The sequence below is a fragment of the Gordionus sp. m RMFG-2023 genome, chromosome 5 (genome assembly GCF_954871325.1).
Source record: "Gordionus sp. m RMFG-2023 chromosome 5, tfGorSpeb1-WG-v2, whole genome shotgun sequence".
NCBI classification, from domain to species: domain Eukaryota; kingdom Metazoa; phylum Nematomorpha; class Gordioida; order Chordodea; family Parachordodidae; genus Gordionus; species Gordionus sp. m RMFG-2023.
In genome coordinates this window covers 20,202,393-20,270,422 of record NC_088779.1, presented here as the reverse complement: position 1 = coordinate 20,270,422, position 68,030 = coordinate 20,202,393, and the positions used below count along the sequence as shown (strand labels likewise).

At 27.5% G+C, this 68,030-nt stretch overlaps 3 protein-coding genes and 1 long non-coding RNA gene across 7 annotated transcripts in view; 2 read left to right on the top strand and 2 right to left on the bottom strand.

Annotated features, from left to right (window-relative positions):
* The first annotated feature begins 7,757 nt into the window (after positions 1-7,757).
* LOC135929680 (4-hydroxy-2-oxoglutarate aldolase, mitochondrial-like) lies at positions 7,758-13,970 on the top strand. The gene is made up of 2 exons (XM_065466366.1): positions 7,758-7,822; positions 12,907-13,970. The coding sequence occupies exons 1-2, from the start codon at positions 7,785-7,787 to the stop codon at positions 13,904-13,906; spliced, it is 1,038 nt and encodes a 345-aa protein (XP_065322438.1). The 5' UTR covers positions 7,758-7,784; the 3' UTR covers positions 13,907-13,970.
* A 2,645-nt stretch (positions 13,971-16,615) lies between these two features.
* On the top strand, positions 16,616-31,647 carry LOC135929416 (uncharacterized). Its single transcript, XR_010572592.1, has 3 exons — positions 16,616-16,695; positions 31,089-31,298; positions 31,621-31,647. It is a non-coding gene; the product is annotated as an uncharacterized LOC135929416 (long non-coding RNA).
* A 6,161-nt stretch (positions 31,648-37,808) lies between these two features.
* On the bottom strand, positions 37,809-42,208 carry LOC135929624 (dual specificity protein phosphatase 12-like). The gene is made up of 7 exons (XM_065466291.1): positions 42,071-42,208; positions 41,864-42,029; positions 39,991-40,101; positions 39,803-39,939; positions 39,640-39,751; positions 38,117-38,364; positions 37,809-37,999 (listed from the first exon to the last, which is right to left on the bottom strand). The coding sequence occupies exons 1-7, from the start codon at positions 42,177-42,179 to the stop codon at positions 37,926-37,928; spliced, it is 957 nt and encodes a 318-aa protein (XP_065322363.1). The 5' UTR covers positions 42,180-42,208; the 3' UTR covers positions 37,809-37,925.
* A 20,454-nt stretch (positions 42,209-62,662) lies between these two features.
* The window catches only part of LOC135929647 (sodium/myo-inositol cotransporter-like), a 20,892-nt gene continuing 15,524 nt past the window's right edge, over positions 62,663-68,030 (bottom strand). For 2 of the 4 annotated variants that reach the window (XM_065466329.1, XM_065466332.1), the window contains 6 exons: positions 65,981-66,088; positions 64,584-64,734; positions 64,255-64,423; positions 63,857-64,072; positions 63,262-63,601; positions 62,663-63,162 (listed from right to left, as the gene is read on the bottom strand). In XM_065466329.1, coding sequence (XP_065322401.1) covers positions 62,942-63,162; positions 63,262-63,601; positions 63,857-64,072; positions 64,255-64,423; positions 64,584-64,734; positions 65,981-66,088 — 1,205 coding nt within the window. In that variant the 3' untranslated portion in view covers positions 62,663-62,941. Of the gene's footprint in view, positions 63,163-63,259; positions 63,602-63,856; positions 64,073-64,254; positions 64,424-64,583; positions 64,735-65,980; positions 66,089-68,030 lie in introns of all 4 variants that reach the window. The other 2 variants (XM_065466331.1, XM_065466333.1) reach the window with 2 other exon arrangements.

Here is a 68,030-nt window from a genome sequence, read left to right as displayed (position 1 = left end):
GTCACGAATTTTTTTGGGAGAGGGAGAGATTAAGGGTAGATTTTAAAGGGGCACTTATTTCCATCGAATTCGTGTAGACGCTGGACCTATTTTAATCATTATCATATTAGTATTATACATCTTATATAAAATAAAGATTTTTGCAATATTAATAAATAGTTGTGCAATTAAAGATATTTTTCTTTTATAATTAAATCATGATTTTATATATTTACATTTTATCGTAGTTATTTTATTATTAGAAAAAAAATGAACGCGTGCGTGAACGAAGTTGGTTTCTTTGAAAAAAATGATGAACGGTGTTCCTTTTATTTTTTGACGAACTTTGAACGTGAACGCGTTCCTTTTTTATGACAAACGCGTTCGAATTTAACGTTCGTTCAATTTTAAAAACACTTTTTATTTTTATTTATTTGAAAAATTTAATATTAATACTAATTTTTTTAAGGAAAAAGTCGTATATTTTTTAATCTGTTTTTCCTTTTTCACATTGCAATTTTTTAACAAGCCATTATAGTTTAATAATTTGAATATTATTGCTTATATTTTAGGATTAGCATAAGCATGGAAATTATTATTCCATCATCATCATCTGATTCTGAAAATTCAAAATCAGATGAATTAACATTATCATGGCCTAAATATGATAAATATTTTACAGTAACATCCTATATTGCATTTTATATAATATAACTATGTAAAATTTTGAAGAAAAAATACATTTGGAAATTTGACCCCAACCATACGATAGATATTTTAAAATTAAAAAAAATTAGTAGCCTAAAATATTGTCAATTATTGATAGACTCAGTATTAAATGGGATTAATAAAATGTATTAAACCTACACTATCAAATTAATTACATATATTTTATCTTTTTAAAGATTTTAACATATATATGAAGATCTATATGTTCTTTCTGCAATTATACATCCAGTATTCAAGTTTCAATGGCCATGGATGAAACTTCACAAAATGAACCTATAAAAAATAAACTTATAGAGTTATTGAAAAAATGCATTGAAAACCCTAGAAATGATAATGCAAGAACTATTATTTTTGAGATATCCTTTTTTTTTGATGAGGAAGTAGAGGATGGATTGGAGGAGATAACTTATCTCAATTTTTTGAAGCAGAGGACTGAACAATAAAGGTTTTTAATGAATTCCCCACGTTAAAAGAGTTGTTTAGCATAATACCACAATCCCCTCATCTACCCCTGCAGAGCGCGTTTTTAGCTTAGCTAATGCCGTATTAACTGCCAAGCGTTCCTGTCTATCAGATAAAAATTTTGAAAAATAATTGTTATTAAAAATTAATACGAAAAATTTTTGTAAATATAAATATCTTTTTATTCACTATATTATATTTTATTTATAATATTATCAAAATAAAACTATATTATTTTTTAACATGGCTAATATACTGTGTTAAAAAATATAAGACATTTATTTATATTAAATATAATTTTTAAAAAAAATTTGTTATGAAATTTTGAACAAACGTGAACTCGTTCCTTTTTTTTGAACATGAACGCGTTCGATTTTTTTAGAAATGTTTACAGCACTACAAGTATTCCATTTATTAAAAAACATTTTTGGTTCATTTTATATATTTATAAATTTATTTTCCCAAAAATCTATAAATTATGATTTATTACAGTATAAAATATTTTCGATTGTTGATATAAAAAAATTTTGCGTCAGAAGAATTATAAATTAATTATCGATATTAATTTGTTACTTTTAAACGAAACATTATTTAATTTTAAGATTTTTTGCTATATTTATGTAAAAACTTGAATTATATTCATAAATATATCTATTTTTAATAAATTATATAAAAAAATATTTTAAAAAATTTATTCTAACCCTAAATTTTACCTTCCAAATCTATCAAAACATAAACTCCTGCATTCAAATATTGGGAATGGATAAAAAATGGACAAAATATGGAACTAAATTACAAATTAATTAATTTTTTAAGAAATCAAATTGCTGATGCAAAAATAGCTACTAGTTCATGGGAACCCTGCAATGATTTGGAAGATTTTTTGGATTACATGAAATTGATCATAGGAAGATGGTATATTAGACAAATATTTTTAAATAATGATAACAAAATTACTATTTTTGATAAATTTCCTGAATTAAAAATTATTTTTATAAAATACTATACCCCGCTTCCCCTAGTGCTTCTGATGAGCGTTTTTTTAGTATTGCTAAACAGGTTTTATGGTGAGAAGGGTGGAGAAAATTTATTACTTTTAAAAGCTAATAAAAGATTATAAATATTTTGATATATTATTTAATATAAACAAAACTTTATTGATAAAAATATATGATTTTATTTTGTGTACTTTCTAAAAAACTGAAAATCAAAGGAGCGGCTATGGAGTGGCATTCCATTACTTGGAGTGGGAGCTAGCTACTTTTAAAATGGAGCGTTAACAACTCTTAAATTTTCTTTAATTTTTTTTTATCTTAATGGATAAAATTTTATCAACCAAATAAAATTTAATTTGTCTCTACTAATAACTATGATTTCAAAATTTCTAGAGTGTTATGAAATGTTCAGTTATTCAAAAAACTGAATTTGATGAATAATTATTTCTTCATGCTACATGAAGAAAGATATTGCAAAATATAAGCCCGACAAGATGTAGCCTTAGACATCAAGCAATACATCATTTTTGGATCCAGAAGAACCTATCTTGATTGCCCTTTAAGAATATCAGAATGACCTGAATCAGATATTCCATCTGACTGAGATTCAATACGACAGCCCATTTTTTTCTGCATTGGAGTATATTAATAAATTGTTTATTTACACAACAATTTTATGCAATATTTCTAAAAAAAAATGATATGGATTTGATTGAGGTTATGAGAATCACAAATATTATGATATTAAGATATAGAAATCAAGAGATAATATCGATCAAGAATTTTACCAGATTTGTGTGATGGTGGAGGTGGAAGCAAAATTATATGATTTTGAGATACCTAGAACAACAAATACTTCTAGTATTAACGTGGACTCAATTGAATTACTATATATATAATCGTTATTATTCCACTTTTGAATATAATTTTTAAATCAATCAACGATTTGTGATTCAATGGCTCCATCCAATTTACAAATACTATTTTAACAAGAAATCCGTCTAAGAATTAAATCTTGATATTGAAAATTAAATATTTAGCACATTTTTATTCAGAGGATATAAATTTATCTAGCCACTTAATTTCATAACTTAATTCTTGGTTTGAAAGATTAATATCCTCCAAGAAACACCTGGAATTATTGCATACTTTAAAATTTTGGAGCTTTTCCCAAATATATTAAGATTACTAAATAATTTGTAAAATACTAATTATTACAAACATAAATGAGAGGACCTTTTCTTTATTGCGAAGAATAAAAACTTATCTCAGAAATACTACATCAGGAAATCGATTGAGTGAACTAGCTCTGCTTAATATACATAGAAATTTAATCCCAAATACACTACCTATTGAAAAATTTGCCCAATCGAATAGAAAATTAAATAATCATTTTGAACGATATTTTGATTTATTTTTAAATCATCCCTATCTTTTAATTAATTATAGGTTTATATAGTTATAATATTTTTTAACAATACTATATTCGCTCTTAAATATTTTTTATTTTCCAATATTTATTATTTGGGCTCAAAATGTCATTAAAAATATGATTGGCTTTAATCAATTATATATAATGAAGTTCTAAAATTTTTAATGTTTTAAGAAAACTTATTTAATATAAAAAGATATCCCCTCCCCCCATAGAAAATTCCTGGCTATATGCCTCAAATTCATAATTTATATGCTATCTTATGACAGGGGCGTCGCTAGCCTTTACAATCTCGGGGGCTCAACTAGGAAATATTTTATGAGGGGGGGGGGGCGAATCCCCCATACCCCCTAATTTGAGGCCGGGTTTTATATTAATATATTATACTTTTTTAAAATTTGCTAACTGTGAACAATTATTCTGAATTTCATATTTTGTCATTTATTATATTATGTATACAAAATAAAATAGCGTATAAATAATTAAAATATTGCAAGACATTTCTAAAAATAATATTTTTTAATACAAAGTCTATTTATTACAGTATAGAATATTTTCGATTGCTAATATAAAAAATTTTGCATCTAAAGAATTTCAAGTGTTAAAAAATGTTAATTAATTCATATATGTGCCTTAATTGATAATGGTTTTTGTTGATATATTTGAATTATATTAACTTAAATTTTACCTTACGGACTTATTATATTATTTCTTTCACTTAACTTAATGTTAATCAAATAGTTACATTGATTGTTATTTACTTTTGAAAAGTATATATATAGAATTTATTAGGTTAATAATCAGTTAGTTATATTTTACAATAAATAAATTTAAAAATTTTGTTTCGATATCTTTATGCTTACCACATAATTTTTAGCAGTTTTTAAAAACTACATAATATATTACAATTCTTAACAACTTACAATGACAAAAAGTCATGAAACTAATATAACTCTCTGTTACCATTTTAGACAATGTTTTATAGAATGGACAAATATGGAAAAATTTATAAGTCTAACCAAACAACCATTCTTGAAGAAGAGAATATAAACTGTTATATAATACGAATTAATAAATTAAAATATTATATATTTTGGTTATTAATTAGTAATATGTTTAAATTTTATGTAACAAATTTTAAATTGTGCTTTTCGTTTTATAACTTAACCTTTTAATTTTATATTCTAATTTTAGTTTGTAAAAAATATATAAATACAAGATTAAAAAAGTAATAAAGTGAACATTTTTTATTTTAGAATCAAGTGTTCCAAGCACTCTTCTTCGTAAACGAACAATCCAAATCATAAAACTATATAGTGGTTAGGGCTTCCTCTTAGAAGTAATCGAGAAAATTATTTTGAGATATTAAATTTCTAAAAGATTATCTTCCATTTTTAATGGTATATAAACGAGTACACAGTTGACCATCATTGCTAATCTAAAATATGCAATCATATTCTCTCAGGAGCTGTAGCAATATTCTTAACTTACATGGCCATAGAATAATAGATGCAGGTAAATTTGCAGTCATAGCCATGTCACTCACGATGTTAACTCATATCTGAATTTATTATGTTAGATAAATTGATAAAACAAAAACACTAAAAATCTTTAAAAGAAATTATGCAAATATATTGCCTTAAATTATTTACATGGCAAGGATGCCATATTAGAAATGAAACATTTTGTAACTATAAAATAAGAATCAGAGTGGTATGATGAAAGCAATTAAGATTTTATATATTATAGTCGCATCACCTCTAGTTGGTATATTATATCTTAAAATAATAGTAGTTTGTAATAATATCAAAAATATACTCGCATTAAAAATATACTCGCATTAAAAATTTAACTCAAAACTGTTTTTCAAACAAAAAAAATAGCTTTCCTAAAAACACGTAAAAAAAGTGAAGAAAAGATATCTAATTTATCACATCCATTGTGGAATGAATAATAAGATGTTTAATTTTTAATAATATTTGAATTGAATACAAATTGTTACTTATATTTATTATCAAAAGCATTTATTAGTAAATTTTATTAAAATATTAACTGTAATATATTATATAACTGCCAAATACGTCTGTAAAAGTGGCATTTTACCTAATATTTTATAACCAATTATATATAATAAAGGATTATAAACTATACTACATATTTTTTATAATGAAATCTCTTATACTTATTTGGACCTTGTAAATATTTTTAGGAAGAGGCATGCTAATTAAATCTAAAAATGAATAATATAGTTGATAAGTGATTTTGAAAATTTGAACTCGACTTATTTTACAATATTAAATTTGTTAATTTACAAATAAATGATTATATTTATTTAATTAGGGTTATATATTAATTTGAATAATAAAAGTCAATTATGTTCAACTGTTAATGTTAAATTAATATGTAGTGAGTGATATTGATATTCTATTTTTAGCACAGAATTTGATTATAAGCTAGCATAGTGAAATTATAATTTGTATGTTTTAATCTAATCTAATAATTAAAATAGTATTCATTTAATATTTAGATAATCTTATTAATTTTTAAATAGTAAAATTAAATATATATATTACATATTAGAATTATAAAAGAAATCGATCAGGGGGCGATCAAAAAAAATTATTTTTAGTTCAGGATATTAAGGAGCCATTAAAAAATAATTTTTTAATTTTTCACAGGACTCGAGCCCCTGCACGCCTTTCCCTAGTGAAGCCACTGTCTTATGATATGTTGGTAAAAACCACATCAAGATTTTATTTATAACTTTAATTTTTTTTAAAAAAATGAAGAACTTCGAATGGATAGAAATTTAGCTATTAAAAAATTTTTGAGCCCCTTTTTGAAAAAATGCAATAAATCTTGTTGAAAACATTATTTATTCCGATATCCTCAAAAATAAGGGATGTGACTTTACATAAAATAAATATCAAAAACAAACATCTCAAGTGCTTGAGGATAGAAATTTTCAAAAAAATGTAACCAAATGCAAATACACCTCAATTTTTAAATATAAATACTAAATTAAATGCCTATAAAAAATTTCAAAAAAAGTATATAAATACAAATACTTTGAAAAAAACATTTTTTACAAAGAAAAACTATGAATATGGAGGTCGATTTTTATCAATTTTTTTTTGAATTTAAATATTTTTTTATATTATTAACCATTTTCTATAATTCAAATATATGAATACTTTATTTTCAATTAATAAATGATTATATTTATTTAATTAGGGCTATGAAGTAATTTAAAAAATAGTAATAAATTAAACTTAAACGGTTAATGCTATTGTTATTTTTACTTTATTATTACATATACAGATATTTGTCATATAAAATGACATATTTAATATCTATTTAATATCGAATTTCAAAAACTAACAATTCTATAATATAAAAATAGAATGTATACTTCTAAAATAATAAATTACATATAAATAATAAAAAATTATTATAACTAGATTTTTACCACAGAATTCGATTGCAATTGTTAACATAGTGAAAATAAAATTTATAGTAATCTAATAATTAAAATCGCACAAATTTAATAAAAATCTATATATTCATATTAATTGTTTTAAAAATAATAGCAAATCTATATTTAATATATAATAGAATTCAAAAAAAAATCGTTTAGGTGGCTATTCAAATATTTTATTTAGTTCAAGGGGCTACTAGGGAGCAGTTAAAAAAATTCTGTTTAGGGGGGCTATTTAAATTTTTGGGGAGCCTCAACCCCTGCTTGCACCCCCTCATCTTAGTGACGTTTATTCATATCTTATTTTTGTGTTTTCGTTTTGCTACATTTTTAAATATCAAAAATTTTATTTTAATAAATCACTTTAATAAGATATCTCAAACAAATTAAAATAATCAATATTCATAAAAAATAAGTTTTGATCTGGTAATCCCCAATGGTAATTCCTTGATCAGTAATGGATTAAAAAAATAATATATATATTCTTTAAAAAAATATATATACCCATTGATAATGACGATAATCTTGAATTTACATTAAAATTAATTCATAGCTATATCATTTCCCCAATTATATAAATGGAATAAAAAAGTATTATAACTAATAATGAATGTCATGTATTATCTCTATAAAACATTCTTTGTAATCATAATTCGTGTAAAATGTAATATTATGTCAATCACTTTGGTTAAATTGCATGCATTAACTAATGATCTCATGTGTTCTATCAAAATCTTTCCATTTCAAGTCTCTTCATTTATATATCATATTCATAGGATATTTTGTGTATCTATTCGTCAGTTATATCTTAAAAATTATAATTTAAAATAAATTAAAAATCAATAGAAGAGTTACTAAACTGTTATTTATTGATAAACTTATTATTTCTGATCATTTTGAGTTGCAAATTTTAATTAAGGGCCAAAAAAATAATGATATAGATTTTAAATAAATCAAGTAGCTCAATTAAAATGTTAAGCAACATATTTTAAAAAGTTTTTTTGGGCAGGTCCATTATATGGCTGCTGCAGAACATTTTACCTCCACCCCCTTTTGATGTTAATGGGGTATTCCACACATTTTTCCAGTGATCAATTTATTATATAAGCAATTTAACCAATAAAATCTATGTGATCAGTGGTGTAATCAGGCCAAAAAATTTAGGTGGAGGAGCAATATAAATGGTCAAAAATTAACTTTTTTTCAAATTACCTAAAAAAATGGACTGGAATAAAATTTTATTCTCAATTTTTGTCTATAGGTATTTTTTTGAGGATATATTTATCCAGGTCTTTTGGTTTTAGACATTTTTGTCAATGATTGCTTTTAATTTTTGCATAACATAGTAGTCTGGATCACAATTAGATACCATATCAAAATAAAAAATATTCAAAACAAATATTAAAAATGAATACAAAAATCAAGTTGATTCCTGGATGTAACCAGGATTTTTCATGTTATTGTTAGTTATCACCAAAGGCAGCGTTGAACGAATCGATATTTTCGCTATTTTTTGTTAGGATCAACACTGCCACATGTTATAATGTATATTTATAAATCATCGTTTTTGGAAATCATCTGTGGTCTACTCTATAAGCATATGTAGCCTAGTTGGTAAATGTGTGGAGATCACTAATTCTATATATAGCCCGGGGGAGCCAGACCCACTCTCCAAAAAAAAATTTTAGCCCCCATAAACTTTTCCGGTCCTCCAAATTTTAAAAAATTTTTGTAATATATTATTTTTAAAAAATTTTAAATATTTATTCAAAAAACATGTCTAGTTTGTAAATTTCTTTCTCTCCTGTTTTATTTTTATCCAATATTAAATCATCATTCATCCATATTTTATCACTTTCATGTGTGTTTGTGTTTAACATTATATAGGTGCTTAACCTTGTTTTAAATGTACTCATTTCAATGATAATTATTTTATTTATTATGGTTCAATCACAATATCATTATCTTTTGAAGGTCTCTGATATAGATCTGATCATAAAATCCGGGATTTTCTGAAGCTAATCAAGTGATTACTCAAGGCTTGATATATATATCAAATCTAAGGAAACAGATTGAGACTGTTCCGTAAATATTTATTAAAATAAAAAAGGTTCTTATTAAATTTTTATAAAATTTGGTAATTATTGTGCAGTGTTGCTAAACAGCTTGATTTTGGCCGATTTCTAAAAATAGTCCGATTAAGATCTTAGACAAAATAATATTATCTAAGCCCGATATAATCAGTTATTTAAAACAGCAGTGAATATTTTAGAATTATGAAGAAAATACTGAGATAACAAAAATTTTGGTAAGTAAATACAATAGCTATCTTTTCATCCATGAAACAAAAATTACGCATGCTGCAACTGATGAAAACATAATTTATTCTTTAGGACTGTTTATAGCAATGTTTTTACACCATCCAAAAAGATCCTGAATTAAATAAAATTATGAAATTTATACCACAAAATGCCCAATATACATCACCCCAGATTCAAAATGAAGTAATATCTATTATGGCAGATATGGTGCTTGAATATATTTCAGATAAATATAACAAAATAAGATGTCTTTTATTTGTCTTAAGACTGATGTGATAAATGATGCATAAGGTTGTGAAAACCTTAGCATAATTATTCGCTATATTTTTTCTCTAGAAGTCCAAGAAAATTTAATAGGACAATGTCTTTCTGTTGAAAGCATTACTTATTGCATTTTAAAGCAACTGAATGAGTTAAATATTAATTCAACAAATATAATAAGCCAGGCATATATGGGGCAAACGTTATGTGAGGCCGAAATGAAGGAGTACAAACCCTACTTCAAAAAAAAAATTAATAAAAAAGTTCCTCTTATTGCTATAATCACAAATTACATTTTGTGGTTCAAAATTGGTATGATAATATTGTTATCATTTCTAATTTTTTTAATTTATCCAATGCGTTGTATTTTTTTAGGCGCTTTAATATATCCTGTAAATATGCAGGCCATACTCTAAGAGACTTTTAGACCAGAGGTGGACTGGTCATTTATAAGCATCTCTCATCAATTATGAGAATTGAGGCTATTAGTGAAGTATTATTTTACTTTTCTAATAGAACTCTTATCAGATGTTTCCACTCATGATTCAGTCGAAGTCTCTGGTCTTTTATCTCAATGATTTAATATAAATTACGTTAAATTAGCCATTAAATTTATAAGATATAACAACAATAGATCCACTAAATAAGTATCTACAATCAGAAGGTACTAATCTTACAGTCAGAAGGTACTAATCTAGTGGATGCTAAAAATAAAAATTGTATTGATTCCACTATCAATATATTAAAAAATAAAAAAAGCGATAATTCTTTTGATATGATTAGAATTAAGGCTGAAAAACCTTTAGCAAAATTTAATATCACTCCCCACAAATCATCAAGGAAAACTTCAAGATTTCGAGATCAAATTACAATTTGATTGTGAAAAAGACTCCAAATGGAGTTCTTTAAAAAGGAATTATTATGAAATTGATTACATTGTGTTAATCGTTTTTTAGATAGATTTACACAAGATTACTATAATCTTCTATCATGTTTTAATACATTATCCCCCTTTGACCCTAATTTTTATATTGGATAAGAATCATTACTAAACTTAAATATGGAAACGTTACATCATGAAATGAAAATAGTTAAAGGATTATTAGCTGCAGAAGCTAAAGAAACACATAATTTTAAAAATATCCTAAATATTATGCATAAAAATAATATCATCATGCATTTAAGAATTGTATAAATGCTACTCAGCAGCCATTATCATTAGGGTACCAACAGCTTCTTGTGTGGCCTCTTTCTCTACAATAAAGAGAGTTCTATCGAGCACTAGAGAGTCAATGAAAGATCAACGTAAGCAAAATTTAGTATTGATAGCTTATGGAAAAAAATAACACAAAATATATACTTTAATTCATTTATGTTAAAATTTAAAAATAAAAATCATCGCATTATATTATAGTATTATTTTGTATTCATATTACATTAATATATTTTTAATAAAAATAGCAAAAAATTTATATGCATGCTTGATATTTGTTTTATTTTTAAAAAATAGTGGCCTGCTCAAGTAAGCAGCTGGCCCCCTAGCTGAAAATTCCTGGCTATACGGCCCTGACGGGGGATAATATATAGAATATCGGAGACGATCGCGTGATTCCATATCTTAATGTATAAAAAATGGATTTTATTGAATTTTAAAAAATAATTGGTCGGTTTTTGCAAATTAAATTGTTATTTAGAAAATGCTATACTAGCATTAACCGATTTTTCTGCATCCTCTATATATTTCATAAAATCGCCGTAGGATCAATTAAATTTCATTATCAAAATCTATAAAAAGATGATTAATTATTTTCTGGCAGGTTGGCATATCGTAATAATTTTTTTTTAATGGTTATAATGTTTTTCATCGTATTTGATAGGGCTGTGCCGATATTAAATATTGGATCGGACCGATACCTGTAAAAAACCCTATCCGATGATCTTTTTACTTTTCTTTTTTTTGTTATTTTATTTTATTTTCTAAATATTTTTTTTTAATTTTTTTTTAAAAAAGATTTATAGTATTTAAAAAGTTTTTTTTTATAAAAATAGAAAGGAACACCCAAAGTTTTATTTATTTTAAATCTTTTTAAATAACGCCAATTTTTTTATTTATACTTTAAATATGGTATCTGAATTATGGAAATATCTTAAAAAAGACAAAGATAATTTTGCAAAATGCGTTATCTGCGGAATCATCTGAGTCTATCTTCAGTACGGCAGGAGATATAGATAATCCATATCGTAGAAGCTTATTCCCAAAAAATCTGGAGGCTCTCATATTTATTAAAAAAATCTAATATATTATAATTTTATATATTAAATATTACAATTTTTTTTATAATTCATACCAACATAAAATGGATATATTATTAAATATATATTTTTTTATTAAAGTCTTAATTGTAGAAATAAAAAAATTAAATTCATAATTCGATTTTTTGCATAAAAAATATTGATTTCTTAATTACACTTGGTTCAAACGGGGGTGATTAAAATCAGTATAAATATCGGATCGGTTTTGAAGCAATATCGGAAAATATTGAATCAGATCGAATCGGTGAAAATGGATCGGCACAGCCCTAGTATTTGATATAATTTATCATATAAGTAAAAATATAAATTCCTAAAACATTACATGTATGTCTCAAAAAAGTAATTTAATTTATTAGATGGCATAAAATTTTTGTTTTATATTGATTGCTACATTTCGGTTTAACTATCTTATTTCTATATTTTCAGAATCATATTTTTTAAGAATTTAGAACTGATTGCTATTTTTCGATGAGACAAGCTCTCATAAATTAATCTTCTTGATTTTGTTTGGCTCTAAAATTATAATTAATTACTTTTATTTTATTGGGAAATTTCTCGAATTATAGCTTATAACATTTACAGACGTGATTTTTATAAATTAATTAAATTCGGTTTTATGAAGCGAAAAATTAAAAATATCCATATTTTAAAAAATAATTGTGTCAGCGTGTTTTGTTTTTATCACAAATAAATTTTCCTGTTTTCTAATTTGATAAATTTTAATAAGAATATTAAAACGGCTAAATAAATAAAAAAATATAAAATTTTTTATAGATTTATTTAAGTATATTCTATCAATTGTAGATAGAAATATAATTACCGGCTATTTTCATAGAAACGGCTGGACTTAGTAAGACCCGGCACCCTTCTCATACCAGATTCAATATTCAGAGAATCTCTAATTTTATTATTATTTTTTTTGATAAAAACATTCAGAAATATTATTAATTCATCATCTGTCCGTTACCTGAATTTATCCGGAATTTTTAACCCGACATGCATTCCCTTCACGAATGACGGAAATATAGATTTTGATGCGTTAAACCACAATATACGAATATTTGAAAACATATCATTTTCGGGTTACATATTGTTTGGCACTACAGGAGAATTTCCTTACCTAAATCTTAAAGAAAAAATTAATGTATTAAGAGAATTTAAACATAAAACGTCACCGGAGAAAATTACAATTGTAGGGACTGGTTGTGAATCAACTGATGAAACTATTAAATTAACTAATGTCTTGGCAAAGGAAGGCGCCCATGTCGCCCTAATCCTGCCCCCTTATTATTACAAAGGTTTATCATCCGACGATATTTACTTGGTAAAACATTTCGAAGAGGTGGCAGATAGATGTAATATTCCCGTAATTTTATACAACATGCCCAAATGCACGGGCGTCAATTTATCAATTAACATAATCCTTAAATTGGCGCAGCACCCTAATATAATAGGGCTCAAAGAATGTGATAACAACATAGTTAAATTGTCTCAACTTAATTATGCTTTAAAGTGTAAAAATGATTATGACAAGAATGGATTCAGAGTATTGATCGGTTCGGCCAGTATGCTGTATCCTTCCCTTCGATTAGGTTACACAAGCGGTGGTATATGTGCTATGGCCAACATTTTAGGAAAACAATTGTTAGTTATAAACGATATATTAAGTGATAAAAATTTGTCCCAAGATCCAGAATCGATCGAAAAAGCAAATATCCTTCACAATTTAGTCATGACCACCAATGAATTTCTTGGCCGTTCCGGTGTACCAGGCTTAAAAGTTGCGATGACCCTTCTCGGCTACAGAGGAGGTTTTCCTCGCCCTCCTTTGTTACCTTGTTCTAGTCAAACAATTGATGAGATAAAAACATTTTTGACTAGAATTGGAATAATTGGCGAAGTTAATGTAAATTCAAAATTACAAAGTACATTTTAAAAAAAGCATATTCTTTGCACATATGATGAAATATATTATATATATATCTAATGCATAATTTAAAATATTTTTAATAAATCGTCATTTAATTATGCTTATTAAATCTGGGCCAAAGCAGGGAAGGATATTCCAGCTATATTAGGATCTGCGTGTAACCTTGGTCATAATCTAACAATCTAGAATCATTAAACAAGAAATAGAATGGCAAATACTTTTTTAGGCTATAAGTCGCATAGAAACTCGCACGACCGGTTAGGGTCAATTTACATCTTAAATTTTAGTTAATATATAGAGAAAGATTAAAATAAGCTTTATTAAAATCTGTTATAAAAAAAATTATATTAACTATCCCCCCTCCCCCCCCCTATTCTACTCTAAACCCCTATCAATTTTTGCAAGTTAATAACCCTTTCCTCTATTTTTCCTATTTCCAGAAATAAATAATATGTTCAGCATGTCTGTTAGGATTATTAGGGTAAAATTTAATTTAAAAAAATATTATTTACACCCACCAAATTATGAAATTTGCTTCTGAAAAAAAGTTATAGCTTGAACTGCATTAAGTCATGGGGATGTGGATAGTTTTCCCGAGTCAGCTGGCATGTTATATTTCCACCCGAATATAATGCTATGACGACGAATAAGATATAGAGAACAATTTAGTAGACGATTCTAATTTTCCTGATACGGAAAGACTGAGATAATTGTAGTAATTATAATTAGTCTATTGAAGCGATTAAAAGGCGCTTAATCATTAAATCGGAAAAAATTTTCACTTAGCTTTATTTTCTATGATGATCCATTCTTTTATAGTTGACCAATATTACATTTATTCAAAGAAAATAATAGATATATTATTCCAATATTATGCCATTTCCAGATAACGTTTTTCCAAAGCGGCTTTGAGGCATGTTTCCACGCTAGTAAATTGCCTTTGAGACCATTTACGATCAAGTTTTTTTTGAAATATTATATCATACAAAAATATTAATTTGATAAATTAATCTTTTATTTGGGAATAAAAATAAATGGCTGGAAACATACCTTAAAAACGTCTTTGAAAAACGTTGACCTTAAAAAAATTTATAGAAATTTTCGTGGGTATCACAGTTTTTAATAAGAAAGAATATTCCGGTAGACCTGATCTCAGAGTTGGGCAGTACCGCGAATACTTGTATCTAAGATACAAGATCCTTTTGTATCATGTACTCAGTATCTTTTTGACATTTCTAATAAATCTTGTATCTTTTTCATATTCTTGACAAAAGATACAGATTCTTTTTAATATTCATGTTTAAAATTTTACATATCACAGTATATATTTTATTTTCTTCGGGAATCTTGAATTAATTTGTTTATTTTTTTCCACCATATTTTAATATATTGACAGCCAAAATTATTTGGAAAATTTACAAATCATATTAAGGTAGAAAGATAAAAAAAATAACAACACCAAAACGAAATATGTACAGATTATATTTTATATATAAATATAACTCGATAGAATATCATTACCAATTTTATGTAATATTTTTAATTTTTGGATAATTAACACTCATGGTAGTGAAATTTAAATTATAGAAATAAGTTCCCCTGAATCATATAATCTTAAAATTTTATATGGTTTTTAAATATAAGTTAAAAAAGACAATTTACAGGCTAAATGTAAAACCTGTATAATCAAAAAAATAATAAAGGGTTAAACACAAATTTTGTTAAACATATTATAGTATATTATTTATGTGTAGTTAAAAGGGGCATAGGTTATCTTAAAAATTCAAGTTTACAATATTGTCTACCTTTAAAAACTGCCCAAGATGGTATGGGTAAAAGATTTTAAGAAAATATTTTCCTATGATTTGAATATAATGTGGCTTTTTTGACATCAATATCACATCCATATTTTAAGAACTTATGGATTGAGTTGGATAATAAAAAAATTTCAAAATATATTAATAAAAGAAGTCCTAAATGTAGTACCAGAGTAAATAATAAAGTTCAAACTATAAAACCAATGATTAACATCTAATAAAGAAAATGATAATTATTTTTCTTTTGGTGAAACAAATGGTGCTGAGTTCAATAATACAAATAACAATGGCTGGAGATTTTAAATTATATTAAGTCGAAATATATTATAAATGCTTAATTTTTATCCTTCTATTAAGGAAATTTTTTATACATATAATTCATCAGCTCTAATTGAAAGGTTATTTAGTTTTGGTAAAAATGTTAAATACGCCGAAACGACAAAGGTCTAATGATAAATTATTTGAAAAATTTGATTATCTTATAATGATTGTATTTTAATTACTCTTTTACAAATTAATATTTCAACTCCAATTAAAAATACTAGTCTCCCTTCTCAATCTATGCTATGAATGGCTAATATTAAAATGCCTGATTATTATAATTAACTCATCATTAAATGTTTTATTAATTATTGTAAATATTCATTCTTATTATATGTGTATGTTATGTTCTTCACAAATATATAGTAAAAACTGTTTTATAAGCTATTCTGATTTAATTGGTAATGATAATTTAAAAGTATCTTGTATCTTTTTGATATTTTGAAAAAGATACTAGTATCTGTATCTAAGATTCATTTTTTCACAAAGAATCTGTATCTGTTTTTAGATTCTTTTTCAAGAGGACCTGCCCAACTCTGCCTGATCTATTCCTCTTATTCGAATATCCTGTCTCATACGAAATGTAAAAAATGAAGTGAAGTAATTCTAGCTTCTCTGACGCCCTATAAAGACAAAGAGGATTTGCCACCTGGAAAAGTAGATTTATCATAGATTGTAGTGTTGTTAAAACGCCACGAGTCGCGACCCCGACCCAAAGCTCGGGTCGTTTTATTCGACTCCGACTCAATGTTTGGGTCGTTTTTTTCGACTTCGACCCAAAATATGGGTCGTTTTTTTCGACTCCGACCCAAGTCCAAGCCAAAAAAAACGACCTCGACCCAAAATATGGGTCGTTTTTTACGACTCCGACTAAAAATTTGGGTCGTTTTTTTCGACTTCGACCCAAAATATGGGTCGTTTTTTACGACTCCGACTAAAAATTTGGGTCGTTTTTTTCGACTTCGACCCAAAATATGGGTCGTTTTTTACGACTCAAACTTGAAGTTTGGGTCATATTTTTCGACTCAAACTTGAAGTTTGGGTCGTATTTTTCGACTCAAACTTGAAGTTTGGGTCGTATTTTTCGACTCAAACTTGAAGTTTGGGTCGTATTTTCGACTCCAACTCAAAGTTTGGGTCGTTTTTCTGACTCAGACTCAAACATCGGGTCGTTTTATTCAATCCGACCCAAAATATGGATCTTTTTTTTTAAAGTCGACTTAAAGTTAGGGTTGCTTTTTTTCACCCTTAACCCAATATCTAGATCATTTTTTTTGACCAAAAGTCAAATAACATTTAGTATATATTAATATTATAGGCGGGAAAGTTACTTAAAGCTTCTTTAAATTATAATACTCTGGATTAACTATTCATCATAGTTATTTTTTTAAATTTTTAAGTGAAAATGCACCATAGAAAAGAGCCATTTGTTATGATGGTTATTTTTGAACTTTTTTAAATGAAATAGATAAAAATATATATTGTAGACATGTTAAATCAAAATTTCAGTGAAGATGTACCATAGATAAGTGACAATTGTCATAATCGCCATTTTTGAGCCTTTTTGAGTTTTTTTAAAGGAAATAGCTAAAAATATATATTCTAAACATGTTAAATTAAAAATTCAGTGAGGATGTATCATAGATAGGTGACAATTGTCATAATCGCTATTTTTGAACTTTTTCAAATTTTTTTAAAGGAAATAGCTAAAAATATATATTCTAAACATGTTAAATTAAAAATTCAGTGAGGATGTATCATAGGTAGGTGACAATTGTCATAATCGTTATTTTTGAACTTTTTTCAATTTTTTTAAAGGAAATAGCTAAAAATATATATTCTAAACATGTTAAATTAAAAATTCAGTGAGGATGTATCATAGATAGGTGGCAATTGTCATAATCGCTATTTTTGAACTTTTTCAAATTTTTTTAAAGGAAATAGCTAAAAATATATATTCTAAACATGTTAAATTAAAAATTCAGTGAGGATGTATCATAGGTAGGTGACAATTGTCATAATCGTTATTTTTGAACTTTTTTCAATTTTTTTAAAGGAAATATCTAAAAATATATATTCTAAACATGTTAAATTAAAAATTCAGTGAGGAAGTATCATATATAGGTGACAATTGTCATAATCGCTATTTTTGAAATTTTTCAAATTTTTTTAAAGGAAATATCTAAAAATATATATTCTAAACATGTTAAATTAAAAATTCAGTGATGATGTATCATAGATAGGTGACAATTGTCATAATCGCTATTTTTGAACTTTTTCAAATTTTTTTAAAGGAAATAGCTAAAATTATATATTTTAAACATGTTAAATTAAAAATTCAGTGATGATGTTTCATAGGTAGGTGACAATTGTCATAATCGCTATTTTTGAATTTTTTCAAATTTTTTTAAAGGAAATAGCTAAAAATATATATTCTAAACATGTTAAATTCAAAATTCAGTGAGGATGTATCATATATAGGTGACAATTGTCATAATCGCTATTTTTGAACTTTTTCAAATTTTTTTAAAGGAAATATCTAAAAATATATATTCTAAACATGTTAAATTAAAAATTCAGTGAAGATATATCATAGATAGGTGACAATTGTCATAATCGCTATTTTTGAACTTTTTCAAATTTTTTTAAAGGAAATATCTAAAAATATATATTCTAAACATGTTAAATAAAAAATTCAGTGATGATGTATTATAGATAGGTGACAATTGTCATAATCGCTATTTTTGAACTTTTTCAAATTTTTTTAAAGGAAATAGCTAAAATTATATATTTTAAACATGTTAAATTAAAAATTCAGTGATGATGTTTCATAGGTAGGTGACAATTGTCATAATCGCTATTTTTGAATTTTTTCAAATTTTTTTAAAGGAAATAGCTAAAAATATATATTCTAAACATGTTAAATTAAAAATTCAGTGAGGATGTATCATATATAGGTGACAATTGTCATAATCGCTATTTTTGAACTTTTTCAAATTTTTTTAAAGGAAATATCTAAAAATATATATTCTAAACATGTTAAATTAAAAATTCAGTGAAGATTTATCATAGATAGGTGACAATTGTCATAATCGCTATTTTTGAACTTTTTCAAATTTTTTTAAAGGAAATATCTGAAAATATATATACTAAACATGTTAAATTAAAGATTCAGTGATGATATATCATAGATAGGTGACAATTGTCATAATCGCTATTTTTGAACTTTTTCAAATTTTTTTAAAGGAAATAGCTAAAATTATATATTCTAAACATGTTAAATTAAAAATTCAGTGAGGATGTATCATAGATAGGTAACAATTGTCTTAATTGCTATTTTTGAACTTTTTCAAATTTTTTGAAAGGAAATAGCTAAAAATATATATTCTAAACATGTTAAATTAAAAATTTAAGAGGATGTATCATAGATAGGTGACAATTGTCATAATCGTTATTTTTAAACTTTTTCCAATTTTTTTAAAGCAAATAACTAAAAATATATATCCTAAACATGTTAAATTAAAATATCAGTGAGGAAGTATCATAGATAAGGGACAAAAAATGTTATTATATATACGAGTAGTAAGGTACATAATAATTTTTGAGTGATAAAATGAGATGCTAATATATTTCTTGTAATTTTAATTTATAAAAAAATTCTTAAATATGTTATTGTCATAGACTGGGTCAGAAAATCAACTATCACATAAACTCATCTATGTTTTATTCATATTATATTTTTAAGTTTAAGGATATTAAAATATTTCCTCTTTGAAGTTTCTAGTTAGGATAAAATTTACTTGGCACATCTTACAATGATATTTATACCTTGTTTTTTTTCGAGAATAAATTTTATGCGATATTTCATGAAGGAAATTACATATCATTGTACAGAGAAATAACTTTGTATATATTATCTGCACCAATATCTTTTATATCAATCTCTATCGATGACATTTTAAATTATATTGGAAAACTAGATTGTGTAGATTTATAATTATTAATTTAAAGGATTAAGATTTTGGAATTAATTATAAATATATCTTAATAATTTTTATATGCATTTAATATTTAAAATCTCTCGTTATAAGCCTATTTAGCAAGAAAAATATTGACTAATCCTGAAATTACGATAATAGATATCTATACCTTTATATAATCTATGAGAAAAATTGCTCTCATAATATTCTTCTTAATAAAATAGTGAATAATTAACGCCTGAAAAAAAGTATAGCGCTTTATAACATGGTTCAAAGTTAATCCCAGTATCAATTTTATTTTTAATTTTTCTCAAGTGTTCAAAATTCTAAATCTTAATATCAAAAACTATTTTAGTTATCAATTTAGTCAAATAATATTAAAACACTAATATTCTCCAGTATTCATAAAAAACAACAGCCTGAAACAAGAATACTAAGCTCAAATCATCTTAAATATTTGATACATTTATAGTTTAAATATTTTTATTTAAATTATATATATTTATTAATGTACAAAAAATTTAATTTAACAATATATATAGATATAAAAATTATGTATAAAATTTATTATTCATGATATTGATATCCCATGAATCAAACATAAACACTGTTTAAGTGTTTCGGAGGCCATGCGATTTCTTTTCTTTGTTACGGTGTCCACCCCTCTTGAGAAGACACGCTCGCTCTCAACGGATGTACTTTGCTGCGACAAAAAATCTTTAGCCATCATGCAAAGGTACGGAAAACGCTCAGAATTACAGCTCCACCAATCCAACACTGTAGTCGTTGCTGAGACTACTGGATCAGCTAGGTATTCGGCGATCTCGTTCACCATTGGAACTAACGAGGCTTTCCTAAAAATATAAAATAAATTATTAAAATTAAATATATCAACTTTGAGAAAATTTAAAATAGTTATAGAATATTAAATATATACCTTCTCAGACTATTTAAGATAGTTATTGACATCATTTCACAATTATCGTCTTTTTCTGATATTTCTGGCGATATATTACACCGGTATTTACCATATAAAGCAATCAATTTTTCATAATAACATTCTTTGTTCATCCATAAAGGTATGAATGTTTTCTTGATACGTGGATCAAGAAAACTACACACATATATTTCGAAATTGTCCATAATATTGATATATTTTTGGCATTTAGCCAACATAGATCTAGACGATTCTACTATAACATTATTATTACTGGTTTCAATACTTGTTACCAGTAATATTTGAATCGTATCTAAATATAGTGCATACATCCCTATTGTAGATGTATTCGTGCTTATCTCGCACGTTATTTTATAAAAAGGATATAAAAAATCCTCTATATCTTTTAACATTCTACTCTCATCTGTATTAATGTAAAAATTTTCATTGATACATCTTTTCCCCATTTTAACAATAGTTTCTAAATTCTATAAATCAAACAGTAAAAAAATTAAATATTAATATTAATACCTTATTAATTTTACTAAGCATGAGATACTTTGAATTCCACCTAGTTGACACATCTAATGGAATTTTGCAATTACAAATATCAACAAAATCCTGCATCAAGGAAGGACTTTTATGAATTTTTTTCACCAACATCTCAACTTTTTCTAAATCTGTTGAGATTGTTGGCAGTCCTTCTTGTACAATCAAATTAATAATGTGGGCAAGACATCTAATTGTGTTAAAATTTTGGTTATATGTCTCACGAATTAAAGGAATTATGAGCTTTCCCGCCGAAAGCATGTTCGATCCATTATCATGGGTAATGGATGATATTTTATCTATTATTTTGTACTCTGTCATTATTGATAATAATAATTCTTTAATATCTTCACCCGTGTGAGGGTGGGCAAATTCCGTAATTGATAATAAGGCATTAGTTATATTCCATTTATCATTTATATAATGGACCGTTATGGCGCAATAACTTATTAAATTATTGCTGGTCCATATGTCTGTTGTTATTGCCATCTTATTTTTATAATTATGGAAGGAATTCATAATATTTGTTTTAGCCTCGTTATATATATTGTTTAAATATTTCATAGCAGTTTGCCTGCACCAAACTTTGGAGGTTTTGTTTAAATATGTAAAGATGTCTTTAAAATTTTTACTATCATACGTTCTAAATGAAATATTTTCATTGATGATATATTTGAGTATTAATTTATTTAAATGAAAATTATCGTCTGTTGTAAGTTTTCTTGCCCCTATAATAGAATCAGGCAAAGGTGGCGAATCATTGATTACTTCAGGATGTTTGGTTAGAAGATGTTTGCGCAAATTGGCTAAAATAAATTATATATATTATTAAATAAATTATATATATTATATATGTCGTATTGGGATATGGAATCATGTGAGATTCGGAATCCCAACGTTGGGAGATCTTGAATCCCCACGTTTTATTCGGGATCTTTTTGTTTAAAAATATTTAAAAAATATTCCGAATCCCCATGAATAAAAAATAAAATTACTTTTTCTTCTCTTTTTTACGGCTGGCACCACATAATTAAAAGGCGAAAATAAGGGATTTAAAAAGGGAATTTAAAAAAAAGTAAATAGTATAAAATTAAGGCATATAATGAATGAAAAGGGATGAGGTTAAGACATTTTTGTTTTAGAAAATATTAAAAAATATATTTATAAAAAATCCGAATTATTGCAACAATTATTGAATGCAATATGGCATTTCATTGAACATTTAAGCAGGGATCCAAACATTTATAACTGTTCAGTATATAAAAAATTATAATGGTTTATTTTTCTGGATGTAATATTGAGTTAGCCGTTCTAAAAAATCAAATATGAATAAGGAAAAATACTATGTATCTTTAGGTTGAGACAAATAAGGTCAGACTCATTTAGAGATTGTTAAAACTTAATTATTTATAATAAAAATGTTTTTTTTTAAAAAAAGCTAAGGACCAATATATATTTTTATTTAGTTTTTATAATTTTTTTTTACATATTTTTATATAGTTTTAATATTTTAGTGTTTTGTCATATTTTTTTAAATTATAACAATATCAATATTATCAAAATAAAATTTTAAAAAATAAAACAAATAACAATGGCAATATTTTGAAGTTTTGGAAGCAGGAAAATTTATTTCCTTTTTTGAGAAAATTAGAGAGTAAAATTTTGTCAGCCCTGGCAAATTCGGCTTCTAGTGAAAGATTATTTTTCTGTAGCCAATCGCCTATTAGAGGAAAGGCGTACACAATTGAAATAAAAAAAATAGACATTCTTCTTTTTCTAAGTAAAAATTTGGATTTATAATATGTATTTATTTTTTGTTATTATGGATTATGGAATTAAAGAAATAAATAGAATAAATTCAATAAAGTGTAAAAAATTATAGCATTAAAAGTTTTGAAAAATTTAAAAACACCGTGAATTTTCGGGCGTGAAACAAAATATTGCCTTCGAGTATTTAATGATTTAAAGCATAAAAGTAATACAATATTAATTATCTCTAAAAAATAAAATTTTCTGGTGAAAATATAATTTAATTGTTTTTTTTAAAAAAAGATTCCGAATCCCCTTAAATATTTTTTTAAAAAAAATTTATTTTTGTTATAAATATCTGAATCAGGCGGTTCCAGCAACACAAATTTCTGTAGAAAGGGCTTTTTGTGTTATCGTCACTACGAATAAAAAGGAATCTATTTATACTTGAAAATATATAGCTTATATGTTCAAATAAATATTTAAAAATGAGTTATTTTGAATCTTATATATTTTTTTTATATATAATTCATAAATGCTTATAATAAAAATAAATTAAAAGATGGTGTTGCTTCAATAAAAAAAAATTTCTAACCGTAATGAACCTTTATAATTAGCTGAACCGAACGGAACCTTTATATAAATTCCTTCTCAAGCACCGTAACCAAAACGTAACCATTATAATTTTTTATATACTGAACCGTAACCAAACTGAACCGTTATAAATAACGGTTCGGGTCCCTGCTTAAATGTTGCAATAATTCGGATTTTTGTAAATATATTTTTTAAAACAAAAAAGTCTTAACCTCATCCCTTTTCATTCATTATATTTCTTAATTTTATACTATTTACTTTTTTTTAAAATTCTCTTATTAAATCCCTTATTTTGGTTTTTTAATTATATGGTGCCAGCCGCAAAAAAGAGCATGGGGATTCGGACTATTTTTTAAATATTTTTTTTTAAAATATAAAAAAAGATCCCGAATAAAACGTGGGGATTCAAGATCTTGAATCCCCACGTTGGGATTCCGAATCCCACATGATTCCCCAATACGACATATATATTATTAAATAAATCAAAAGAAACTATATTCTAAACCCTGCCTCCTTTCGATTATTCAAACATTTGAATGTTGATGCATAATGCACTAACTAATAAAAATTTTAATACTGATATATTGCCTATCATTAATGTTAAGCCCGATTTGATCGATTTTTAAAAAGACCTGAATAATATTATGTATTCAAGGAGATTTTGCTCATAGATGACAGATAGGTTTTTATTTTACCAAATCTCGAGGCTTACTTATTATTTTGCTAAAATCCTAATTTGGCCATTTTTAAGAAATCGAAAGGGGTCGGCAGAAAAGTGATTGATTTGACAATGACCATACAAAGAAGTATTAAATAATACTAAGAATTAATACCTATTTTGTTGTTAATAAGCTAAGTTACAATCAGAAATTAATAAATAAAATATATCAGAGGGCTAGATCGTATTTTAATTTTTTTATATATACCGCCGGGCTGGGCCTAAAATTATTTATAAAAAAATATCCGAACAGGGCCGGCCATTTATATCAAATTAAATATTTAAAATCGCTTTTATTAGCTAAAAAATCTATTATAAATATAATATATTTTAAAAAAATCCGGGCCGGGCTAGCCGTATATTGTAAATTAAATATTTGTAATACCTATTATTAGCTATAAAAATCTATTATAAATAGAACTGTATTTATATTGATATAAAATTTATAAAAATATTATTTAAAAATATCCTAAATAAAAAAATATATGTATATTATTTTAAAAATAAAATAAATTAACCAATCACAAAAGAACAATAATATATCAAAAAAAAATAACATAAAAAACATTTAAAAAAATAACAAAAAAATTTAATATAAAAAGAAGTCCGAGTCAAAAAAACGACCCAAACTCTGGGTCGGGGTCGCGACGTTTGAACAACATAATAATGAGCCCCTCGAAAAAAATAGTAACCTAACTTAATATTCTAAATAATTAATATTAAGTATAAATTATTACCTTTTTTGAAAAATATAGCCAGGTTTATATATTGAATATATTTTCTATATTTTAATTAGGTTTAAAATAATAAAAAATTAGAGTAAAAAATAAAAAGATAGGTAAATTTAGCACTTAAATAAGATAAAATAGGCCATTATGAAGTAATAATTAAATCTTTATAAGCAAATATCGCAAAATTGAAAGAGCTGTACCGTCATAAAAATTAAAATTTTTTTAATTTAGTTTTTATTTTTTTATATATTGAAAATAAATAAGTTATTATTATCCACTTTTAGCTTAAAAATATTTAAAAACTGGAGGAAAGCAAAACAATTCTAGACCAACATTAAAATCCTAAAAACCCCGAAATATTTTATGTTTTTTTAAATATTAAAAAACATTACTGCCATAAGGAATAATTTCTTTTTAAATTTGAAAATTTAATTTAATGTAACTATATAAAAACAAAAATTTATTAAACTTGTAGCGGTAGTGGAACGATATATTTTTTCGCAATGATTGCATTTTTTGTGTGATTTATTTGGACTATAATTATAATTTGATTTAATATTGAAACTACTATTAATCGCAGAAGAATTTAAATCCTGTTCTATTAGTGAATCCGAAAAAGGCTCCATCTAAAATTATAAATATATTAAAATAAAGGTTATAATTGCATAAAATCGAAATAATATCATAAAGATTTATGGTTATTGATTAACTTGATTTTCTCTATCATCTTGAGTTGACCTTGCTGGCGTAGAACTTGAACTTTGAGACATCACACTAAGAAAAGTTTTATATAAAAATAATATTTAAGAAATGATTTAAATTGGACAACTTTTATTAATAAAATTTATGTTAATAATATTAAATTATAATTTTAAAAACAAAAAATGAATAAAATAAAAAAATTTAGATTTATACCCCTAAAAATAATAAAAAAAAATTTGGAAAGTTAAAAAAATGATTATTAATCATATCCCTATCCCTAACAATGAAGAAAAGAAAAAATCTCAACAAATTTGCCGTCTAGCTGGCACCACTAAAAGTAAAATAAAATATCTTTTATAATTTTAGAATTTAAATAGTCACTTCACTTCCATATGGAATTTTTAAACTAATAAAACAATAAATTTTTTAAATAAGTATTTGCGATTCCGGATGCATTTTTTCAATTAAAATATGAATTTTTTTAAATATAATTTAATAATTTAGGCGAGCCATATTTTTCATAAATGTAGTGTTAAGTCGAGTTTTTTTAAGTCGTACTGTAATTCTGAGCGTTTTCCGTACCTTTGCATGTTGGCTAAAGATTTTTTGTCGCAGCAAAGTACATCCGTTGAGAGCGAGCGTGTCTTCTCAAGAGGGGTGGACACCGTAACAAAGAAAAGAAATCGCATGGCCTCCGAAACACTTAAACAGTGTTTATGTTTGATTCATGGGATATCAATATCATGAATAATAAATTTTATACATAATTTTTATATCTATATATATTGTTAAATTAAATTTTTTGTACATTAATAAATATATATAATTTAAATAAAAATATTTAAACTATAAATGTATCAAATATTTAAGATGATTTGAGCTTAGTATTCTTGTTTCAGGCTGTTGTTTTTTATGAATACTGGAGAATATTAGTGTTTTAATATTATTTGACTAAATTGATAACTAAAATAGTTTTTGATATTAAGATTTAGAATTTTGAACACTTGAGAAAAATTACAAATTAAAATTGATACTGGGATTAACTTTGAACCATGTTATAAAGCGCTATACTTTTTTTCAGGCGTTAATTATTCACTATTTTATTAAGAAGAATATTATGAGAGCAATTTTTCTCATAGATTATATAAAGGTATAGATATCTATTATCGTAATTTCAGGATTAGTCAATATTTTTCTTGCTAAATAGGCTTATAACGAGAGATTTTAAATATTAAATGCATATAAAAATTATTAAGATATATTTATAATTAATTCCAAAATCTTAATCCTTTAAATTAATAATTATAAATCTACACAATCTAGTTTTCCAATATAATTTAAAATGTCATCGATAGAGATTGATATAAAAGATATTGGTGCAGATAATATATACAAAGTTATTTCTCTGTACAATGATATGTAATTTCCTTCATGAAATATCGCATAAAATTTATTCTCGAAAAAAAACAAGGTATAAATATCATTGTAAGATGTGCCAAGTAAATTTTATCCTAACTAGAAACTTCAAAGAGGAAATATTTTAATATCCTTAAACTTAAAAATATAATATGAATAAAACATAGATGAGTTTATGTGATAGTTGATTTTCTGACCCAGTCTATGACAATAACATATTTAAGAATTTTTTTATAAATTAAAATTACAAGAAATATATTAGCATCTCATTTTATCACTCAAAAATTATTATGTACCTTACTACTCGTATATATAATAACATTTTTTGTCCCTTATCTATGATACTTCCTCACTGATATTTTAATTTAACATGTTTAGGATATATATTTTTAGTTATTTGCTTTAAAAAAATTGGAAAAAGTTTAAAAATAACGATTATGACAATTGTCACCTATCTATGATACATCCTCACTGAATTTTTAATTTAACATGTTTAGAATATATATTTTTAGCTATTTTCTTTAAAAAATGTTAAAAATAGCGATTATGAAAATTGTCACCTATCTATGATACATCCTCTTAAATTTTTAATTTAACATGTTTAGAATATATATTTTTAGCTATTTCCTTTCAAAAAATTTGAAAAAGTTCAAAAATAGCAATTATGACAATTGTTACCTATCTATGATACATCCTCACTGAATTTTTAATTTAACATGTTTAGAATATATAATTTTAGCTATTTCCTTTAAAAAATTTGAAAAAGTTCAAAAATAGCGATTATGACAATTGTCACCTATCTATGATATATCATCACTGAATCTTTAATTTAACATGTTTAGTATATATATTTTCAGATATTTCCTTTAAAAAAATTTGAAAAAGTTCAAAAATAGCGATTATGACAATTGTCACCTATCTATGATATATCTTCACTGAATTTTTAATTTAACATGTTTAGAATATATATTTTTAGATATTTCCTTTAAAAAAATTTGAAAAAGTTCAAAAATAGCGATTATGACAATTGTCACCTATATATGATACATCCTCACTGAATTTTGAATTTAACATGTTTAGAATATATATTTTTAGCTATTTCCTTTAAAAAAATTTGAAAAAGTATAAAAATAGCGATTATGACAATTGTCACCTATATATGATACATCCTCACTGAATTTTTAATTTAACATGTTTAGAATATATATTTTTAGCTATTTCCTTTAAAAAAATTTGAAAAAGTTCAAAAATAGCGATTATGACAATTGTCACCTATATATGATATATCCTGACTGAATTTTTAATTCAACATGTTTAGAATATATATTTTTAGCAATTTGCTTTAAAAAAACTCAAAAAAGTTCAAAAATGGCGATTATGACAATTGTCACTTATTTATGGTACATCTTCACTGAAATTTTGATTTAACATGTCTACAATATATATTTTCATCTATTTCATTTAAAAAAGTTCAAAAATAACCATCATAACAAATGGCTCTTTTCTATGGTGCATCTTCACTTAAAAATTTTAAAAAATAACTATGATGAATAGTTAATCCAGAGCATTATAATTTAAAGAAGCTTTAAGTAACTTTCCCGCCTATAATATTAATATATACTAAATGTTATTTGACTTTTGGTCGAAAAAAATGATCTAGAATTGGGTTAGGGGTGAAAAAAAGCAACCCTAACTTTAAGTCGTCTTTAAAAAAAAGATCCATATTTTGGGTCGGATTGAATAAAACGACCCGATGTTTGAGTCTGAGTCAGAAAAACGACCCAAACTTTGAGTTGGAGTCGAAAAATACGACCCAAACTTCAAGTTTGAGTCAAAAAATACGACCCAAACTTCAAGTTTGAGTCAAAAAATACGACCCAAACTTCAAGTTTTAGTCGAAAAATACGACCCAAACTTCAAGTTTGAGTCGAAAAATATGACCCAAACTTCAAGTTTGAGTCGAAAAATACGACCCAAATTTCAAGTTTGAGTCGAAAAATACAACCCAAATTTTGAGTCGGAGTCGTAAAAAACGACCCATATTTTGGGTCGAGGTCGTTTTTTTCGGCTTGGACTTGGGTCGGAGTCGAAAAAAACGACCCATATTTTGGGTCGAAGTCGTTTTTTTCGGCTTGAACTCGGGTTGAAGTCGTAAAAAACGACCAAAACTTTGAGTTAGAGTCGAAAAAAACGACCCAAAATTTGGGTGAGCTGCGTTCGAGCCGACTCGGCTAAGCCGATTAACAACACTAATAGATTGTTATAATATATCACTTAATTATTTGATTATTTTAAAGCTTATTATTTAAAAATCATGGTTATTGTATTTGAAATAAAAAAAATGGATATATTTAATATGGCTACAACTTTAAAATCTGTTAAGATATTGGAATGATATTTTCAGGGTCATAAGTTTTTAAAATCTAGAAAATCAAAAAAGTTTATTCACAATAAATAAGCAAACATGAATAGGTTAATTTATGTGAAAATTATTATGTACTCTATAATTTTACTAGTGCTGTAAACATTTTTAAAAAAATCGAACGCGTTCAACGTTCATTGACAAAAATCGAACGCGTTCACGTTCAAATTCAAAAAAAGGAACGCGTTCAAGTTCATGAACGCGTTCATACGTTCAAAATTTTATGATAAATTTTTTTTTAAATTTAATTTAATATAAATAAATGCCTTATATTTTTCAACACAATATATTAGCCATGATAAAAAATAATAGTTTTATTTTGATAATATAATTATAAATACAATATAATAGAGCGATAAAAAAAAAATTTTCTTATTAATTTTTAATAATAATTGCTTTTCAAAATTTTCATCTGATGCATGAACACTTGTCAGTTAATACAGCGTTAGCTATACTAAAAACTCGCTCAACAGAGGCAGATGAAGGGATTGCGGTGTTATACTTGATAAACAATTCTTTTAAAAGGGGGAATTTATATGTTTTATCCATTGTTTCAAAAAATTGCGCTATGTTATCATCCTCCAATCTGCCCTCTTCTTCCTCGTCAAAAAAAAAGGATATCTCGGAATTGATTTTAAAACAGTGAAATATTTTTGATATTTGGGCCATGGTAATTCTAATTCATCTAATATTGAATTTTGATTTTCAGAATCTGATGATGAAATATTTATATCCATGCAAATGCTAATCTATTAAATTAAAATATAAAATATTCAAATTAATAAACTTTAATCTTATCTTCTCTAGCAGTAGCACTATGGTACTTTAATTGCAATATGAAAAAGGAAAAAGTAAAAACAGCTGATTAAAAAATATAAGACTTTTTTGTTAAAAAATTGGATTAAATATTAATTTTTCAAATAAATAAAAATATAAGACTTTTTTGTTAAAAAATGCGGATTAATATTAATTTTTCAAATAAAAAGTGTTTTTAAAATTAAACGAACGTAAAATTGAACGCGTTCATCAAAGAAAAGGAACGCGTTCACGTTCAAAGTTCGTCAAAAAAAAAGGAACGCCGTTCATCACCTTTTTTCAAAAAAACGAACTTCGTTCACGAACGCGTTCATTTTGAACGCGTTCGTTTACAACACTAAATTTTACACATTTATTTATATAAGGAAATATCTTATAATGATTAAAATTAAACTGCTATTTTGAATACTAATTTTTAAAAATATTAAAATAATAGTAATGATCCCGAGTGAATGGATGGAAAAGGTAGCACCTGCAAACCAGTTAAATATATAACCGTTGATAAAAAATAAAGGCAAAAAATTGCTTCGGGTATGCATAAATAGGAGAATCTACGAACTCGCTAAGAATATAACCGTTTCAACATGGACTGACGATAGTCATAGTCGTAGCCAGAGAGGGAATCCTCTGAAAATTATATATTCTCGTAATTAACTTTTTAAGCGAATAACCCCCCCCCCTCTACACAACTCTCTCGCCCAAAAATAGCAATAATTTAAAAGAAAAATAAGTAAAAGTTAAGAATTTTTTGAAATAATGACTTATATTAAATTAAATATTTTAAAAAAATATGACAGCCCTAGGCTTACAATAAGTGTGCTTAAAGACTTTCATAAAATTTAAGGAGGAAATCCCCCTCCCCCTAAAATCCTTGATGCATCTATGATTGTATTATAACGGGAAAAACACCCCAAATTGTCGAAAATTGTTTCAGCTTAACCAATTGAATTATTTTATTTTTTAAAAAGGTTAGAACCTATAGTTCTATATGGTGGACAAGAATAATATGTCTTAGTATAAGATGAGTAAAGTGTGAATTGCCAAAAAAAAATTTCGGGTATATTTTTATTTCCTAAAATTAGTTGTTTTCACTTTAATCTATATGAATGCTATAATATAACGGGATGAAAATAAAATAATGCATTGATTCGTTTATTCGTGATTATGATGAACAGAAAATAGGTAAAACAATATTTTGAATGATAAGCTCCAATAAAATTTTTTAGTTTTTAAAAGGATTGGTAATTATTATTCATAATATTTTTTTTATCCCTTTATAGTTTGTTTAATAGTCATGGGAGATAAAACTTATCTCAATTTTACTTTTTAAAAGTAAATAGTTCCGTTTTTAGGTTTTCGCCAAATAAAAGCAAGCATGATTTTCAGAAGCTGTTCCATCTTATAATGGACAGAGTTAACTCCTTTTCTATTATTAAATATTTCACAGATATCGGTTTATATAAAGTATTCCAAATTTTTGAACATTTAGTCATAATAGAGGCATTAAATATTTCAATAAAATGTTCTTCCAATTAGTGTTGTTAAAAAGCCCGATTCGGGTCGATTTTTAAAAACGGCCCAATTAAAATTTTCGCCAAAAGAATATTATGTAAGACTCGAGATTTTGGCAAATAGATATCCAAACCTTTTAGCTATCTGAGCAAAATCTCCAGGCCTATTGTTTATTTTGGTTAAAGTTAGGGCTAGGCCGATCCACATATTTTTTACCGATCCGATATTTTCCGATATTGCTTCAATACGGATCCGATATTACTAATTTTTAATCACTCCCGTTTGAACCAAATGTAATTAAGAAATCAATAGTTTTTATGCAAAAAATCGAATTATGAATAATTTAATTTTTTTTTTCTACAATTAAGACTATAATAAAAAAATAGATATTTAATAATATATCCATTTTATGTTGGAATTATAAAATTGTAATATTTAATATATAAAATTATAATATATTAGATTTTTTTAATAAATATGAGAGCCTCTAGATTTTCTGGGAATAAGCTTCTACTATATGGACTATCTATATCTCCTGCCGTACTGAAGGCAGACTCATATGATTCCGCAGATAACGCATTTTGCAAAATTATCTTTGTCTTTTGTAAAATATTTCCATAATTCAGATACCATATTTAAAAAAATTCTTTTATTTAAAGTATATGGCGTTATTTAAAAAGATTTAAAATAAATAAAAATTTGGGTGTTCCTTTCGATTTTTATAAAAAAAAACTTTTAAAATACTATAAATCTATTTTTAAAAAAATAAAATTTTAAAAAATTATTTAGAAATATTATAATAAATCAATCTAAAATAAAATAACAAAAAAAAGATCGGATCGGTTTTTCTAAGGGTATAGGTCCGATCCGGTATTTTCGGAAAATGCTAAATATCGGTACCGATCCTATCCGATATTTAATATCGGCACACTCCTATTTAAAATCTATGGCCGTTTTTAAAAATCGACCCGAATTTGAGCTTTTTAGCACTATTTCCATTCTTAACATTTAAGACTGCAATCAAACAGAGTATGATTAGTACATTTAATATAAACGTTGATGTAAATAAGAACTGAAAAAAAGAGTTTTATTATTAACTTCTAAACTACTAAGTATTTTTTTTAATGGAGTCAAATACAAATGTGTCACAACTGCCCAACTTTAGCATTTTACCTTATCAGATTAACATTTTATATGATTTTTAGTATAATTCAGAGACGAGTAGAACTCTAAATTTGAAAAAAGGTTCAGCCCGGAATTTTAAAAATTTAGTTATTTTGCATTATTTTAACCCGTTACCAAGGTATCCTTAAAAAAAATTATTTTTCTTTAATAATACATTAGTATAAACATTTATATATCAAAATTTCAAAAAAACTATTCATTATATGATTTTTTGAATGTTCCAAAAATCTAACATTGGGAGGTAACAAGTTCATTTTTTAGGGAAATAATTTTGAGAATTTTATATAAAAAAAAGTACATCACATTTATCAAACTCATATGTTAAATTTATTTAGTCCCATTTATGTGAATATTTTCTGTACATCGTAAATATCTAAAATGGTATCATCTTCACTAATTTAACAGTTTTATAAATATCGAAATTTTTGACTAGATATAAATATCTTCTTATTTCTTGAAAACGATTTCTAGAAATTTTTTGGAGATAAAATATGAACCTATATCTGCATCGAGACCAATATAAAAAGTAATACCAAAAATATCCATCTTGAATGTCAAACTAATGATTTAATTTTTGATAAGCATATAATTTGGTTTGATTTATAAGTTAATACATGTCTTCATCAAAAACATAGAAAATTATTATGGAGGGGATTTTACATCATGAAAAGAATTTTCTAACTAAATTGGTTCTTTTGAAAATAATGCTTTTTCGCTATTTTTTTCCCATTTTATATCTAAATTTTTATTCTTTCAGATGGTTGTATTTATATATAATGTTCTATTGATTTTTATTAAAATTCATATACAAATATGATAAAATATTATTATTTAAAAATTAACATGGATGATATAATATAAAGAGTATAGTAAAATATGTCATATAAGTTCAAATTAAAAAAAATTAATACAAAGCATAAGAAAAATTTATTTTAAAAAGAAAATAATTTTAAAAATAAATCAGGTGTTTTAAATATTTGATAGATCTAATTAAAAATAGGCGATTTTCTGCTTGAGTTTATAAAATGGAAAAAGGTATGATTTTTTGATTGATTTGGATATTATTTGAAGAGATTTAGTGCTACTTGTACAAAAGAGCAGGTTGATGTAGCTGATGGTAACAAAGTGGTTGTCACACATTAGGTGCGAGTAATTTTTAGAGATTCAGCTCTATTAAAGGTCATGCAAATTATTAGATAGGTTCATTGGATCAATGCAGGTAAAATCCCACATTAAAGGCTTTCCCATTAAAAACGATACGATTGTTTTGCCATCAGGACGTTTTTTATCTAAAAAAGATGTCGGTTCTAAAATACAAGGAAAATTGGCTTTATTTAAAAAGAAGCTATTATTGAATTTATTTTATCACGTCGGCTAATTTTTTATATAAATTTACAGTGGAGAGCGTGTCTCCCGTACTCGTCTGCCGATTAATTGCAGTTAATGCAAGTATATTGGTTTAGGAAAGGTATGCCCAGGCGTTAATTGATTGCACAACGAAACGAGTCGTTATCTATTAGTTAGTTATTTAAAATTCTGGGATATGAGTCCAAGCATTCATGGCCAGAGTTGTTAAAATTAAGTGTTCTTAGGAGGGATTTATATTAGTGATCATCGCTCAAGTTGAGGTAGCTAAGGAATGAGATACCAATCCCTGATCCCAATCTTTTTGTTTCGTTGAATCTGGTAGGGCTGTGTTTGGTAAGACATTAATATTCCAACAATGTAAGGCTTCATCTAATAAATTATCGTTATCGATGGTAATGATTTGAGAGGTAATATTTTTTACTATTTTGGTTGATGATATGAAGGAAACAAGGGCTATACTTAATGCCAATCTTAGGCCTAGATTCATATTCTGACTCTTTATCTCAACTTCGCAACATCATCTAATTGTTTTGATGATATATATTTGTGCCATTCCATGTCAAATCGATCAAAAAAGGCACTTTTTCGGCCGACCCCTTTTAAAATTGTTAAAATTTTCTGGAATTATTTAGATAGGTAAAAGAATGAGAAAGCCGTTTATTTTAGCTCGCTAGCCCAACTGGTTCTCGAGATATAGGGGCTCAAAGGTACAAAAAGAACCACTTTGGAAAATTTTTTAAATGCTTATATCTCAAAAACCATTTATAGTAAAAAAAATTATAATATATCATTTTGTAGGTAAAGAAATTCTCTAATGGGCTAACAAAGAATAATAAATATTGGGGCCATTATAGGCTTTTAACATCCGGTTTACATAAATTGCTTTACCTGTATTTTTAAGCAAAATAGTGAAATTGTTTTCGAATTTTTTTTTTGCTTTTTATTTAGACATTTTTTATAAATATATATACGATGAAAACCTTGGCGACGCTATCGACTTTGCCGAAATATATATTTTTACCAAAAATGAAGAAATAAGTAGATGGCGTTAATGGTTGAAAAATATTATTCTTAAGGAAAATGAAAATATTGATACGTTTATAAGAATTGTGATAAAAATTTTCCAGTTCTGCCCTCCCCCCCCCCCTTCCACTATCCATAAAATGTTTTACATTTTTTAGATCTCTACTTTGCTACTATAGCAAGCGAATGACTTATTAGCTCGATAATATATAATAGCTGCAGTAAAAACGAATATTTTATTAGGCATATATTCGATTATATTTTACAAAATAAATTGTTTAAAACGATCTCTTTCTGCGAAATAATGTTAACCTGTCCATTCAGATTAATTTTATCGTCTACCAATAACAATCTGGATTTGGAGAGTGCAAAAACATGTACTAGGTCTACAATTAAAATATTATTCTATATCACAGATGGACGTACCAAATATTAAAATGTTGCAACCTTAATCTACAGAGACATGCTTATTATCGTGAGAATCTAAGATTCTACCCTCCAAAAAAATTTACCATTCAATTTAGATGTTAATATGCTCTTCATGGCGACAAAAATTAGCAAACATTCCTTATACTTCAAATGACAATGTAGATATTGATCCCCTTCATATAATTAATCAAGAGACTATTGATAACATTAATATATCCCTACAATCAAATGGGGAATCTCTCATTAAAAGAAAACGCTTATGTGAAAAGAAATATCTAGAGTAAAAAAAGTTTTAACGACTAAAATTATACCATTATCTTCATCAAATGATGAAAAATTCGATGGAATTGTAGATACCTTAAGAATTAAAAAAATTATATGAAAGATATTTATTATTGGAAATTTGTTACATTATTAAGTGTCTAATGGGCATATGTCGACTCTGCTCCTCAGTTAATTAGTATATTTAATAAAAAATCAAAATTTTTTAGTATAAAAAGTGAAAATATCTGGTTATTGATAAGTTAGCAGCAAAATTTTAACCATAATCCGTAATTTCATAAAGCGCCATCTATTTTTTAATCAATTTTTAGATTCGATAGAGTCGCCAAGGTTTTGATCTTGTATATATATTTAGCAAAGGTGTCTAAATAAAAAGTACTAAAAAAAATTCGAAAACAAACTCACTATTTTGCTTAAAAATACAGGTAAAGCAATTTAGGTAAACCGGATGTTACTTGGCGCCAATATTTATTATTCTTTGTTAGCCCATTAGAGAATTTCTTTACCTACAAAATGATATATTATAATCTTTTTTACTATAAATAGTTTATGAGATATAAGCATTTTAAAAATTTTACATATTCCAAAGTGGCTTTTTTGTACCTTTGATCCCCTATATCTCGAGAACCAGGTGTGCTAGCGAGCTAAATCGAACGGCTTTCTAACTCTTTTACCAATCTAAATAATTCCAGAAATTTTTAACAACTTTAAAAGGGGTCGGCCGAATCGTGATCGATTTGACGTGGAATGGCCCATATCTTGATCGTTACCTTCATCTGTGACGTCTATATTATATGGTGGTGATACAAAATTTCACATTCATCATGATCCAAATTTTTTAATTATGCGTCTAAACCTGTTCTTAAATGAGTGGATTTCATGCTGGCAATAAAAAATCTAAAATATTATTAGAAATTAAATATTGAAATTTAGATATGGTTATTTACCAAAATATTTTACTCTTTGGAAAATAAATACCTTTGAAGCTAAAATTTTAATAAATTATATTTAAAGATATGAGTTATTAGTATATATTTTTTTTGAATTAAAAGTTTATCTAAACTAATTTTTCAAGTTTTTTATGCTAAAAAAAAATTAAGCAATTTTTAATGCTTATAAATTTTACAAAATAAGTTCAAAAAATTTTTGTTTGCATTTTAAGAAAGAAAAAGATATGGCGACCCTTTTTCAATTTATAAATTATAAAACAAAAGAATTTAATGCCAAGGTTGATGTTCCAAAAATCAAACATTGCCGATTAATGGGTAAAAGAATATGAGCAGTATATGGAAATTAAATTATATGATTTTCGAATTGACTCCTCCAAATCTCTGGTATAATTTAATTAATCATCATCTCAGAAAACATTTTTATTACAAAAAATAAAATCTTTATAAATAATAATACATATCGAATATTAATTGCATACATATTTCCATATTTGAGGTAAAATTTTAATATCGAGATGGTATGATTAAGAAATATCAATTTTCGATTTCTGAATATTAAAAGCTGGTGTTATCCAAGTTTGGCAACCACATTTCTCGCCTAAAAATGATAAAATAATTTACTATTTCACAAAAACATCATCCCTTAAGGAATATATTTTCAAAATATTAGTAAAGAATGTAATGACGTAAAAAATATTTGTTATATGATATTTACCAGCCCAATTAAAAGAGCCCAGTTTAGCTTTGCATTTGGGACAATGGATTTTCCCTTGAACTAAATCCGTAATTTGTTGTCGCATCCATGTAACAGGCTCTACAAAAATATAGTCTTTACAAACAGATTCAGTGTTCATATTATTGGGCGTGTGGTTATTATTTGAGTATTGATGATTATGCTGAAATGTTAGATAACCGAAACCTTTGAGATGGGTCAATAAACTGTCGTGGTAAAAAAGAGATCTCCTACAAACATTGAATATAAAAATTAGCAAATTTATTTTAATTTCTCTATTTTTTAAAAATTGAAAATGAACATTTTAATTTCTCTATTTTTTTAAAAAATGAAAATGAACATTTTAATCTTTACTAAATTTATAACATTGTCAAAAATAGAAATAATTAATTTGATTTATAGCACTTTATCTGGTAAAGAATCATTTCAAACGTGTATGTAACCCTGCGTTCACAGTTAGCGCGAATTCGCGGGGAAGTCTACAAAATATGATATAAATATAAAAATTTTACATTTATTTTTAAATACTTCATCGCGAATCCGCGTTAACTATGAATGCAGAGTAAATAAACGCGATTTCCTTAGATTTTTTATATAAATTATAAATGATTTAAAAGTTAAGAGGAACTTTGTATGAAATTTATGAGGTAGGTATTCCAAACATAATGGAAAACATTTCCGATAAAGACTTTTCAATTTAAAAAACGTGCTCAATAAATTATTTCATTTTGACAAAAAAAAAATATGGATGCTCCTTTGCATTATGACTAGTGTTATTAAGCGACCCGATTAAGATTTTGACCAAAATAATATAATGTAAGCCTGGTGATTTTTTCCATAGATGGCCTTAAGGTTTGGACATCTCTTTGCCAAATCTCGAGGCTTACAAAATATTATTTTGACTAAAATCTTAATCAGGACTTTTTTTAAATCGACCACGTTTAGCAACACTAATTATGCCAAAATTTGGATAATATAAATTTTTGTTAATTATTATATATTAAAACCTGATTTGCTTTACCAATAAGTAATATTCGTCCTTAATGAGTTAACTCAAAAATTAGATCAAATGAATAATTTAGTGTTGTATGATAAGCGTTATACTAAAAATAATAATCCTCAGCGTTAAGATATGTAAGCCTTTTTTATTTAAAATTGTTGATATATTGAATATTTTTAAGCAAGCTTGGTAAATTTCGGTGTAAATACATTCATAAAAGTGACAATTGTTATAATCGTTATTTTAAGCATGTTTTAGAATAATTTTAGTAAAGATTTCACATTTTTTAATAATAAAAGTTAAGACTTAAAACCGCTGAGGATAAAGTGGGCTCCTCAAACTGAAGTATTTGGCTAAGCAGGTTAAACTATTATTTGGATAAGCAAGTTAAACTATTTTTTAGCCTATTAAGTTTTTTCATGTAAGTCAAAAGCAGTTTTGGAGTTCCGATTATGCAACATTAGATTTATATTCTTTATTGTGTAATTTTTTCGAAAAATATTACCGACAATGTTTGCATTTATAAACTTTCTTTTTCAGATCCAAATTCATGTCAAGTTCATCACTATTATATAAAGGATCAGTACCAAAAATATTGAGCGGAATATCATCCTTATCTTAAATTTTTAAAAATATTTAAATTAAGTGTGTGAAGGGGTTAAATTTACTGAAAAATTCGTAAGTTTCAAGCATATTTTTGGCAAATTGATTAAGTCGATAAGCTCTAAATGATGGATCCGATAAATCCATCTGACATTTCAACGACTCATATATTCTTAATTGATTCATAAAACCAGGATTTGGACTAAATATTGTTTAAGCAATGTCTAAATATTAAGTTAATTCATCTAATAACCTTATTAATCTTTTTGAAGACACTTTACTTATGCTTTCTGTCAAGGTCAGGCTATGTCGTTTCATTAAATAAGCTATAAGAATAGTTGAACTTCGAGACACACCTTGAAAACTATAAATTTAAAATTAAAATGTTTGATATAACAATTTTGTTTTAAGAATTATCAAATTCATAGCTTTTGTTTTGGAAATATACCAGATCTTGATTACAACTTCTCTTATTATTTCTGGTGAGTTCTAAGGAAGGAACTAAATATTCACTGGTTTTCACTATACAGTACAAGCAGAGGTTTGAACCAAACCCGAAGAAACCCCGAGTTTTTGGAAAAAAATCTGAACTCGAACCCTGTATAAAATTTTCAAAACCCCGAACCGAACCCGGGATTTATTTGAACCTGGGTTCAACCGGGTTTAGTTTATTATTTAAATTAATATAAGATATTTGTATAATTGTAAATACAAATATTAATAATTTACTTGACATTTTATAATATTTTCAAATTTCCAATTAAGTGAAGTTTTAATAAATTTTAAACAACTTAATTCATTTACTCCATTTTTAAATTTATTCTCAAAAATTCCTATTGGATTGTTAATATATTTTAAACAATTAAATTCATTTACGCCATTTATTTTTAATTTTTAACAAGATTATTAAAGGAAAATGAAAGTTTACAAGTCAAATTAAAAATTATTATATTGGATATTGTTAATTTAAAGAAATACGTCTAAATAAAATTTTTAAAATCTATACATGACTATGCTTTGTATTTTTAACTATATTTTGCCTATAAATAAAATAAAAAATTTATACCAAATTTATGTCTAGTTTTTTTTTTTATCAATTCAAAAATTCTTAAACCCGAGCTGAACTTTCAAAAATATTTGCCTGAACTGAACCCACCTATTTTTTTTTAACCCTAACTGAACCCGGGAAAAATATTTGTCGGGTTCGCATCCCTGAGTACAAGCAATTTTAATGCCCTTTTATCAAATATAAAATAGGAAATTATAACCCCCCAGTCAATATTTCTAAGTGATAGGCAAATATTTAAGCACCCTTTCATCTATTCTTCAGAATCATTATTATCAGACTAGTATAGAAAGAAATCATTGAGGGCAACTTCTATCAGAAATGTTAATTTTATTTATTATTTATTATGTAATTATCTAATGATCTATTCTAAATGAGTGCAATCCGAGCAGAGTAAGATTGTAGTGTTAGATGAAGGCAAATGATTACTGATAAGTCAATCTGGTGATATTAAATAAACCACCAAACAAGATTAAAACAGAACATAAGAATAAACACTTAACTCAAATTAATAATTCAAAAATATAATAGTTTGTATCTAAAAATTTACTATTCAGAATAGAGGTGGTTAAGATTTATATAATCTTTATGGACTCAACTAAAATGGTAATGTAGGAAGTGGTGTGCGAGAAAAATCCTGATCTAGTAGATTTCTGATTTCTTATAATATAAAATTACACCAATTTTTATAGATAATCCAACTGATACTAACATTAAAAATAGAAATATTTTTTAGAAGTTTAATTTAATCACATTATATGATTAAATATATAGTTCTCTAAATCAATCTATAAAATTAAAAACAAATTCAAATTAACAGATATAAAGATAAAATTTTATAAAATTTGAGATTATGCTTAAGCCAGCTAAATTATTTATAAATGAATAGAATTATTCAAAATCTAAACATCAATCTTTCATCTTTAAAGTAAGATACATGTATATTATTTAACATTTTTATAAATTTAAAGGAATTTAAATAAATGAAGAATTTAATAAAAAAAAATATGTTATATTATTTTGTTAGTTTTGCAAAAGAATATTATAGTCAAATTTTAACCAGTGGATTAATATGGAGTTATCATTTTCTTGATTTTTTAAACAATCATCTATGAAGTTTGCACATTCATCAAAATAACTTAAGAGATTTTGATTGATTGAATCCTGAGCATAAATAAATTTATAGTAAAAGTCATTTGTAAATTTATTTGGAAGAGGTTGAATATCTAAAATGAATGTATAAGATATAATATAATAAAAATAATACCTATAGTAAGAATTGAGTTAACTTTCAACTTTTTAAGTTGATCGGTATTTTTTGCAGCACTTATCCCTCCTAAATATATATTTTTCACAATTTCATTTAAAGTGTCCATATGAGGAGATCATATGATGGGAATTGTGCCTATTATGGAAATAATTAATACCGAATATGGCAAATATCTTATTTACTCTAAAAGCCATTGTATGTCATATCAATCAAAAAAGGCACATTTTCGACCAATGGAAATGTTTAGATAGATAAAAAAATGAGAAAGCCGTTTATTTTAGCTCTCTAGTTTACCTGGTTGCAGATATATAGGGGCTCATAGATTCAAAAAAAAGCCACTTTGGAATTTGTAAAATTTTTGAAATGCTTATATTTCAAAACTATTTATAGTAAAAATTATATATTATATCATATTGTAGGTAAAAAAAATCTCTTAAGAGCTATCACAAAAGAATAAAAATTGGCACCATGAGCCTTTAGCTTCCGATTTACCTACATTGCTTTGCCTCTGTTTTTAAGCAAAAAAGGGAGTTTGCATTCGAAATTTTTTTTGCTTTAGAAATTTTTTTTTGCTCTATATTTAGACACCTTTTATAAATCTACATACGATGCCAAAACCTTGGCGACGCTATTAACACTTCCGAAATATGCATTTTACCAAAAATTGAGAAATATACATTTTTACCACCAAAAATTGAGAAATATATATACCCCTAATAGTTGAAAATATTATTTTTAAGGAAAATGAAAATATTGATACATTTATGAGAAATGTGATAAAATTTTCCAGTTCTGTCTCCCCCCCCCCTCATCCTTGAAAAGTTTTACATTTTTTTAGATCCTATTTTGCTACTATAGCGAATGACTTATTAGCTCGATAATGTATAACAGCTGCAAAAGAATATTTTATTAGGCAAATTTATGATTATATTTTACGAGCATATTATTTCACAAAATAAACTGTTTAAAAGTCTCTCTTTCTGTATAATATTTTTAACTTGTCCGTTCAGATTAATTTTAAATAATTCAAACCGTGCTCAATGCCCTAGATCTTCTAATTTAAAGGCCATGATAAGACAGATCTTTTAACTATCACTTCATCAACCTCCAATTTTTTAGAAACACTTTTTGAAAAGCTAAATAATTTACTATTACACTCATTCATAACAAAGCAGTAAACAATATGCATGAATTCTCTTAAAATTAATTTTAATGAAGGAGAAGAGAATATATCGTTCAGATAGATTTTGCTGAAAATTATGCCTTTGTGGTTCAAAATGAAGTTCAAGGGTTTCACTGGAATAAATCTCAAATTACCATTCATCCTTTTTTGATTTATTACAAGTCACTAATTAATTTAAATCATTTAAGTTTCGTAATAATATCTAATCTCTCGTTCATAATACAATTGCCGTTCATTTATTCCAAAAATGTTTAGTTCGCTACTTAACAAATAAATATCAATTCTGAACAAAAAAATTCTTCTACTTTTCAGATAAAGCAGTAGCACAATATAAATCGCAAAAATTTAATCAATCTTTGTCACCATGTAGATGATATAGGGATAAAAGCTGAGTTTTATTTCAGGGCCATATCTCCAAATCAGCTTGTGACGGGGTCGGAGGTACAGTCCTACGTTTAGTGGCCAGGACTAGTTAACAAAGACCTGTATCAGAACAAATAACTTATCCTAGAGTTTTTTGCCTATTGTAAAGAAAATATTAAAGGTATAATATTTATAATTATTATAGATTTCTCATATATCATTGAAGATGAATATGAGAAAGAGCAAATAATTTTATAAGAGAAGAGCGATTCAATAAAGCGCTTACAATATCAGGAACGCAAAAATTTCATACTTTTCATCTATTCAGGATAAAATTGAAGCAAAATTTTATTCAAACTCAACAGAATCGCAAATATTAAATATATAATTTTACTTGAATATTAAAGCGAATTTACTATATGGAAAAATAAATAGATATATAACATATACTATGACAATATCAGAGTTGTTAAAGAATCGAATCAAAAAATCGCCGATCCTGGATTCGATCCTAAATTTGTCAATTTTCCCAGATTTATGATCCTGACCAGGATTGCCATGTCTCCCCCCTGTAATAAATTAATAAATGATTAATTATGTATATTGTATATTAAAAATAGAATCGAACATTCGAAAAATAGAATAAAATATTTGATATCAAAAATAAATTTAAATATAAATTAGTACTCGTATTGTTTATAATTTAGTAGTTGGTATTACTACAAATGGCGACGATAAATGGAGAAAATAATTCCTTAAATGGAGATAATAATTCCTTAAATGGAGAAAATAATTCCTTAAATGGAGATTCAAAAAAAATAGCGGATTTATCTACGATTAAATTTGATAAATTCGAGTTGGATACTTCTATCCACAGATATTTTTCTCAATGGGAAGCCAGTTTTCGGTTAAAAAACGTAAGCCCATCTGAATGTCAATATAAAGATATATTTTTAACATTTTTTGGCAATAAGAATATTGAGTTGGTGGACCGTTTTTGTTATCCTGATTCGATCGAAACTTTATCTTTTAAGGAAATTAAGTCAATATGTTTTAAACTATTTAAACCGACGTCAACAGCTTTTGCTTCTAGATTTGATTTCGTTAGATTACGGAGAACAACTGAAACCATAACTGAATTTGCAGATAAAATTAGAACAATTGGCAAGCGTTGTCATTATCTTAATGATATTGACGAGCGTTTACGTGATCAGTTTATGGTCGGCATGGAAATACCGGGATTGGAAAGAGATCTTAGAGCTCTATATCCCGACGGTCTTGATAGAGATAATAATGTACTGACTTTTCAATTTATTCTTGATCTGGCATTAGCTTCTGAGCGAGCAGATAAAGAAATGGCAAATAAAAATATGTCAGTTGTTAATAAGATAAATGTTAATAACAAAAGAAATGATAATGATAATAATTATAAACATCCAATAAAAACGACGACTACAATTGATAAAGGCTATAATAAAGTCAAGTATAATAATACATTTGATAAAGAGAATAATAACTACAAATATAATAATGATAAAGATTATAATAAACTTAAATGTTATAAATGTGGTTTTATTCATAACCGAGAAGTGAGATGTCCAGCTACAAATGCGGCATGTAATAAATGTAAAAAAATTGGTCATTTTGCAGTTTGCTGTAAATCAAAGAATTTAAATTATATAAGAGTGTCATCAAGTGATTCTATTCATAATATTTGGAAGATTCAACAAAATCGAGAGAATCGAGCAAAACTAACTGCAGAGATAAATGGGTTAGATGTTGAATTTGATTTTGACACTGGTGCACAAGCGTCATTGATAGGAATTGATATATGGACCAACCAGTCCATTGACTGCATATGGTGATCATCCGTTAGACGTCAAGGGCGAGACCCAAGTCAATGTTAGGATTGGATCACAGACAAGGACTCTACCAGTGGTAATAATGAATACAACTGGGGTGCCTCTTTTCGGATTACCATGGATTATAGCATTCAATTTAGAAATGCCTCGTCAGGTTATGATTAAACAAGTACGCAATTTGGTCAACAATATTGAAAAAGAAAAATGTTGCATAACACTAGATTCTAGAATTCGAGATTTGATTAATAAACACCAAGAAATTTCGGAAGAGAATCAAGATTCTAAACATGCTTTGGTTATTCGAAGTATTAATTTGGATGATATGCAATTGTCAGAAAATATTCTGCGAAAAGAGTCGAAGCAAGATTTAATATTAAAAAAAGTAGCAATACATATTCAGCAAAGTTGGCGAAACTTTGATCGTCATAAAGATAAAGAAATAGTTAATTTTTATAATCGACGGGAAGAGCTTTCTGTCAATCGTAATATTATAGATGGAATGGGAGATTGGTTATTCCTAATAAATTAAGAAATGCAGTGTTAGGAATGATTCACTGGGGACATCCTGGGGAAAATGTAATGAAATCTATTTTTAGATTGTATTGTTGGTGGCCCAGATGTGATGTTGATATAGAAAATTTTATCAAAATATGTTCTGGATGCCAGAAAAATAGACCATGGTTAGAAGTTGATCTAATGCAGAATACCTCTGCTGATGCTATGATAAAACGACTAAATAAATGGTTTTCTAGGTTTGGAATACCCAAGTACAGTGTGTCAGACAAAGGACCACATTTCTTATCAGGGGAATTCCGTAGGTAATGTGATTTAAATAACATACGTCATATACGTTCGGCACCCTATCATCCAAAAACTAATGGATTAGCTGAACGTACAGTACGAACTTTGAAAGGTCGGTATTATGCAACGAGAGATTCAATTAGCGATCCCGAAGAAGCTATGACACAGGTTTTAACAACCTACCGATTGGAAGAGCATAGTTCCACAGGGAGATCTCCTGCTAAAATTATGTTTGGGAGGCAATTGAAAACAAGTCTGGATTGGATCCGATCAAATGCCGAACACGAAATAGTAAGGGCTAATGATAAACAAAGCCTTCATCATGATTTACATTCAAAGGAAAGAGAATTTGAAATCTCACAACCTATATGGTTAAATAATGAAAATACCAATGGTTGGAGAGAGGGAGTAATTAAAGAAAGAATAGGACTTTATTCTTATATTGTTGAATCTTCCGGGAAAACATTACGGAAGCATGCAGATCAGTTAAGAAATCGTTTAGTTATCCCAAATCATGAAAGTTCTTTGGAAGTTACAGAAATGGTTGTGCCAGTGAATGAAGCAAATACAAACACAAATACAAATACCACATTACGTTGCTCAGCAAGAAACCGTAAACCTACAAAGAGGTTTATTGAAGAAATCTAATTTTAAATTGTTTGAAGGAAATGTAATAAATTAATAAATGATTAATTATGTATATTGTATATTAAAAATAGAATCGAACATTCGAAAAATAGAATAAAATATTTGATATCAAAAATAAATTTAAATATAAATTAGTAGTCGTATTGTTTATAATTTAGTAGTTGGTATTACTACACCCCCCCCCCCTCATCAGCGGGAGACTCCCGCATTTTTTAGTTTACACGCAGACATCTCTCTTCCGCAAAACTACCGCAATTCGCAAAAAAAATTTTTAGCAATTTTTATATTTCTACCGCAATTTTCATATTTCTCCCGCATAATACCGAATTTCTCCCGCAATTTGAAAATTTTGACCTGGCAACCCTGATTGTGGTTCAAAATTGGTATAATAATATTATTATCATTTCTAATTTTTTAAATTTATCCAATGCATTGTATAATTTTTTTAGGCGTTTTAACTTATCCTGTAAATATACAGGCATACTCTTAAGAGACTTTTAGACCAGAGGTGGACTGGTCATTTGGAAACATCTCGCATCATTTATGAGAATTTTGAGGCTATTGGTGAAGTATTATTTTACTTTTCTATTAGAACTCTTTTCGGTTTCTACTCATGATTCAGTCGAAGCATCTGATCTTATATTTCAATGTATTAATATAAATTACGTTATATTAGATATATTAATAACAATAGATTCACTAAATAAGTATTTACAGTCAGTAGGTACTCATCTAGTGGATGCTAAATATTTATTTTCTCTCTACAAAAATAAATATTTAACCTTATTTATATATTTTGGTTTTCTATTTTTCTATATTTTTAAAAAAAAATCAAACAACTTTTACTTTTTATTTCATTTATTTTTTCTTCAATAAAAATCAATAACATATATCGTACAAAAAAAAATATAATATAAAAACATTCTCGTTTGTTTTTCTTTCCGCGCTTATATATTTGTTTTTTTACCAATTCATCCTTTATTTATTATTATTTATTTATTTTTTTTACACGTCAATTATCTTTTTTATTTGTTTAATATTATTTATTCACGTATTTTTTTTATATTACTTATTCACGTATATTACGCTATTATGTTCCTCTCGTGCTAAGTTTAATGCTTGTTCCCTTAACACGCCCCCTTCAACAAAGATGATCCTACGTCCCCTCCTCCCAGAGGTTACCCCATTCCGCATCCTCTACCATCACATCCAACTATTCTCCAAGCTCCTCAGCATCGTCCAACACGGCCACTAAATCCCTCCATTCTTCGGTTCCCATCACTTCTTGACCAGTTCCTGTACGCTCGGCTGCCTCTGCTGCCGGGTTATTCTCTCCTCACGTTATACCGTTTCCCTCCGTCCTCTCGTTTGCGCCTTCAATTGTTAAATCAACAATGGGCCATTCCACGCTAACTGTTGGACGCTGTTCACGCTGCTCTTTTTCCTTTCTCCTCGTTCCCACAATTTCTGCGACCAGCCTTGATTCACTGCCTCCCTCTTCTTCATCTCTGCCCGCTCTTGTAATTTCTGCGACCGGCCTCGATTCACTGCTCCTTACTCTCTCCGTCCGAGCCCCCATAATCGCCGCTATCGGCCTCGCTGGGACTTCTGCCATCCTTGCTCGAGCTTGCTCCGACCGATCACCATCTGCCCTCCTCTCCCGATTCCATGGACATCTATATTGAATATGCCCTCGCTCCTGGCAGCGATAACACCGTCTTTCATCTTCCATATTTCGTCTCATCGTTTCCCGTCCGCTTCCCCAACCCCTGCCCCCGATCAGATGGGGTCGCACCATGAGTAGTACTTCATAATTCCCCCAAATCCAACTTCTACGCACACCCGGAGTACGATTCGAATCCATTTTGATGATCAACCTAAACATATTATATACTTTATACCTTTATAAAATGCATACTTCGTACGGAATTCCTATTTTATAATCAAAGTAATAACCAAATTTATTTAACTCAAAAAAATTATAACTTTTACCGAAAAAATTTCTTCACAAAAATAAATAATTTTTATCTGTTTCTCTTTTTTTTTTTTTCTCTTTTTTGGCCCACTGCTTCCTAAGCCTATGCTTTGCACGCCGAGTAATTAATTATTCTTTCATCAAATAATTTGGGACTACGCCCTTTTCCCCTCCCTAACATCTCCAATTTTCCTTTCCAATAATATGATCTCACACAACATATCGTTCCAACTCTTTTGACATTTTAGTTATCACAACAATTTATACTTATTCCCTTCGTCACAATTTGACTATTCCAAATAATTTTACAGCGTTATATATATTTTTTTTTTCATCATTTTAATCATAAGTGATTTAGTTTAGGATTGCATAAAGTCCAATAAAGCTAATATAAGGTAAAAGTTAAAAATAAATGTTTGGGATGCTAGGGGAATATAAGAATAGAAAATGATACATTTGTAATTTGATATACACCCTGTAGGCAAAAATTACCGGTAATATAGGGTCCATTTTTTATTATTTGAAGAGATTAATTCATAAAATTCCAAGAAAAGTACGTTTCAGGTTCTATATGTCCTTTTATTCTTGCAATTATTATTACCTTTCTTCTTCTATATACTACTCTCCATTTTTACATACGTGACTTCCCCTTCCCCTATCGACCCGATCTAAGTCCTTTGATCTGACCTAAGTCTTCCGGGGTCCATTCCTCTCTTTAGCTGATCCCCGTGCCTCATTCCTTCTCTCCCGTCCGAGAACCGTACCCTATGCAATTTGTGCCCCACGTTCTCTATGACCACACCGGATTCCCATTTTCGGATACCCCCAAAAATTCTAGCCCAAACCGTTTGTCCCACCCCGAATTTACACACGTTATCCCCCGAATCCTTCTCTGGGGGTATCTCTTGTTTCAACAAATCTAATTGAATGCGAGTTCTACGGCCCAAAAATTTTTCCGCCGGTGACAACTCCTCCCCCTTTCGACTATTATTATAATAGGCTACAGCCATCCACAGTTCCCCCCCCCCGCCATATTTCGATTTTCTTAACCAACTTTTAACCAGAGCCACCATTCTTTCCGCTTGTCCGTTTGAGCTTGGATGATAAGGAGGTGCTAAGACATGTTTTACCCCGGTTTCCGTGCAAAATTTTTCAAATTGTCTACTCACAAAAGCGGGACCGCCGTCGGACACGATCGTCCTTGCTACTTCAAAACGAGCCCATAAATTCTTTAAAGTCTTTATTACAATTTGCGTAGTTAGCCCCCACTGCCTCATACTCCACCCATTTGGAGTACGCATCTACCACAATTAAATATATTTGCTCCTCAAAGTCAAAGAAGTCGATGTGGATACGTTCCCACGGCTGTGTAGTTTTGGGCCATACATTTTTCTTGTCTCTGTGAGGCATACTCGCCCACAGGTTACACATTTCACAGCTTCGGCTTATGTCCTCAATCTTTGTTCATTCCTGGCCACCATACATATTCTCGGCCCCATTGCTTCATTTTCTCGACTCCCTGATGCCCTGCATGAATCATTGCCAAGACCGAATCTCTCAATTTAAATGGTACTATACCCCGACTTCCCCGTACCACACAGTCATCCACTATAGCTAATTCCTTTTCGATGTATTTAAAAACTTTATCTCCGTCGCTCCAAGATTTTCGCCCCTTTATACACGCCTTAATTCGAGTCAATTCACGATCCCTTAGAGTTGCCCTTTTAAGTTCTTCCCAGTTATTGGTCCTACTTTGGCTATTTTGACCATTGCTCTAATTAGTCCTTGCTCCTTTCCCTCCTCTATGTCCTCTTGAGCCAATCCTTCTTCTCCAGCTCCACACCTAGAAAGAATATCTGGTAAACAGTTTTCCTTTCCCCGTCCATACTTCAATTGTACATCAAAACTTCCCACCAGTAAGAGCCATCTCTGTAATCTGGGCGACAGCATCAGTTCTTTATTATCTTTTTTGAACAGGTGTACTAACAGTGTGGTCTGTATATATCACGAATCTACGCCCAATCAAATACTCACGGCATTTCGTCAGTCCAAATATAACAGCCAATGCCTCCTTTTCAATCACAGAATATCTTGTCTCCGCGGCTCTGAATATTCTCGAGAAAAACAAAACCGGTTTTTCCATCCCATCGATATAATGCAGTAACGCGCCACCTACTCCTTTAATCGATGCATCTACCGTCAACACCACCTCCAATTCGTTGTTAAAACACATAAGAATGGGCTCCCTTCCAATTCTAGCTTTCAATTCTGCAAATGCATGCTCTTGTTCTTCCTTCCACTCAAATCTTTCACCCTTCTTTAGCAAGGTATATAATGGCGCAGCTATTTGAGCGAATCCCTCTACTAATCGGTGGTAGTAATTTACCATTCCCAAAAAAGCCTGAACCTCAATTTTATTATTCGGCCTCAACATATTCGCAATTCCCGCCATATTTTTATCCAACGGTCTAACCTCTTTTCCCGTTATTTTATACCCCAAATATACGACTTCCGTCACTCCTAACACGCTTTTTTCGGCACTGGCCCGCAAACCCTTTTCTTTAATTCTTCGGAACACCTCCTCCAATCTTTGCTCATGCTGTTCGGGAGTTCGCCCCATTACCAATACGTCATCCATATATTAGAATACGCCTTCCATCCCTTAAAAAACCGCAGCCATAGTCCTCTAAAATATCGGAGCAGATACACTTAATCCAAAAGGTAACCTACAAAACGCAAATAACCCCTTGGGAGTAGTAATAGTTAACAACTTTCTTACTTCTGCTTTTACCCGCAATTGCAAGTACGCGTTGGAAAAATCAACTTTTGAAAAATATATACTTCCCTTCAAATTCGCTAAAATTTCTTCAATTCTCGGTAAGGGATATTTAACTTCTACGACCCAGGGATTTAGAGTCACTCGAAAATCAGCGCACAAGCGTAGTTGACCATTAGCTTTTTTCACAGGCACTAACGGCGTTGCCCATTCACTATATTCGACAGCACATATGATGCCTTTCTGTACCCATTTATCCAATTCCATTTCGACATCCTTTTTCCATTCAAACGGTACTCGCCTCAAAGCACAAAACTTTGGTACACATCCCTCTTTTAATTTGATATCTACTTCGTAATCTTTTAAACAGCCCAACTCTTCGTCAAAAATTTCTTCATAATCATCCTCTAATTTTCTTACTCCCTCCCGCATCCTGATTACTTCCAACTCTCCTTCCCGATTCCCACATGCCGTGTTTTGGCTCGGATTCTCCTTTGGCATTTCTTTTTTATTCTATTTTCCTTATTATCCTGCAACTTCCCTTTCCCTTCCTTTGCTCCATTATCGGTTGTCTCTTGGATCCTCCCCTCCCTGTGTCTGTCCTTTTCCTTACTCGCATACCCATAACTCCCCACCTCTAATTCTCCCTCGTAATTCCTCTTCCCCCCTCCCTTACAATTATTCTTTTCCGCCCCTACTTCCCCCTTGGAATAATACGCCTCTATTTCTCCCTTAGAATTATCCCCCTTGGAATAATGCGCCTCTATTTCTCCCTTAGAATTATTCCCCTTCGAATAATGCGCCTCTATTTTTCCCTTAGACTTATTCCCCTTAGAATAATAGGCCCCTATTTCCCCCTTGTAATTATTCCCTATTTCCCCCTTATAATTATTCCCTATTTTCCCCTTAAGATTATGCGCCCTTATTTCCCCCTTAAACTTATTCGCTCCAATCCCTCTTATAAAATTATTCCTTTCCATTTCCCTTCCCCATTCTCCGCTTACCTCCCCACTATGATTATCTCTCCTGATTCCCCCATTCCTAAACCTTACCCTCAGACCTCCACCCCTAATTCCCTCAACTCCCATCCCGCTCCCAATTGAACATGTTCTCAATTCCAGGCAATACTTCCACGTCCTCATATGTCCTCCTCCCCTCTGTATCATCACTCACCATCGGCACGAATACCCCCCACCATGCAAATACTCCCCAAAAACTATACCATGGCCCAATCCGGGTGATCCAATCCCACCCCAATACCGCTTCTACTCTCCTATTAATAATCCATAAGTCTAAAACCTCTATCCCTCCTTCCGTCATTGCTTCTATTTCCACTCTTCCCATTACTGCTATTTGCGACCCATCGAATTGTCGTATTCTCAAGTCTTCATTTGCTATCATTCCATTGGGCCAAATACTCCTATATCACGTATAACTCATTACTGAAATAGCTGCTCCCGTGTCAAATAGCATAGGTACCCTATTTCCATTGAAGTCTATTATTACCCTAGGACAAGGATCATGTATTACCTCGTCTTGTATCATCCTTACATTCCCAATTATATTTCTTTGTCTTCGTGAATACATTTTGTTTGTTTCCAATACCCCACTCTCTTGGCCCCGTGTATCTTTTTTTTACCATCATATAGTCACAAATTAGCACAATCCCTTGCCACATGTCCCCTTTCTCGACATCGGAAACATTCCACGGTTTGATCTTCAACTCCCTCCGGAAATACTCCTCTTCTCCCAACTCTGGCATCCTCAATGGTTGGCACAGTTGAAGTATTAGGTCCCATTACTCTCTAAGGAAAATCTCCTCGAGTATTATAATTTCCCGTGTTACATTCTTCCTTCTTGTGACCAAATCTTCCGCAACCCGCGCATCGTAATTTCTCTTGTTTTCCTGGACAATAAGGGGCTATATGACCAAATCTACCACATTCGAAACACTTTGCCTCCCTACAATCTCTGACCATATGTCCTTGTCTTCCACAATTATAACAATTCATTCTTCCCCTCACTCTCGAATCAAAACTGGGTCTTATTTCCCCTCTACGTCCCTGAGAATCCTCTCTAGGTCCCCTATAAGGTCCCAACCTTTATCACTATATACCTCCCTCCCATCAGGCCTACTTATTAATTTATCCACTTCACTCTCTGTCCATCCATTAATTAATTCTTGAACCGGCAACCATGTTACCTTTCCCATAACATCCTCCTCTCCATTATGCCCCTCTATTGTTAATGTCTGGCCCTTTATTCTCACGCTACGACTCTTTTTGACTCTTCTACCCCAAATCAAACTACACATCCAAATCCCTAATATGAGTAGTGCTCCCACAATATTATATTGTAATTCCCAACATTTCATAAATTCAAAAGTTTTCATTTTCTCTCTACAAAAAGTTAACTAACACTTTTAATATAAAGAGTTTAACAATTTGCAACGTTAATAAATAAAATACTATGAGAATTGTAAACAAACCAAAGATGCAGCTATAAATATATCTTGTATGCCGTACAAAAATTTATTAATCCGGTTTTCCTTTTTTTTTTAAACCCTTTTTTTTTTATGTTTCCTTATTAGTATAAATTCCGGTTTTCCTTCTTTTTTAAAACCTTTACAATGTTTCCTTATTATTATAAATTCCGGTTTTCCTTTTTTTTTTAAACCGTTCACTATGTTTCCTTATTCTTATAATTTCAGGCTTCCTTCTTTTTTTTTAAACCGTTTGCTATGTTTCCTTATTCTTATAATTTCAGGTTTCCTTCTTTTTTAAACCGTTTGCTATGTTTCCTTATTCTTATAATTTCAGGTTTCCTTCTTTTTTAAACCGTTTGCTATGTTTCCTTATTCTTATAATCTCAGGTTTCCTTCTTTTTTAAACCGTTTATTATGTTTCCTTATTCCTATAATCTCAGGTTTCCTTCTTTTTTAAACCGTTTGCTATGTTTCCTTATTCTAATAACTTCAGGCTTCCTTCTTTTTTTTTAAACCGTTTGCTATGTTTCCTTATTCTTATAATTTCAGGTTTCCTTCTTTTTTAAACCGTTTGCTATGGTTTCCTTATTCTTATAATTTCAGGTTTCCTTCTTTTTTAAACCGTTTGCTATGTTTCCTTATTCTTATAATCTCAGGTTTCCTTCTTTTTTAAACCGTTTATTATGTTTCCTTATTCCTATAATCTCAGGTTTCCTTCTTTTTTAAACCGTTTGCTATGTTTCCTTATTCTAATAACTTCAGGCTTCCTTCTTTTTTTTTAAACCGTTTGCTATGTTTCCTTATTCTTATAATTTCAGGTTTCCTTCTTTTTTAAACCGTTTGCTATGTTTCCTTATTCTTATAATTTCAGGTTTCCTTCTTTTTTAAACCGTTTGCTATGTTTCCTTATTCTTATAATCTCAGGTTTCCTTCTTTTTTAAACCGTTTATTATGTTTCCTTATTCCTATAATCTCAGGTTTCCTTCTTTTTTAAACCGTTTGCTATGTTTCCTTATTCTAATAACTTCAGGTTTCCTTCTTTTTTTTTAAACCTTTTACTATTTTCTTATTTAAAATAAACTTTTTCCCGCAAAATGTCGGGGTCACCACTATTTATTTTCTCTCTACAAAAATAAGTATTTAACCTTATTTATATATTTTGGTTTTCTATTTTTCTATATTTTTAAAAAAAAATCAAACAACTATTTCCTTTATTTTTTCTTCAATAAAAATCAATAACATATATCGTACAAAAAAAAATATAATATAAAAACATTCTCGTTTGTTTTTCTTTCCGCGCTTATATATTTGTTTTTTTACCAATTCATCCTTTATTTATTATTATTTATTTTATTTTTTTACACGTCAATTATCTTTTTTCTTTGTTTAATATTATTTATTCACGTATTTTTTTTATATTACTTATTCACGTATATTACGCTATAATCTTCCTCTCGTGCTAAGTTTAATGCTTGTTCCCTTAACACTAAAAATTGTATTGATTCTATGATCAATATATTAAAAAATAAAAGAAGTGATAATTCTTTTGATTTGATAATAATTAAAGCTGAATAGCAAAATTTAATCGCACTCCACAAAAATCATCAAGGGTACATAAAACGCCTATAAATTTTTAAGATTTTTTAGTTGAGGGCAAATTACAATTTGATTGTGAAAAAAACTCCAATTGGAGGTCTTTAAAAAGGATTTATTATGAAATTATTGATAACTTTGTTGATCGGTTTTTAGACAGATTTACACAAGATGATTATAGTCTTCTTTCATATTTTAATAAATTGTCCCCCTTTGACCCTGATTATTTTTTATCATATAAAATGGCCTCATTAAAATCATTATTAAACTTAAATATGGAAACGTTACATCACGAAATGAAGATAGCAATAAGATTGTTAGCTTCTGAAGTTAAAGAAAAACATAATTTTGAAAATATTCTACATATTATATATAAAAAAAAATATCATCATGCATTTAAAGAATTGTATAAATGCTACTCAGCAGACATAATAATTGGGATATCAACTTCTTCTTGTGAAGCCTCGTTCTCTACACTAAAGAGAGTTCTATTAAGCACTAGAGAGTCGATGCAGTATCAACGTAAGCAAAATTTAGTATTGATGGCTTATGAAAAAAAAAACATAAAATTTATATTTTAATTCATTATTATTAAAATTTAAAAATAAAAATAAAAATCGCCGTATTCTATTATAGTAATATTTTGTTTTGTATATGCATATTAGAGTATTATTTTGTTTTGTATATTCATATTATAATATTATTTTGTTATTAAATTTTTTTAAAAAATAGGAAAAAAATTTCTATGAATGCGTAATTATTTGTTTGATTTAAAAAAAATAGTGGCCCCCTCAAGTAAGCACTTGGCCCCCTAGCTGAAAATTCCTGGCTACGGTCCTAATTACCAAACACAGCCCCACCAGATTCAATGAAACAAAAAGAATGGGGTCAGGGATTGGTATCTCATTCCTTAGCTTACCTCAACTTGAACGATGATCACCACTATATATCCCTCCCAAGAACACTTAATTTTAACAACTCTGGCCACGAATGGTTGGACTCATATTCCAGCATTTTAAATAACTAACTAATAGATAACGACTAATTTCGTTATGCAATCAATTAACGCCTGGGCATACCTTTCCTAAACCAATATACTTGCATTAAATGCAATCAATCGGCAGACGCGTATGGGAGACACGCTCTCCACTGTAAATTTATATCAAAAATTAGCCGACATGTTAAAATAAATACAATAATAGCTTCCTTTTTAAATAAAGCCAATTTTCCCTGTATTTTAGAACCGACACTTTTTTAGATGAAAAACGCCTTGACGGCAAAACAATCGTATCTTTTTTAATGAGAAAGCCTTGAATGTGGGATTTTACCTGCATTGATCCCATGGCCCCATCTAATAATTCGCATGATCCCCTTAACAGAGCCGAATCTCTAAAAAATATAAAATACTCACACCTAATGTGTGACAACCACTTTATTCCCATAGAAGCTACATCAACCTGCTCTTTTGGATAAGCGGCATTAGTCTCTTCAAAATAATATCCAAATCAATAAAAAAATCATACCGTTCTCCATTTTATAAACTCAAGCAGAAAATCGCCGTATCTATAATTAGATCTAATTATCAAATATTTAAACATCATGGCCCGACCTCACCACTTGATATTTTTTTTTAGTGTTTATTCTTTTTATAAAAATATACATTTCTTTCAATCTTTTTTTAACTTAAACTTATATATGACATATTTTCAGGGCGTCGTTAGCCTTTACAATCTCAAAAAAATTTAGGTGGGGGGGGGGGGGGGGGCTTCGCCCCCTATACCCCCAATTTTATATTAATATATTATAGTTTTTTAAAATTTGCTAACTCTAAACAATTATTCTGAATTTCATATTTTGTCATTTATTATATTTTTTGCATACAAAATAAATTAACATATAAATAAGACATATCTAAAAATAATATATTTTAATACAAAATCTATTTATTACAGCATAAAATATTTTCCATGGTTGATATAAAAAAATTTTGCCAAATGATAAAAAAAGGTTAATTAATTCAACATATACCTCAATTGATAATGGTATTTAAAAAGCACATAAAGTTATATAATTCTTAGCAGCTTACATTGACAAAAGGTCATGGAACTATAACTCTCTGTTACCATTTTAGAGGCCTTACCAAATTAACAATTCTTGATGAAAAGAATATAAACGACCAATCCAAACATAAAACTATATGGTAGTTAGAGCTTCCTCTTAGATGACATGATGGAAGCTAGATAAGTAATCAAGAAAATTATTGGGAGATATTAAATTTCTAAAAGATTATCTTCCATTTTTAATGATATATAAAAGACTACACTGTTGACCATTATTGCATATCCAAAATATGAAATCATATGCTCTCAGCAGCTGTAGTAATAATCTTATTACATAGCCACACAATTAATAGATGCTGGTTAATTTACAGTCAGCCATGACTTCACGATGGTAACCCATGTCAGAATTTATTATGTTAGATTTGATGTAAAAAAATCACTAAAAATCTTTTGAATAAATTATGCAAATATATTGAAGCCTTGAGTTATTTAAACGTCAAGGTTAACATATTAGAAATGAAACATTTTGTAACTAAAAAATAAGAACCAGAGTGATATCATGAAAGCTATTAAAATTTTATATATTATTGTCGCACCATCTCTGGTTGTTTAATAATATCTAAAATATATTCGTATTAAAAATTTAACTCAAAACTGTTTTTCAAAGAAGAAGAAAATAGCTTTCCTGAAAATACGAAAAAAAGAGAAGAAAAGATATCTAATTTATTACATCCATTGTGAGATGAATAATAAGATGTTTACTTATAATAATATTTTAAATAAATAGATGGCGTTAAATAGTTGAATGCATATTGTTACTTATATTTATTATCAAAAGCATTGATTAGTAAAATTTTAAAAATATTAACTGTATATTATATAACTATCAGATGCGTCTGCAAAAGTGGCATTTTACCTAATATTTTATAAATAATTATAGGCGCGTACGCAGGAATTTGGTCTGGGGGGGGGGGGGGGGGGGGGAGGGAGGGATAATAAAATTTTTTTTTTAAGAAATATTTTTGTTTTTTTTAAATATCAAGCATAAATTTATTAGGACTAATAACTCTTTCTAATATACAATTTTAAATTAATGTGAATTATAATAATATTATATGTAAAGAATCACTTAAATGCCCAAAATATAAATTTGAATTTTTTGAGCCTTTACACAAAAAGTTACTTAGGAATAATTGCATTTTGTATGTTATATATTTGCAATGTAAAATCCAATCTTCGTTGTGATTGAGCTAATTTTCCAATTATCTCATCCTTGCTTGTTGTCAAATGCCTATGAATATTCAAAAGATCCAAACCTTTCAATCTACTTTCAGATGTTGTAATTCTTGGTATGTTTTTCAGAGACCTGCAGGCCCGACCCCCGGGCCGGACAGTATTTTAATTTTTTTATATATACCGGGGCCGGGCCCAAAATTTTTTTAAAAAAACACCCAAGCCAGGCCTGAATTATTTTAAAAAAACACCCAATCCGGGCTGTATTTTTTAAAACAGCCTATATTTGAAATCGTTATTATTTGCTGTAAAAATAAAAAATAAATTTAATTTATTTTTAAAAAATCCGGGCCGGGCCTGAAAATTTTATTTAAAAAAAAAGCCGGGCCGGGCCTGAAATTTTTTAAAAAAAACCCAGGCCGGGCCGTAAAAAATCTTTAAAAAAAATCCGGGCCGTGCCCTGCAAATGTGCAATCCTCTGTTATTCTTGTTAAAAAAGAGAATGTTCTCTCATTAGTTTACTAATGGGAAGAGTTTATAAACCCTTTTAATACATTGGGAATTTAATATAAAATGTGTTTGAAATAATGCAGAGCATCCATAGCATTTTTTGGGACTATATCAACCATAGTTAATCTTATAAACATAGTTATTCAGCTAGTAAGGCATCATAAGATACTTTAACATCTTCATAATAAAAATCTAACAAATATTTTTTTTTCTATCACCATCTGAAAAAGGTTGGGAAGGCTTTTGTGGAAGTAATATTTGCAGATGAATTTCATATTTTATATATTATTATTGAGTCAAAAGCAGAGCTATACGTGTTTAATATTTGTCTCCCTCGACTTGTAGCAAGGCAAGCTCATCGTTAAAACATTAATATAAGATCAGTAGAAGAGTATATCTTAAATACAGGTATTCCTAGAGTTCTGATAAAATGCTCTCCGCTATTCTCATCTTCTTAATCAAGTCAATGTCATGTTTTTGAAAAATAATACTTAAAATAGTTGTATAATTAAATAATACATTCTAATGAGAAATAAAATTTGGAATAAGCATTGAATCCAATAATTTTCTTGCTATGAGGAAATATTTATTTCAGGCCATTGTGATATTTCAGTAATAGCAAATAATTGGCTCTTCTAACTCCTTAAAAGCTATTACTGCTTGATGGCAGAGACTCTATCTCGTTGGATAAGGTTGCAATTTCTTTTTCCCTGTTGGACAAGAAGTTTCAGAAATAATTATTATTTGACTAGAAATTTAAAAATGGTAGATAAATATTACGCCACTAAAAATTTAAAAATAATAAGTAAATTTTACGCCGGAAAACTTGAAATCGAAATTAAAAGTATATTAAGGGCTAACACCCATAGTCTATCATAGATGACACAAAGGTCGCATATCTTAGCGAAATCTCGAGGCTTAGGCATTATTTTTGGGGCTAAAATATTGAGTAAAAATTAGTTTAAATCGAGTCAATATTAATTCTTATGTATATTTTTTTAAAAAAATCTTATCCTTTTTAGGTCGAATATACAAACGTCTATAAATGTCAATCTCAACCCCTTTTTTCCACTATTAGAATATTTTTATATATTTTACTTGGTTAGTGAAGACGATACAGAAGACCTTATTTATTCATGCCTAAATTTTGACCGAATTTATATTTAAGAGACTTTCTTATTATTTTCAGAATTTTCTGAAATATTTTCATAGGCAATACATTTTTTTAAGTAATTTTTAATTCTTAACCGCATTTATAGTCAAATGGAAATTTTTTTAACCATTATTTTCTGAAAATTCATCATAATTCATATATTTTTTTATCTAAAAGTTTAAATTCTTAATCTTATAGGTTGTAACATCGTACAGCCTCATGCTTGTATCAAAGGATAGGCACGGCCTTAAATATATATTCAGTCAAGGGCGACACCAAAGCCATACAGCAATAAACCATTTAGCAGCCGCCCACATAATAACCATCTTGAACTCACAATCTTATCTCAAGTAGATAGTGATCGTAAGACAACCAAACTTTGGGCCCTCGGAAAATAACTAATATGAGACTACACATACGCCTTTTTATTCCCCTCAAACTTAAATATCAATCCACTAATACAGGCAGAAACTAAAAAGATTAACATATACAAAAATTTTAACAATTCATATTCACTTTATTAGTGACTTCCCCAAATGGCCATATATGACTTTTTACAAACAAAACAGAGAATTTTTATATATGAGCCAAAAAATTATAATAGTGACATAATTATGGTTCCTTCTTGGGAAATTAATAAAAATGTATTTTATAATTATATAGTTTTTTAATATTTATAGTGACTTAAACTTAATTTTATCTTATATTGAACTAAATAAATATTTATTACTAGGAAAATAAAATTACAACATTAACAAAATTACTCTGGTATTTATATAATATATCTCTAGCCATATTCAGAGGGTTTTCAATTTCATGATATCAAAATTAGTTTAATAACAAAAATAAATATATGGGTAGATATGAAAAATTATTTATAAGTTATTTTAGCTTCAATAATCTTAAAAAATAACATTTTATTCTAAATTTATACAGTAATAATAGATAACTAAAATGTAATTTTATCCGCTGATGGCGATCAAATATTTTAAATAGTCATTATTAACTATGAAATTAAAAATTTATGGGCCAGGGACCGGGCTTGAAAAGTTAAACCCAGGTCGGCCATGCAAATGATACCCCTGAAGGTATCTGATAATAATATATATTTTAGGAATATATATTTTTGTTTGTTAGATTATTAAATTAAGTAAGACTAAAGAAAAGAGCATTATCACAAGGTAAAATAGCTTTATTAATTGCGAGTTGCAAATGCAGATAAACAAAAAAATTGGCAATTTTATTTATCAAGTAATTTTATACACTAAAGATTTATAATTATGAATATATAAATATATACAATATTTTTATAAAATAGAATATTATTTATATATATATTTTTAAAAAAAATCAAATTTAAAGTAATAAATAATCAAAATATACTCGCAACGAAAAAAAAGGTATGTATCATTAAATGTATATACAGGCCGTTTTGGATAATAGAAAATATAAATAAAACCTGCCCACAATTTTAAACATTAAAATATATATTTCGATGTATATTAATTATTATTATCTTTATAAATCCTTTAAGATGAACTTGATTTTACATTTTTATTATTATTGTATCATTTATAATTCTAATTTATTTAAATATGATCATTTTAATTTTTTAAAATATTTTAATATTATAATAATTTTTTTTTAAAAATGAATAAAAGATAGAAAACAAATGTAATTAAAATTGAGAATATAATCAAAACCCGCCATAAATATGAATAAATTATGTAGGTTATAAAAAAATTAAACAATTAAAAAAGATTTTGAGCCTAAAATAGAAATGTTTCCTATTTATGATTAAAATTTTACATATATATATTAAATATTAATAATATTGAGTATAATATTTTTTTGAAAAAAAAATTTCAAATTGGATTTAAATATTTAATACTTATTTTTTTATTCTTAGTTTAAAAAAACACATGTTTTTTTAAAAAAAGAATAAAAATTAAAGCCTCATTTGAGCGATTAAAAATTATCATTAATTCTTGACAAAGATCTTATAAATTAAATCTAAAAAAAAGTATTAAAATAATGGACATCCGACAGATTTAAGTATAAGATGAATAATTTGGTTAACAATGTGTAATATTGGGTTATAAACCAATTTAAGATAATAGTATATTCTTATGATTGATAACTAATTTAAAGTGATCAAATAAATGGTATGTGACTTTATACAAATTGTTTTAAAAAAAGAAGATTAGAGGTTTATAACAAAATTTGCTAATGTATAGTGAAGTAGATGTACATAAACAAAGCAACTGTTATTATAAAAATGAGATTGAAGTTTAAAACGATTTTTGATTTTGGTCCTTGATATAGCGAGGTGACATGTGCTAGATGTTGCACATAGATAATCTTATCTGCTTCTGATTGTTCTTCTGAAGCGCTGTAACCCAAAAACCAATTCCAGGCCTGTTTTAGTAAAGAACGTTGTTCATATGCTTTAAAGATTTTTTTAAAAATATTTTATGTATTTATTTTAGATATTAATACAAAAGGTAATGCAAAAAATTACACTAAAAAAAATAATTAAATAACACTTTTCGTTCGAGTTTCGTCCTTCAAGTTAACGTTTTCCTGATCGTCAAAATCTAAAATCCCCTTCTTAGACCCAACTTCCGCCAAAGGCAAATCTGCCGCCCTATTATTTTTAATAGGTGATTTCATGCTATCATTCGTGACATTTCCGTTAAGATTGTTTTTATCTGATTCTATATTAGTTTGACCATTCGTTTGTTTGGAAACATCTGAAAGAGTCGATAATTTAATGTCAGGTTTTAGATCAGAATTCTCCACTATATCATTAGTTTGGACTGGTGTACTATCATCATCTATGCGCGGATCTTTACTGAATCGAGTCCAGTATGTGGTCCGAACCATCTATATTTCATTTTAGAAACTTAATATAAGAGAAATTTGTTCCATTTTTTGTTGTAATTAAATTTTCATTTACAAGGTAATGTGAAACTAATATTAAAAAAATATATAAACTTTTGTTTGGCATAAAAAAAAAAATAACACAAGGTTGATGAATCTATGATTTAAAACAAACCCTGAAATTTGGCAAATAACAAACATTAAAATTAAGTTAAAGCAAATATACATGTCAGTCAAGATTTGAATCATATTAATTACGTATTTGGCTGGAAGCGGTGAAGTCATATAACTAACGACTATGCAAACCAGAGCCGTGAGCCAAAATAAAAGAATGGCGAAATACATGTAGTGAAGACGTGACAAAATTATAGGTCTATTGTCGACTTGCCCACAATATGGTTCTTTGTAAACGAAATCAAGTATCATCCGAATGACTCCGACTACCATGCCTACCATTAGAGACCAAAACGCTCCCTTATTATTTAAAATAAGTAAAATATATTGAGCATATATGTTAAAGGGGATTTAGGATAAGATTTAAAAATAGGGTTACTAAGAAAAGTCATGTTGTAAGAAATAAATTTAAATTTTAGCAAATTGAGACTGGAATCAAGATTTAAGTAAATAAAAAAAATAGTTTATGGGAGGAAAAAAACTTTTTCATTGCAGCGAGGCCATAAAACCGCCAATATATAAACACAAGCAATGGGAGGGGATAGGTAAGCAGCGATGGATTGTATGTAAATATAAAGCTGTCCACCTTGCATGATCTGGATAACTGGGATCCATATGATACCTATCACCGTCATTAGGATGACAAAAAGCCTATTATATCCCGAAAATAAAATATGGAAATATTAGTATATAAATGTTTTAAGAATTATCAAATTTCAGAGTTGGGGTGAATGATAATGAATATTTTTTAAACTCGTCGTTATCTTGCTAAAATGAATCTTATGAAATTAAAACATAACAAAAAAAATACCTCCCAACAATAAGAAGTTCTTTGACAGTGCTCATGGGTCTAATAATCTTCCATATGTCTATAGTGAAAAGGGTACTCGCACTGTTAAATATAGAGGTCAGATCGCTCATTAAGGCGGATAACATGACAGCGAGCATTAATCCTTTAGCCCCTGGAGTATAAAAAAAATTAATTAATCGGAATCATGCAGTAATGTAAAATGTAAATTTTCATTTTTAGGGGTGTACCGATATAACTTTTTGGAAGCCGATCCGATATTAAATTGATATCGATCGATTACCGATTCGATCATATCTGATTTTGTATTCTGTATCATACTAATAGTTTTAATTTTTAATGCATACATCTAGTGTTGAAAAATCGTTCCGTTCGAGTCGATTTTTAAAACAGTTAACTAACTATTTTATCCAGGAAAAATATTAAGCAAGCCTGAAGATTTAGCACAGAGATGACACAAAGGTTTGGACATCCTTTAGCAAAATCTCAACACTTAGGCAATATTTTTTTGGCTAAAATATTGAGTTAGCCGTTTTTAAAAATCGGCTCAAATGAAGAGATTTTTTATCACTTTATTATATACATCTACTCATCTCATATACTAATAAATAATAATTTAACTTTAACATAACATAAGTCATATAAATATATTGTAATGATCAGTTATAGTTTATATTCATGAATCTAAAGGTATATAAAATATTTTTATTGATATATCACTTGTTTATATAAAACATTAATCTATTTATATAATACAAATATATTATCAAATTTGAAATAAATTTTTTAAAATAAAAAGTCATTTTATCAGATCGAAAAATTTTATAATATCGGCTGATAATCGATATTTTAAAATGGTGAAATATCGGCCTGATCTGATAATATCGGTACATCCCTATTTCATTTCTAATTTATCAATTAATGTGTCGAATGGTATGTAGGAATATTTAATCATTTACAGCGCACGTTTTTTTGAATTTTTAAAAGATTAATTTTTTGATCGTATTTTCGTCAGGAATTTTTACAGGTATTTATTCTATTTATGTATTTATTTAATATATCATATAATTCCAAGTAATATTTTAACAATATTTTAGATGCAGTCGAATCATGAGTCCATTGATTAAAGTTTAATAGGTCATTATCACCTCTAGACATAAAAATATTTGCCTTACGTATGCTAATAAAAATTTTATTTATTAAATCATTGAACTTGAGAGGATTAAAATATAATTTGTGCATTTTTTTTATCCATAAATGTTGTGTAAAAAAAATATAAGAAGATTGTAAAATGTAATATGTTAAGATTATTACTAATTTGGCAAATTTTTTAAGGACTAAGTATTAGGTTATTTTATAGAATGTATCGATAAAAAATAGTAAATTATGGAAAAAATTACCAACTGGCAAAATGTTAAGAACTAATGTTGGATAGGCTAGGTTACTGCAACCGGTCGGATTTCCGCAGATTTTTTTACAAGCCTCAGGCGTGGCACAAGCTATTTTATCTACATATAAATATATTTAAAAAATTAATATTCGTTTTTAAAAATAAATTCATTGAAAATTTCAAAGGCATGGTAGAAAAAAATTGATTATCATTAAATGTTTTATATAATCAAATGATCGCTGCTTAGTTGAATAACCTTTACATTTAAAAAAACCTCCAAAATTATAATTCTACGAGTTAACGATATGTCATGTCGTTTTTTATCTCCTTGGAAATTGGGTTCCATGACAAATACAGTGTGTGTACGACATACAAATCAAATTTTAAAGCTCTAGCTCAAATATATCCCAAGTTATGTGCCTTTAAAGTTCGATGAGAACTTTTTCCCCTTTTAACAAATCCCAAAATATTTTTGGTCTAAAGTAACAAATTATATATCAATTTGTACCATTAAAATTCACCTTAAGATAATGTAAAAATTATATTTAAAATAACTTTAGTGTAGTTGTATTTTTGATAAAACAAAAAATAATTATTTTGAAAGTGCCCCATTTAAAACGACGAAACTCGTGAAATTATTACCAATATTAAAATTTTAGGAATATATATATGCATTTTAAATTATACATAACCATTGTTGTACCTCTATAAAAAATATATATCACAATTAATTTTAACGATAGTACCCTCTATAATTAATTTTTTTTCCCTAAAATTATAAAATTAAATAAAATTTAAATTCTTATTTTCTCCATTAATATTTTTATTTAGATATTCAAATATATTGTAATAAACATATTAGATTTGTTTCATCGTTTTAAATGTCCTTCATAGTTGAATATTTTATTATTCAATTATAAAAAAATAAAATTAAAATTCTTATTTTTCACCTTCAATATTTTTAGTTAAATATTTAAATATATTGGTAATAAACATATTTGTTGAGTTTCATCAATCCAAATTAGCCCTTCTAAACATAATTTTTTGTTTTACCGGAAATAAAAGACACTGAAGATATTTTTTAAATAATTTTAGCATTTTCTTAAGATAAATTTTGAGGGCCACAAAATGATATATAATTTGTTACTTTCGACCAAAATTTTTTGGAGTAATTTGAGATTCGATAAAAGAGGAAGGCTCTCATCGAACTTTGAAGGTCCATAACTCGGGATATATTGAGTTAAATCATTTAAATTTTGATTTAAATAAAATATACAATCTATTTAACCTTCAAGCCTAGTTTCATTCATTTTAAAAATGGTTGTCCAAATATCACGTTATTTCAGTGATTTGTCATGGAAATACTTGATGGAAATTTAGATAAAACATTCTAATAATTAAGCAAAGAAAAGAACAACTTGAAATTTTTACAATCCTCTATGCCTAAAGCTGTCTTTTTCAAAACTTTTATTTATAAAGTTAAAATGTATAATTGCCATATTATCACATTAAGCTTTGAATTTTTTTAAATCGATTTTATATAAAAATTATGAAGGTTCAAAAATAAAAAATTGTAAATGTATTGAAAATGTTGCTCACTTAGTATTTCAAAAAAAGTTAATACATTTATTTTGCACTTATGGTTAATTGAGACTTTATGACGAAACAAATAAATTGTTTACACTTCCTTAACACGCGATTAGAATTTAAAAATGTTTTTATAAGAAAAAAGTTTTAAAGATATCTTCAAAACTACACCTGACTGAATATTGTTAAGTTTTATCAGAGGAGTTAAAATTAAAACTATTTTAAAATTTTCTGAATATGAAAATATAATTTTAAAAAAATATCAGTTATTTTTGAAAATACTTAGGATTATGATTCCTTAACTCAGGATCAGCGTTTGAATAAATAGTAAATACACACGGCTTACCCAAAATTTGATTTAAATAATTTATAATTAATTATAATATCTAAAAACATTATTTGTGGAGATTAGCTTCATTTTCTTTGAGCCTTGCAACAAATGTTAAAATTTTTAAATGAAAGTCATTTATAAA

Bases quoted from the DNA above. Each gene is read 5' to 3' on its own strand.
- LOC135929680 (XM_065466366.1), top strand. From the start codon at position 7,785: ATGATCTCATGTGTTCTATCAAAATCTTTCCATTTCAA. The intron at 7,823-12,906 runs GTCTCTTCATTT...AAAAACATTCAG, and splicing joins TCAAAATCTTTCCATTTCAA to AAATATTATTAATTCATCAT.
- LOC135929624 (XM_065466291.1), bottom strand. From the start codon at position 42,179: ATGGACACTTTAAATGAAATTGTGAAAAATATATATTTAGGAGGGATA. The intron at 42,030-42,070 runs GTATTATTTTTA...CATTCATTTTAG, and splicing joins TAACTCAATTCTTACTATAG to ATATTCAACCTCTTCCAAAT. The intron at 39,752-39,802 runs GTAAATTTAACC...TAAAAATTTAAG, and splicing joins TGAAACTTACGAATTTTTCA to ATAAGGATGATATTCCGCTC.